Below are 65811 nucleotides of genomic sequence, written 5' to 3' on the forward strand. Positions count from 1 at the left end.
GTAGGGAAGGGGTTTCAGTGTGTGGGGAAGGGTTTCAGTGTGTGGGGAAGAGGTTTCAGTGTGTGGGGAAGGGGTTTCAGTGTGTGGGGAAGGGGTTTCAGTGTGTAGGGAAGTGTTTCCGTGTGTGGGGAAGGGTTACAGTGTCTGGGGACGGGGTTTCAGTGAGTGGGTGTGGGGTTTCAGTGTGTGGGGAAGTGTTACAGTGAGTGCGGAAGGGGTTTCAGTGTGTGGGGAATGGTTTCATTGTGTGGGGAAGGTGTTTCAGTGTGTGCGGAAGAGGTTTCAGTGTTTGGGGAAGGTGTTGCAGTGTATGGGGAAGGTGTTTCCGTGTGTGGGGAAGGGGTTTCAGTGTGTGGGGAAGTTGTTTCAGTGTGTGGGGAAGGGTTTCAGTGTGTGGGGAAGGTTTATCAGTGTGTGGGGAAGGCTTTTCTGTGTTTGGGGATGTGTTTCTGTGTGTGGGAAGGGTTTTCAGTGTGTGGGGAAGGGGTTTCAGTGTGTGGGGAAGGGTTTCACTGTGTGCGGAAGGAGTTTCAGTGTGTGGGGAAGGGGTTTCAGTGTGTGGGGAAGGAGTTTCAGTGTGTGGGGAAGGTGTTTCAGTGTGTGCGGAAGGGGTTTCAGTGTGTGTGGAAGGTTTTTCAGTGTGTGGGGAAAGGGTTTCAGTGTGTGGGAATGGTGTTTCACTGTTTGCGGAAGGGGTTTCAGTCTGTGGGGAAGGTGTTTCAGTGTGTGGGGAACGGGTTTCAGTGTGTGGGGAACGGGTTTCAGTGTGTGGGGATGATTTTCAGTGTGTGGGGAAGGGGTTTCAGTGTGTGGGGATGGGTTTCAGAGTGTGGGGATGGGTTAGAAAGTGTGCAGAAGGGGTTTCAGTGTGAGGGGAAGTTGTTTCAGTGTTTGGGGATGTGTTTCAGTGTGTGGGGAAGGGGTTTCAGTGTGTGGAGAAGGGGTTTCAGTGTGTGGGTGAAGGGTTTCAGTGAGTGGGGATGGGTTTCAGTGTGTGCAGAAGGGGTTTCAGTGTGTGGGGAAGGTGTTTCAGTATGTGGGGAAGGGGTTTCAGTGTGTGGGGAAGGGGTTTCATTGTGTGGGAAGGTGTTTCAGTGTGTAGGGAAGGGGTTTCAGTGTGTGGGGAAGGTGTTTCTGTGTGTGGGGATGAGTTTCAATGTGTGGGGATGTGTTTCATTTTGTGGGGAAAGGTTTCAGTGTGTGGGGAAGTTGGTTCAGTGTGTGGGGATGGTTTTCAGTGTGTGGGGATGGGTTTCAGTGTGTGGGGCTGGGTTTCAGTGTGTGCGGAAGGGGTTTTAGTGTGTGGGGAAGGTGTTTCAGTGTGTGGGGATGTGTTTCAGTGTGTGTGGAAGTGGTTTCAGTGTGTCGGGAAGGGGTTTCAGTGTGTGGGGATGGGTTTCAGTGCGTGGGTATGGGTTACAATGTATGCGGAATGGGTTTCAGTGTGAGGGGAAGGTGTTTCAGTGTTTGGGGATGTGTTTCAGTGTGTGGGGAAGGGGTTTCAGTGTGTGGAGAAGGGGTTTCAGTGTGTGGGTGAAGGGTTTCAGTGAGTGGGGATGGGTTTCAGTGTGTGCAGAAGGGGTTTCAGTGTGTGGGGAAGGTGTTTCAGTATGTGGGGAAGGGGTTTCAGTGTGTGGGGAAGGGGTTTCATTGTGTGGGAAGGTGTTTCAGTGTGTAGGGAAGGGGTTTCAGTGTGTGGGGAAGGTGTTTCTGTGTGTGGGGATGAGTTTCAATGTGTGGGGATGTGTTTCATTTTGTGGGGAAAGGTTTCAGTGTGTGGGGAAGTTGGTTCAGTGTGTGGGGATGGTTTTCAGTGTGTGGGGATGGGTTTCAGTGTGTGGGGCTGGGTTTCAGTGTGTGCGGAAGGGGTTTTAGTGTGTGGGGAAGGTGTTTCAGTGTGTGGGGATGTGTTTCAGTGTGTGTGGAAGTGGTTTCAGTGTGTCGGGAAGGGGTTTCAGTGTGTGGGGATGGGTTTCAGTGCGTGGGTATGGGTTACAATGTATGCGGAATGGGTTTCAGTGTGTGGGGAAGGTATTTTAGTGTCTGGGGATGTGTTTCAGTGTTTGGGTAAGGGGTTTCAGTGTGTGGGGAAGGGGTTTCAGTGTGAGGGTGTGGGGTTTCAGTGTGTGGGGATGGGTTTCAGTGTGTGCGGAAGGGGTTTCAGTGTGTGGGGAAGGGTTTCAGTGTGTGTGGAAGGGGTTTCAGTGTGTGGGGAAGGAGATTCAGTGCGTGTGGAAGGGGTTTCAGTGTGTGGGGAAGGTTTTTCAGCATGTGCGGAAGGGGTTTCAGTATGTGGGGAAGCGGTTTCAGTGTGTGGGGAAGGGTTTCAGTGTGTGGGGAAGGGTTTCAGTGTGTGGGGAAGGGGTTTCAGTATGTGGTGAAGGGTTCAGTGTGTGGGGAAGGGGTTTCAGGGTGTGGGGAAGGGGTTTCAGTGTGTCGGGAAGGGGTTTCAATTTGTGGGGAAATGTTTCAGTGTGCGGGGAAGGGTTACAGTGTGTGGGGACGGTGTTTCAGTGAGTGGGGAATGGGTTTCAGTGTGTTGGGAAGGTTTTCAGTGTGTGCGGAAGGGGTTTCACTGTGTGGGGAAGGGTTTCAGTGTGTGGGGATGGTGTTTCAGTGTATGCAGAAGATGTTTCAGAGTGTGGGGAAGGTGTTTCAGTGTATGGGGAAGGTGTTTCAGTGTGTGGGGAAGGGGTTTCAGTGTGTGGAGAACGTGTTTCAGTGTATGGGGAAGGTGTTTCAGTGTGTGGGGAAGGGTTTCAGTGTGTGGGGAAGGGGTTTCAGTATGTGGTGAAGGGTTCAGTGTGTGGGGAAGGGGTTTCAGGGTGTGGGGAAGGGATTTCAGTGTGTAGGGAGGGGTTTCAGTGTGTGGTGAAGGTGTTTCTGTGTGTGGGGATGAGTTTCAATGTGTGGGGATGTGTTTCATTTTGTGGGGAAAGATTTCAGTGTGTGGGTACGGTGTTTCAGTGAGTGGGGAATGGGTTTCAGTGTGTGGGGAAGGGTTTCATTGCGTGCGGAAGGGGTTTCAGTGTGTGGGGAAGGTGTTTCAGTGTATGGGGAAGGTGTTTCAGTGTGTGAGGAAGGGGTTTCAGTCTGTGGAGAACGTGTTTCAGTGTGTGGGGAACAGTTTCAATTTGTGGGGAAGGGGTATCAGAGTGTGTGGAAGGTGTTTCAGTGTCTGATGAAGGTATTTCAGTGTGTGGGGAAGTGACTTCAGTGTGTGGGGAAGGTCTTTCATTGTGTGCGGGAGGTGCTTCAGTGTGTGGGGAAGGGGTTTCAGTGTGTGGGGAAGGTGTATTAGTGTGTAGGGAAGGGGTTTCAGTGTGTGGGGAAGGTGTTTCTGTGTGTGGGGATGAGTTTCAATGTGTGGGGATGTGTTTCATTTTGTGGGGAATGGTTTCAGTGTGTGGGGAAGTTGGTTCAGTGTGTGGGGATGCGTTTCAGTGTGTGGGGATGGGTTTCAGTGTGTGGGGCTGGGTTTCAGTGTGTGCGGAAGGGGTTTTAGTGTGTGGGCAAGGTGTTTCAGTGTGTGGGGATGTGTTTCAGTGTGTGTGGAAGTGGTTTCAGAGTGTCGGAAAGGGGTTTCAGTGTGGGGGGATGGGTTTCAGTGCGTGGGTATGGGTTACAATGTGTGCGGAATGGGTTTCAGTGTGTGGGGAAGGTATTTCAGTGTGTGGGGATGTGTTTCAGTGTTTGGGTAAGGGGTTTCAGTGTGTGGGGAAGGGGTTTCAGTGTGAGGGTGTGGGGTTTCAGTGTGTGGGGATGGGTTTCAGTGTGTGCGGAAGGTGATTCAGTGTGAGGGGAAGGGTTTCAGTGTGTGTGGAAGGGGTTTCAGTGTGTGGGGAAGGAGTTTCAGTGTGTAAGGAAGGGTTTTCAGTGTGTGGGGAAGGTGTTTCAGCATGTGCGGAAGGGGTTTCAGGATGTGCGGAAGCGGTTTCAGTGTGTGGGGAAGATTTTCAGTCTGTGGGGAAGGGTTTCAGTGTGTGGGGAAGGTGTTTCAGTTTGTGGGGAAGGGGTTTCAGTATGTGGTGAAGGGCTTCAGTGTGTGGGGAAGGGGTTTCAGTGTGTGGGGAAGGGGTTTCAGTGTGTAGGGAAGTGGTTTCAGTGTGTGGGGAAGTGTTTCAGTGTGTGGGAAAGGGTTACAGATTGTGGGGACGGTGTTTCAGTGAGAGGGGAATGGGTTTCAGTGTGTGGGGAAGGGTTTCAGTGTGTGCGGAAGGGGTTTCACTGTGTGGGGAAGGGTTTCAGTGTGTGGGGATGGTGTTTCAGTGTGTGCGGAAGGTGTTTCAGTGTGTGGGGAAGGTGTTTCAGTGTATGGGGAAGGTGTTTCAGTGTGTGGGGAAAGGGTTTCAGTGTGTGGAGAACGTGTTTCAGTGTGTGGGGAACGGTTTCAGTGTGTGGGGAAGGGGTATCAGTGTGTGAGGAAGGTGTTTCAGTGTCTGATGAAGGTATGTCAGTGTGTGGGGAAGGGGTTTCAGTGTGTGCGGGAGGTGTTTCAGTGTGTGGGGAAGGGGTTTCAGTGTGTGGGGAAGATGTTTCAGTGTGTGGGGAAGGTGTTTCAGTGTGTGGGGATGGGTTTCAGTGTGTGGGGATGGATTTCAGTGTGTGGGGATGGGTGTCAGTGTGTGCGGAAGGGGTATCAGTATGTGGGGAAGGTGTTTCTGTGTGTGGGGTGGTGTTTCAGTGTGTGGGGAAGGGGGTTCAGTGTGTGGGGAAGGGCTTTCAGTGAGTGTGGATGGGTTTCAGTGTGTGGGGATGGACTTCAATGTGTGCGGAATGGGTTTCAGTGTATGAGGAAGGTGTTTCAGTGTCTGATGAAGGTATTTCATTGTGTGGGGAAGTGGTTTCAGTGTGTGGGGAAGATGTTTCAGTGTGTGGGGATGGGTTTCAGTGTGTGGGGATGGATTTCAGTGTGTGGGGATGGGTGTCAGTGTGTGCGGAAGGGGTATCAGTATGTGGGGAAGGTGTTTCCGAGTGTGGGGTGGTGTTTCAGTGTGTGGGGAAGTGGGTTCAGTGTGTGGGGAAGGGGTTTCAGTGTGTGGGGATGTGTTTCAGTGTGTGGGGATGGAATTCAATGTGTGCGGAAGGGGTTTCAGTGTGTGGGCAAGGTGTTTCAGTGTGTGGGGAAGAGTTTCAGTGTGTGAGGAAGGTGTTTAAGTGTGTGGGGAAGGTGTTTCAGTGTGTGGGGAAGGGGTTTCAGAGTTTGGGTAATTGTTTCAGTGTGTGGGGAAGGGGTTTCAGTGAGTGGGGAAGGTGTTTCAGAGTGTGGGAAGGGTTTTGAGTGCGTGGGGAAGGGGTTTCAGTGTGTGGGGAAGGGGTTTCAGTGCGTGGTGAAGGTGTTACAGTGTGTGCGGAAGGGTTTTCAGTGTGTGGGGAAGGGGTTTCAGTGTGTGGGGAAGATGTTTCAGTGTGTGGGGAAGGGGTTTGTGTGTTTGGGGAAGGGTTTCACTGCGTGCAGAATGGGTTTCAGTGTGTGGTGAAGGTGTTTCAGTGAGTGGGGAAGGGGTTTCAAGGTGTGGGGATTTGTTTCAGTGTGTGCGGAAGGGCTTTCAGTGTGTGGGGATGAGTTTCAGTGTGTGGGGAACGTGTTTCTGTGTGTGGGGCAGGGCTTCAGTGTGTGCGGAAGGGGTTTCAGTGTGTGGGGAAGGTGTTTTGGTATGTGCGGAAGGGGTTTCAGTGTGTGGGGAAGGAGTTTCAGTGTGTGTGGAAGGGTTTTCAGTCAGTACAGAAGGCGTTTCAGCGTGTGGGGAAAGGGTTTCTTTGTGTGGGGAAGGGGTTTCAGTGTGTGGGAAAGGTGTTTCAGTGTGTGGGCAATGTGTTTCAGTGTGTGGTGAATGGGCATCAGTGTTTGGGGAACGGTTTCAGTGTGTGGGGAAGGGGTTACAGTGTGTGGGAAAGGTGTTTCAGTGTGTGAGGACGTGTTACATCGTGTGGGGAAGGGGTTTCAGTGTGTGGGGAAGGTGTTTCAGTGTGTGAGGAAGGTGTTTCAGTGTGTGGGGAAGGGTTTTCTGTATATGGAAACAGTGTTTAAGTGTGTGGGGAAGTGTTTCAGTGTGTGGGGAAGGTGTTTCAGTGTGTGGGGAAGGGTTGCAGTGTGTGGGGAAGGTGTTTCAGTGTTTGCGGAAGGGGTTTCAGTGTGTGGGGAAGGTGTTTCGGTGTGTGGGGAAGGTGTTTCAGTGAAAGGGGAAGGGGTTTCAGTGTGTGGGGAAGGTGTTTCAGTTTGCGGGGAAGGTGTTTCAGTGTGTGGGAAGGGGGTTCAGTGTGTGGGGAAGGCTTTCAGTGAGTGGGGATGGGTTTCAGTGTTTGGGGAAGGTGTTTCCGTGTGTGGGGAAGGGGTTTCAGTGAGTGGGGAAGGGTTTCCCTGTGTGCGGAAGGGGTTTCAGTGTGTGGGGAAGGTGTTTCCGTGTGTGTGGAAGGGGTTTCTGTGTGTGGGGAAGGTCTTTCAGTGTGTGCGGAAGGGGTTTCAGTGCATGCGGAAAGGGTTTCAGTTTGTCGGGAAGTGGATTCAGTGTGTGGGGAAGGTGTTTCATTGTGTGGGGTAGTTGTTTCATTGTGCGCGGAAGGGTATTCACTGTGAGGGGAAGGGGTTTCAGTGTGTGGGGAGGGGGTTTCAGTGTGTGGGGAACGGTTTAACTGTGTATGGAAGGGGTTTCAGTGTGTGCGGAAGGGGTTTCAGTGTGTGGGGAAGGTGTTTCAGTGTGTGTGGAAGGTGTTTCAGTCTGTGGGGAAGGGGTTTCAGTTTGAGCGGAAGGTGTTTCAGTGTATGGGGAAGGGGTTTCAATGTGTTGGGAAGGTGTTTCATTGTGTGCGGAAGGTGTTTCAGTGTGTGGGGCAGGGGATTCTGTGTGTGGGGAATGTGGTTCATTGTGTGGGGAAGGTGTTTCAGTGTATGGGGAAGGTGTTTCAGTGTGTGGGGAAGGAGTTTCAGTGTGTGGGGAACTTGTTACTGTGTGTGGGGAACGGTTTCAGTGTGTGGGGATGGGGTATCAGTGTGTGAGGAAGGTGTTTCAGTGTCTGGAGTAGGTATTTCAGTGTGTGGGGAAGGGATTTCAGTGTGTGGGGAAGGTGTTTCAATGTGTGAGGGAGGTGTTTCAGTGTGTGGGGAAAGGGTTTCAGTGTGTGGGGAAGGCGTTTCAGTGTGTGGGGATGGGTTTCAGTGTGTGGGGATGGGTTTCAGTGTGTTGGGATGGGTGTCAGTGTGTGCGGAAGGGGTATCAGTATGTGGGGAATGTGTTTCTGTCTGTGGGGTGGTGTTTCAGTGTGTGGGGAAGGGGGTTCAGTGTGTGGGGAAGGGGTTTCAGTGTGTGGGGATGGGTTTCAGTGTGTGGGGATGGACTTCTGTGTGTGAAAAGGTGTTTCAGTGAGTGGGCAAGGTGTTTCAGTGTGTGGGGAACGTTTTCAGTGTGTGGGGAAGGTGTTTAAGTGTGTGGGGAAGGTGTTTCAGTGTGTGGGGAAGGGGTTTCAGAGTTTGGGTAATTGTTTCAGTGTGTGGGGAAGGTGTTTCAGAGTATGGCGAAGGGTTTCAGTGTGTTGGGAAGTGTTTTGAGTGTGTGGGGAAGGGGTTTCAGTGTGTGGGGAATGGTTTTCAGTGTGTGGGGACGGGGTTTCAGTGTGTGGGGAAGGGGTTTCAGTGTGTGGGGAACTGTTACAGTGTGTGCGGAAGTGGTTTCAGTGTGTGGGGATGTGTTTCAGTATGTGGGGAAGGGTTTGACTGAGTGCGGAAGGGTTTCAGTGTTTGGGGAAGTGGTTTCAATGTGTGGGGAAGGTGTTTCAGTGTGTGGAGATGTTTTTCAGTGTGGGGGAAGGCGTTTCAGTGTGTGGGGATGTGTTTCAGTGTGTGGGGAAGGGGTTTCAGTGTGTGGGGAAGGTGTTTCAGTGTGTGGGGAAGGGGTTTCAGTGTGTGGGGAATGTGTTTCACTGTGTGTGGAAGGGGTTTCAGTGCGTGGGGAAGGGGTTTTAGTGTGTGGGGAAGGTGTTTCAGTGTGTGGGGAAGGAGTTTCAGTGTGTGGGGAAGGGGTTTCAGTTTGAGCGTAAGGTGTTTCAGTTTGTGGGGAAGGGGTTTCAATGTGTTGGGAAGGTGTTTCATTGTGTGCGGAAGGTGTTTCAGTGTGTGGGGCAGGGCATTCTGTGTGTGGGGAAGGTGTTTCATTGTGTGGGGAAGGTGTTTCAGTGAATGGGGAAGGTGTTTCAGTGTGTAGGGAACGGTTTCAGTGTGTGGGGAAGGGGTATCCGTGTGTGAGGAAGGTGTTTCAGTGTCTGGAGAAGGTATTTCAGTGTGTGGGGAAGGGATTTCAGTGAGTGGGGATGGTGTTTCAGTGTGTGTGGGAGTTGTTTCAGTGTGTGGGGAAAGGGTTTCAGTGTGTGGGGAAGGTGTTTCAGTGTGTGGGGATGGGTTTCAGTGTGTGGGGATGGGTTTCAGTGTGTGGGGATTGGTGTCAGTGTGTGCGGAAGGGGTATCAGTATGTGGGGAATGTGTTTCTGTGTGTGGGGTGGTGTTTCAGTGTGTGCGGAAGGGGGTTCAGTGTGTGGGGAAGGGGATTCAGTGTGTGGGGATGGGTTTCAGTGTGTGGGGATGGACTTCTGTGTGTGCGGAAGGTGTTTCAGTGTGTGGCAAGGTGTTTCAGTGTGTGGGGAAGGTGTTTCAGTGTGTGGGGAAGGGGTTTCAGAGTTTGGGCAATTGTTTCAGTGTGTGGGGAAGGTGTTTGAGTGTGTGTGGGAGCTGTTTCAGTGTGTGGGGAAAGGGTTTCAGTTTGTGGGGAAGGTGTTTCAGTGTGTGGGGATGGGTTTCAGTGTGTGGGGATGGGTTTCAGTGTGTGGGGATTGGTGTCAGTGTGTGCGGAAGGGGTATCAGTATGTGGGGAATTTGTTTCTGTGTGTGGGGTGGTGTTTCAGTGTGTGCGGAAGGGGGTTCAGGGTGTGCAGAAGCGGTTTCAGTGTGTGGGCAAGGGGTTTCAGTGTGTGGGGAAGGTGTTTCAGTGTGTGGGGAAGGGGTTTCAGAGTTTGGGCAATTGTTTCAGTGTGTGGGGAATGTGTTTAAGTGTGTGGGGAAGGTGTTTCAGTGTGTGGGGAACAGTTTCAGTTTGTGGGGAAGGGGTATCAGAGTGTGTGGAAGGTGTTTCAGTGTCTGATGAAGGTATTTCAGTGTGTGGGGAAGTGACTTCAGTGTGTGGGGAAGGTGTTTCAATGTGTGCGGGAGGTGCTTCAGTGTGTGGGGAAGGGTTTTCAGTGTGTGGGGAAGGTGTTTCATTTTGTAGGGAAGGGGTTTCAGTCTGTGGGGAAGGTGTTTCTGTGTGTGGGGATGAGTTTTAATGTGTGGGGATGTGTTTCATTTTGTGGGGAATGGTTTCAGTGTGTGGGGAAGTTGGTTCAGTGTGTGGGGATGCGTTTCAGTGTGTGGGGATGGGTTTCAGTGTGTGGGGCTGGGTTTCAGTGTGTGCGGAAGGGGTTTTAGTGTGTGGGCAAGGTGTTTCAGTGTGTGGGGATGTGTTTCAGTGTGTGTGGAAGTGGTTTCAGTGTGTCGGGAAGGGGTTTCAGTGTGTGGGGATGGGTTTCAGTGCGTGGGTATGGGTTACAATGTGTGCGGAATGGGTTTCAGTGTGTGGGGAAGGTATTTCAGTGTGTGGGGATGTGTTTCAGTGTTTGGGTAAGGGGTTTCAGTGTGTGGGGAAGGGGTTTCAGTGTGAGGGTGTGGGGTTTCAGTGTGTGGGGATGGGTTTCAGTGTGTGCGGAAGGTGTTTCAGTGTGAGGGGAAGGGTTTCAGTGTGTGTGGAAGAGGTTTCAGTGTGTGGGGAAGGAGTTTCAGTGTGTGAGGAAGGGGTTTCAGTGTGTGGGGAAGGTGTTTCAGCATGTGCGGAAGGGGTTTCAGGATGTGCGGAAGCGGTTTCAGTGTGTGGGGAAGATTTTCATTGTGTGGGGAAGGGTTTCAGAGTGTGGGGAAGGTGTTTCAGTTTGTGGGGAAGGGGTTTCAGTATGTGGTGAAGGGCTTCACTGTGTGGGGAAGGGGTTTCAGTGTGTGGGGAAGGGGTTTCAGTGTGTAGGGAATGGGTTTCAGTGTGTGGGGAAGGGTTTCAGCGTGTGCGGAAGGGGTTTCACTGTGTGGGGAAGGGTTTCAGTGTGTGGGGATGGTGTTTCAGTGTGTGCTGAAGGTGTTTCAGTGTGTGGGGAAGGTGTTTCAGTGTATGGGGAAGGTGTTTCAGTGTGTGGGGAAAGGGTTTCAGTGTGTGGAGAACGTGTTTCAGTGTGTGGGGAACGGTTTCAGTTTGTGGTGAAGGGGTATCAGTGTGTGAGGAAGGTGTTTCAGTGTCTGATGAAGGTATTTCAGTGTGTGGGGAAGGGGTTTCAGTGTGTGGGGAAGGTGTTTCAGTGTGTGCGGGAGGTGTTTCAGTGTGTGGGGAAGGGGTTTCAGTGTGTGGGGAAGATGTTTCAGTGTGTGGGGAAGGTGTTTCAGTGTGTGGGGATGGGTTTCAGTGTGTGGGGATGGATTTCAGTGTGTGGGGATGGGTGTCAGTGTGTGCGGAAGTGGTATCAGTATGTGGGGAAGGTGTTTCTGTGTGTGGGGTGGTGTTTCAGTGTGTGGGGAAGGGGGTTCAGTGTGTGGGGAAGGGGATTCATTGAGTGTGGATGGGTTTCAGTGTGTGGGGATGGACTTCAATGTGTGCGGAAGTGGTTTCAGTGTGTGGGCAAGGTGTTTCAGTGTGTGGGGAAGGGGTATCAGTGTGTGAGGAAGGTGTTTCAGTGTCTGATGAAGGTATTTCAGTGTGTGGGGAAGGGGTTTCAGTGTGTGGGGAAGATGTTTCAGTGTGTGGGGAAGGTGTTTCAGTGTGTGGGGATGGGTTTCAGTGTGTGGGGATGGATTTCAGTGTGTGGGGATGGGTGTCAGTGTGTGCGGAAGGGGTATCAGTATGTGGGGAAGGTGTTTCCGAGTGTGGGGTGGTGTTTCAGTGTGTAGGGAAGGGGGCTCAGTGTGTGGGGAAGGGGTTTCAGTGTGTGGGGATGGGTTTCAGTGTGTGGGGATGGACTTCAATGTGTGCGGAAGGGGTTTCAGTGTGTGGGCAAGGTGTGTCAGTGTGTGGGGAAGGTGTTTCAGTGTGTGCGGAAGGGCTTTCAGTGTGTGGGGATGAGTTTCAGTGTGTGGGGAACGTGTTTCTGTGTGTGGGGCAGGGCTTCAGTGTGTGCGGAAGGGGTTTCAGTGTGTGGGGAAGGTGTTTCGGTATGTGCGGAAGGGGTTTCAGTGTTGTGGGGAAGGGGTTTCAGTGTGTGGGGAAGGAGTTTCAGTGTGTGTGGAAGGGGTTTCAGTCAGTGCAGAAGGCGTTTCAGCGTGTGGGGAAAGGGTTTCTTTGTGTGGGGAAGGGGTTTCAGTGTGTGGGGAATGTGCTTCAGTGAGTTTGGAAGGTTTTCAGTGTGTGGGCAATGTGTTTCAGTGTGTGGTGAATGGGCATCAGTGTTTGGGGAACGGTTTCAGTGTGTGGGGAAGGGGTTACAGTGTGTGGGAAAGGTGTTTCAGTGTGTGAGGACGTGTTGCATTGAGTGGGGAAGGGGTTTCAGTGTGTGGGGACGGTGTTTAAGTGTGTGGGGAAGTGTTTCAGTGTGTGGGAAAGGTGTTTCAGTGTGTGGGGAAGGGTTGCAGTGTGTGGGGAAGGTGTTTCAGTGTTTGCGGAAGGGGTTTCAGTGTTTGGGGAAGGTGTTTCGGTGTGTGGGGAAGGTGTTTCAGTGAAAGGGGAAGGGGTTTCAGTGTGTGCAGAAGGTGTTTCAGTTTGCGGGGAAGGTGTTTCAGTGTGTGGGAAGGGGTTTCAGTGTGTGGGGAAGGCTTTCAGTGAGTGGGGATGGGTTTCAGTGTTTGGGGAAGGTGTTTCCGTGTGTGGGGAAGGGGTTTCAGTGAGTGGGGAAGGGTTTCCCTGTGTGCGGAAGGGGTTTCAGTGTGTGGGGAAGGTGTTTCCGTGTGTGTGGAAGGGGTTTCTGTGTGTGGGGAAGGTCTTTCAGTGTGTGCGGAAGGGGTTTCAGTGCATGCGGAAAGGGTTTCAGTTTGTCGGGAAGTGGATTCAGTGTGTGGGGAAGGTGTTTCATTGTGTGGGGTAGTTGTTTCATTGTGCGCGGAAGGGTATTCACTGTGAGGGGAAGGGGTTTCAGTGTGTGGGGAGGGGGTTTCAGTGTGTGGGGAACGGTTTAACTGTGTATGGAAGGGGTTTCAGTGTGTGCGGAAGGGGTTTCAGTGTGTGGGGAAGGTGTTTCAGTGTGTGTGGAAGGTGTTTCAGTGTGTGGGGAAGGGGTTTCAGTTTGAGCGGAAGGTGTTTCAGTGTATGGGGAAGGGGTTTCAATGTGTTGGGAAGGTGTTTCATTGTGTGCGGAAGGTGTTTCAGTGTGTGGGGCAGGGGATTCTGTGTGTGGGGAATGTGGTTCATTGTGTGGGGAAGGTGTTTCAGTGTATGGGGAAGGTGTTTCAGTGTGTGGGGAAGGGGTTTCAGTGTGTGGGGAACGTGTTACTGTGTGTGGGGAACGGTTTCAGTGTGTGGGGATGGGGTATCAGTGTGTGAGGAAGGTGTTTCAGTGTCTGGAGTAGGTATTTCAGTGTGTGGGGAAGGGATTTCAGTGTGTGGGGAAGGTGTTTCAATGTGTGAGGGAGGTGTTTCAGTGTGTGGGGAAAGGGTTTCAGTGTGTGGGGAAGGCGTTTCAGTGTGTGGGGATGGGTTTCAGTGTGTGGGGATGGGTTTCAGTGTGTGGGGATGGACTTCAATGTGTGCGGAAGGGGTTTCAGTGTGTGGGCAAGGTGTTTCAGTGTGTGGGGAAGGTGTTTCAGTGTGTGCGGAAGGGCTTTCAGTGTGTGGGGATGAGTTTCAGTGTGTGGGGAACGTGTTTCTGTGTGTGGGGCAGGGCTTCAGTGTGTGCGGAAGGGGTTTCAGTGTGTGGGGAAGGTGTTTCGGTATGTGCGGAAGGGGTTTCAGTGTTGTGGGGAAGGGGTTTCAGTGTGTGGGGAAGGAGTTTCAGTGTGTGTGGAAGGGGTTTCAGTCAGTGCAGAAGGCGTTTCAGCGTGTGGGGAAAGGGTTTTAATGTGTGGGGAAGGGGTTTCAGTGTGTGGGGAATGTGCTTCAGTGAGTTTGGAAGGTTTTCAGTGTGTGGGCAATGTGTTTCAGTGTGTGGTGAATGGGCATCAGTGTTTGGGGAACGGTTTCAGTGTGTGGGGAAGGGGTTACAGTGTGTGGGAAAGGTGTTTCAGTGTGTGAGGACGTGTTGCATTGAGTGGGGAAGGGGTTTCAGTGTGTGGGGACGGTGTTTAAGTGTGTGGGGAAGTGTTTCAGTGTGTGGGGAAGGTGTTTCAGTGTGTGGGGAAGGGTTGCAGTGTGTGGGGAAGGTGTTTCAGTGTTTGCGGAAGGGGTTTCAGTGTTTGGGGAAGGTGTTTCGGTGTGTGGGGAAGGTGTTTCAGTGAAAGGGGAAGGGGTTTCAGTGTGTGCAGAAGGTGTTTCAGTTTGCGGGGAAGGTGTTTCAGTGTGTGGGAAGGGGTTTCAGTGTGTGGGGAAGGCTTTCAGTGAGTGGGGATGGGTTTCAGTGTTTGGGGAAGGTATTTCCGTGTGTGGGGAAGGGGTTTCAGTGAGTGGGGAAGGGTTTCCCTGTGTGCGGAAGGGGTTTCAGTGTGTGGGGAAGGTGTTTCCGTGTGTGTGGAAGGGGTTTCTGTGTGTGGGGAAGGTCTTTCAGTGTGTGCGGAAGGGGTTTCAGTGCATGCGGAAAGGGTTTCAGTTTGTCGGGAAGTGGATTCAGTGTGTGGGGAAGGTGTTTCATTGTGTGGGGTAGTTGTTTCATTGTGCGCGGAAGGGTATTCACTGTGAGGGGAAGGGGTTTCAGTGTGTGGGGAGGGGGTTTCAGTGTGTGGGGAACGGTTTAACTGTGTATGGAAGGGGTTTCAGTGTGTGCGGAAGGGGTTTCAGTGTGTGGGGAAGGTGTTTCAGTGTGTGTGGAAGGTGTTTCAGTGTGTGGGGAAGGGGTTTCAGTTTGAGCGGAAGGTGTTTCAGTGTATGGGGAAGGGGTTTCAATGTGTTGGGAAGGTGTTTCATTGTGTGCAGAAGGTGTTTCAGTGTGTGGGGCAGGGGATTCTGTGTGTGGGGAATGTGGTTCATTGTGTGGGGAAGGTGTTTCAGTGTATGGGGAAGGTGTTTCAGTGTGTGGGGAAGGGGTTTCAGTGTGTGGGGAACGTGTTACTGTGTGTGGGGAACGGTTTCAGTGTGTGGGGATGGGGTATCAGTGTGTGAGGAAGGTGTTTCAGTGTCTGGAGTAGGTATTTCAGTGTGTGGGGAAGGGATTTCAGTGTGTGGGGAAGGTGTTTCAATGTGTGAGGGAGGTGTTTCAGTGTGTGGGGAAAGGGTTTCAGTGTGTGGGGAAGGCGTTTCAGTGTGTGGGGATGGGTTTCAGTGTGTGGGGATGGGTTTCAGTGTGTTGGGATGGGTGTCAGTGTGTGCGGAAGGGGTATCAGTATGTGGGGAATGTGTTTCTGTCTGTGGGGTGGTGTTTCAGTGTGTGGGGAAGGGGGTACAGTGTGTGGGGAAGGGGTTTCAGTGTGTGGGGATGGGTTTCAGTGTGTGGGGATGGACTTCTGTGTGTGAAAAGGTGTTTCAGTGAGTGGGCAAGGTGTTTCAGTGTGTGGGGAACGTTTTCAGTGTGTGGGGAAGGTGTTTAAGTGTGTGGGGAAGGTGTTTCAGTGTGTGGGGAAGGGGTTTCAGAGTTTGGGTAATTGTTTCAGTGTGTGGGGAAGGGGTTTCAGTGAGTGGGGAAGGTGTTTCAGAGTATGGCGAAGGGTTTCAGTGTGTGGGGAAGTGTTTTGAGTGTGTGGGGAAGGGGTTTCAGTGCGTGGGGAATGGTTTTCAGTGTGTGGGGACGGGGTTTCAGTGTGTGGGGAAGGGGTTTCAGTGTGTGGGGAACTTTTACAGTGTGTGCGGAAGTGGTTTCAGTGTGTGGGGATGTGTTTCAGTATGTGGGGAAGGGTTTGACTGAGTGCGGAAGGGTTTCAGTGTTTGGGGAAGTGGTTTCAATGTGTGGGGAAGGTGTTTCAATGTGTGGAGATGTTTTTCAGTGTGGGGGAAGGCGTTTCAGTGTGTGGGGATGTGTTTCAGTGTGTGGGGAAGGGGTTCCAGTGTGTGGGGAAGGTGTTTCAGTGTGTGGGGAAGGGGTTTCAGTGTGTGGGGAATGTGTTTCACTGTGTGTGGAAGGGGTTTCAGTGCGTGGGGAAGGGGTTTTAGTGTGTGGGGAAGGTGTTTCAGTGTGTGGGGAAGGAGTTTCAGTGTGTGGGGAAGGGGTTTCAGTTTGAGCGTAAGGTGTTTCAGTTTGTGGGGAAGGGGTTTCAATGTGTTGGGAAGGTGTTTCATTGTGTGCGGAAGGTGTTTCAGTGTGCGGGGCAGGGCATTCTGTGTGTGGGGAAGGTGTTTCATTGTGTGGGGAAGGTGTTTCAGTGTGTAGGGAAGGGGTTTCAGTGTGTGGGGAACGTGTTTCAGTGTGTGGGGAACGGTTTCAGTGTGTGGGGAAGGGGTATCCGTGTGTGAGGAAGGTGTTTCAGTGTCTGGAGAAGGTATTTCAGTGTGTGGGGAAGGGATTTCAGTGAGTGGGGAAGGTGTTTCAGTGTGTGTGGGAGTTGTTTCAGTGTGTGGGGAAAGGGTTTCAGTGTGTGGGGAAGGTGTTTCAGTGTGTGGGGATGGGTTTCAGTGTGTGGGGATGGGTTTCAGTGTGTGGGGATTGGTGTCAGTGTGTGCGGAAGGGGTATCAGTATGTGGGGAATGTGTTTCTGTGTGTGGGGTGGTGTTTCAGTGTGTGCGGAAGGGGGTTCAGTGTGTGGGGAAGGGGATTCAGTGTGTGGGGATGGGTTTCAGTGTGTGGGGATGGACTTCTCTGTGTGCGGAAGGTGTTTCAGTGTGTGGGCAAGGTGTTTCAGTGTGTGGGGAAGGTGTTTCAGTGTGTGGGGAAGGGGTTTCAGAGTTTGGGCAATTGTTTCAGTGTGTGGGGAAGGTGTTTAAGTGTGTGGGGAAGGTGTTTCAGTGTGTGGGGAACAGTTTCAGTTCGTGGGGAAGGGGTATCAGTGTGTGTGGAAGGTGTTTCAGTGTCTGATGAAGGTATTTCAGTGTGTGGGGAAGTGACTTCAGTGTGTGGGGAAGGTGTTTCAATGTGTGCGGGAGGTGCTTCAGTGTGTGGGGAAGGGGTTTCAGTGTGTGGGGAAGGTGTTTCTGTGTGTAGGGATGAGTTTTAATGTGTGGGGATGTGTTTCATTTTGTGGGGAATGGTTTCAGTGTGTGGGGAAGTTGGTTCAGTGTGTGGGGATGCGTTTCAGTGTGTGGGGATGGGTTTCAGTGTGTGGGGCTGGGTTTCAGTGTGTGCGGAAGGGGTTTTAGTGTGTGGGCAAGGTGTTTCAGTGTGTGGGGATGGGTTTCAGTGCGTGGGTATTGGTTACAATGTGTGCGGAATGGGTTTCAGTGTGTGGGGAAGGTATTTCAGTGTGTGGGGATGTGTTTCAGTGTTTGGGTAAGGGGTTTCAGTGTGTGGGGAAGGGGTTTCAGTGTGAGGGTGTGGGGTTTCAGTGTGTGGGGATGGGTTTCAGTGTGTGCGGAAGGTGTTTCAGTGTGAGGGGAAGGGTTTCAGTGTGTGTGGAAGGGGTTTCAGTGTGTGGGGAAGGAGTTTCAGTGTGTGAGGAAGGGGTTTCAGTGTGTGGGGAAGGTGTTTCAGCATGTGCGGAAGGGGTTTCAGGATGTGCGGAAGCGGTTTCAGTGTGTGGGGAAGATTTTCAGTGTGTGGGGAAGGGTTTCAGTGTGTGGGGAAGGTGTTTCAGTTTGTGGGGAAGGGGTTTCAGTATGTGGTGAAGGGCTTCAGTGTGTGGGGAAGGGGTTTCAGTGTGTGGGGAAGGGGTTTCAGTGTGTAGGGAAGTGGTTTCAGTGTGTGGGGAAGTGTTTCAGTGTGTGGGGAAGGGTTACAGTGTGTGGGGACGGTGTTTCAGTGAGAGGGGAATGGGTTTCAGTGTGTGGGGAAGGGTTTCAGTGTGTGTGGAAGGGGTTTCACTGTGTGGGGAAGGGTTTCAGTGTGTGGGGATGGTGTTTCAGTGTGTGCAGAAGGTGTTTCAGTGTGTGGGGAAGGTGTTTCAGTGTATGGGGAAGGTGTTTCAGTGTGTGGGGAAAGGGTTTCAGTGTGTGGAGAACGTGTTTCAGTGTGTGGGGAACGGTTTCAGTGTGTGGGGAAGGGGTATCAGTGTGTTAGGAAGGTGTTTCAGTGTCTGATGAAGGTATTTCAGTGTGTGGGGAAGGGGTTTCAGTGTGTGGGGAAGGTGTTTCAGTGTGTGCGGGAGGTGTTTCAGTGTGTGGGGAAGGGGTTTCAGTGTGTGGGGAAGATGTTTCAGTGTGTGGGGAAGGTGTTTCAGTGTGTGGGGATGGGTTTCAGTGTGTGGGGATGGATTTCAGTGTGTGGGGATGGGTGTCAGTGTGTGCGGAAGTGGTATCAGTATGTGGGGAAGGTGTTTCTGTGTGTGGGGTGGTGTTTCAGTGTGTGGGGAAGGGGGTTCAGTGTGTGGGGAATGGGATTCAGTGAGTGTGGATGGGTTTCAGTGTGTGGGGATGGACTTCAATGTGTGCGGAAGTGGTTTCAGTGTGTGGGCAAGGTGTTTCAGTGTGTGGGGAAGGGGTATCAGTGTGTGAGGAAGGTGTTTCAGTGTCTGATGAAGGTATTTCAGTGTGTGGGGAAGGGGTTTCAGTGTGTGGGGAAGATGTTTCAGTGTGTGGGGAAGGTGTTTCAGTGTGTGGGGTTGGGTTTCAGTGTGTGGGGATGGATTTCAGTGTGTGGGGATGGGTGTCAGTGTGTGCGGAAGGGGTATCAGTATGTGGGGAAGGTGTTTCCGAGTGTGGGGTGGTGTTTCAGTGTGTGGGGAAGGGGGTTCAGTGTGTGGGGAAGGGGTTTCAGTGTGTGGGGATGGGTTTCAGTGTGTGGGGATGGACTTCAATGTGTGCGGAAGGGGTTTCAGTGTGTGGGGAAGGGGTTTCAGTGTGTAGGGAAGTGGTTTCAGTGTGTGGGGAAGTGTTTCAGTGTGTGGGGAAGGGTTACAGTGTGTGGGGACGGTGTTTCAGTGAGAGGGGAATGGGTTTCAGTGTGTGGGGAAGGGTTTCAGTGTGTGCGGAAGGGGTTTCACTGTGTGGGGAAGGGTTTCAGTGTGTGGGGATGGTGTTTCAGTGTGTGCAGAAGGTGTTTCAGTGTGTGGGGAAGTGGTTTCAGTGTATGGGGAAGGTGTTTCAGTGTGTGGGGAAAGGGTTTCAGTGTGTGGAGAACGTGTTTCAGTGTGTGGGGAACGGTTTCAGTGTGTGGGGAAGGGGTATCAGTGTGTGAGGAAGGTGTTTCAGTGTCTGATGAAGGTATTTCAGTGTGTGGGGAAGGGGTTTCAGTGTGTGGGGATGGTGTTTCAGTGTGTGCGGGAGGTGTTTCAGTGTGTGGGGAAGGGGTTTCAGTGTGTGGGGAAGATGTTTCTGTGTGTGGGGAAGGTGTTTCAGTGTGTGGGGATGGGTTTCAGTGTGTGGGGATGGATTTCAGTGTGTGGGGATGGGTGTCAGTGTGTGCGGAAGTGGTATCAGTATGTGGGGAAGGTGTTTCTGTGTGTGGGGTGGTGTTTCAGTGTGTGGGGAAGGGGGTTCAGTGTGTGGGGAATGGGATTCAGTGAGTGTGGATGGGTTTCAGTGTGTGGGGATGGACTTCAATGTGTGCGGAAGTGGTTTCAGTGTGTGGGCAAGGTGTTTCAGTGTGTGGGGAAGGGGTATCAGTGTGTGAGGAAGGTGTTTCAGTGTCTGATGAAGGTATTTCAGTGTGTGGGGAAGGGGTTTCAGTGTGTGGGGAAGATGTTTCAGTGTGTGGGGAAGGTGTTTCAGTGTGTGGGGTTGGGTTTCAGTGTGTGGGGATGGATTTCAGCGTGTGGGGATGGGTGTCAGTGTGTGCGGAAGGGGTATCAGTATGTGGGGAAGGTGTTTCCGAGTGTGGGGTGGTGTTTCAGTGTGTGGGGAAGGGGGTTCAGTGTGTGGGGAAGGGGTTTCAGTGTGTGGGGATGGGTTTCAGTGTGTGGGGATGGACTTCAATGTGTGCGGAAGGGGTTTCAGTGTGTGGGGAAGGTGTTTCAGTGTGTGGGGAAGGTGTTTCAGTGTGTGGGAAAGGTGTTTCAGTGTGTGGGGAAGGGGTTTCAGAGTGTGGGTAATTGTTTCAGTCTGTGGGGAAGGGGTTTCAGTGAGTGGGGAAGGTGTTTCAGAGTGTGGGGAAGGGTTTCAGTGTGTGTGGAAGGGTTTTGAGTGCGTGGGGAAGGGGTTTCAGTGTGTGGGGAAGGGGTTTCAGTGCGTGGTGAAGGTGTTACAGTGTGTGCGGAAGGGTTTTCAGTGTGTGGGGAAGGGGTTTCAGTATGTGGGGTTGTGCTTCAGTGTGTGGGGAAGGGGTTTGAGTGTTTGGGGAAGGGTTTCACTGCATGCAGAATGGGTTTCAGTGTGTGGTGAAGGAGTTTCAGTGTGTGGGGAAGGTGTTTCAGTGTGTGGGGAAGGGGTTTCAGTTTGTGTGGAAGGGTTTTGAGTGCGTGGGGGAGGGGTTTCAGTGTGTGGGGAAGGGGTTTCAGTGCGTGGTGAAGGTGTTACAGTGTGTGCGGAAGGGTTTTCAGTGTGTGGGGAAGGGGTTTCAGTATGTGGGGATGTGCTTCAGTGTGTGGGGAAGGGGTTTGAGTGTTTGGGGAAGGGTTTCACTGCGTGCAGAATGGGTTTCAGTGTGTGGTGAAGGAGTTTCAGTGTGTGGGGAAGGTGTTTCAGTGTGTGGGGAAGGGGTTTCAGTGTGTGGGGATTTGTTTCAGTGTGTGCGGAAGGGCTTTCAGTGTGTGGGGATGAGTTTCAGTGTGTGGGGAACGTGTTTCTGTGTGTGGAGCAGGGCTTCAGTGTGTGCGGAAAGGGTTTCAGTGTGTGGGGAAGGTGTTTCAGTATGTGCGGAAGGGGTTTCAGTGTTGTGGGGAAGGGGTTTCAGTGTGTGGGGAAGGAGTTTCAGTGTGTGTGGAAGGGGTTTCAGTCAGTGCAGAAGGCGTTTCAGCGTGTGGGGAAGGGGTTTCTTTGTGTGGGGAAGGGGTTTCAGTGTGTGGGGAATGTGCTTCAGTGAGTTTGGAAGGTTTTCAGTGTGTGGGCAATGTGTTTCAGTATGTGGTGAATGGGCATCAGTGTTTGGGGAACGGTTTCAGTGTGTGGGGAAGGGGTTTCAGTGTGTGGGAAGGGTGTTTCAGTGTGTGAGGACGTGTTGCATTGTGTGGGGAAGGGGTTTCAGTGTGTGGGGAAGGTGTTTCAGTGTGTGAGGAAGGTGTTTCAGTGTGTGGGGAAGGGTTTTCAGTGTGTGGGGACGGTGTTTAAGTGTGTGGGGAAGTGTTTCAGTGTGTGGGGAAGGTGTTTCAGTGTGTGGGGAAGGGTTGCAGTGTGTGTGGAAGGGGTTTCAGTGTGTGGGGAAGGAGTTTCAGTGTGTGAGGAAGGGTTTTCAGTGTGTGGGGAAGGTGTTTCAGCATGTGCGGAAGGGGTTTCAGGATGTGCGGAAGCGGTTTCAGTGTGTGGAGAAGATTTTCAGTGTGTGGGGAAGGTGTTTCAGTGTGTGGGGAAGGGGTTTCAGAGTTTGGGCAATTGTTTCAGTGTGTGGGGAAGGTGTTTAAGTGTGTGGGGAAGGTGTTTCAGTGTGTGGGGAGGGAGTTTCAGTGCGTGAGGAAGGGTTTTCAGTGTGTGGGGAAGGTGTTTCAGCATGTGCGGAAGGGGTTTCAGGATGTGCGGAAGCGGTTTCAGTGTGTGGGCAAGGTGTTTCAGTGTGTGGGGAAGGTGTTTCAGTGTGTGAGGAAGGGGTTTCAGTGTTTGGGCAATTGTTTCAGTGTGTGGGGAAGGTGTTTAAGTGTGTGGGGAAGGTGTTTCAGTGTGTGGGGAACAGTTTCGGTTTGTGGGGAAGGGGTATCAGAGTGTGTGGAAGGTGTTTCAGTGTCTGATGAAGGTATTTCAGTGTGTGGGGAAGTGACTTCAGTTTGTGGGGAAGGTGTTTCAATGTGTGCGGGAGGTGCTTCAGTGTGTGGGGAAGGGGTTTCAGTGTGTGGGGAAGGTGTTTCAGTGTGTAGGGAAGGGGTTTCAGTGTGTGGGGAAGGTGTTTCTGTGTGTGGGGATGAGTTTTAATGTGTGGGGATGTGTTTCATTTTGTGGGGAATGGTTTCAGTGTGTGGGGAAGTTGGTTCAGTGTGTGGGGATGCGTTTCAGTGTGTGGGGATGGGTTTCAGTGTGTGGGGCTGGGTTTCAGTGTGTGCGGAAGGGTTTTTAGTGTGTGGGCAAGGTGTTTCAGTGTGTGGGGATGTGTTTCAGTGTGTGTGGAAGTGGTTTCAGTGTGTCGGGAAGGGGTTTCAGTGTGTGGGGATGGGTTTCAGTGCGTGGGTATGGGTTACAATGTGTGCGGAATGGGTTTCAGTGTGTGGGGAAGGTATTTCAGTGTGTGGGGATGTGTTTCAGTGTTTGGGTAAGGGGTTTCAGTGTGTGGGGAAGGGGTTTCAGTGTGAGGGTGTGGGGTTTCAGTGTGTGGGGATGGGTTTCAGTGTGTGGGGCAGGGCATTCTGTGTGTGGGGAAGGTGTTTCATTGTGTGGGGAAGGTGTTTCAGTGTATGGGGAAGGTGTTTCAGTGTGTAGGGAAGGGGTTTCAGTGTGTGGGGAACGTGTTTCAGTGTGTGGGGAACGGTTTCAGTGTGTGGGGAAGGGGTATCCGTGTGTGAGGAAGGTGTTTCAGTGTCTGGAGAAGGTATTTCAGTGTGTGGGGAAGGGATTTCAGTGAGTGGGGAAGGTGTTTCAGTGTGTGTGGGAGTTGTTTCAGTGTGTGGGGAAAGGGTTTCAGTTTGTGGGGAAGGTGTTTCAGTGTGTGGGGATGGGTTTCAGTGTGTGGGGATGGGTTTCAGTGTGTGGGGATTGGTGTCAGTGTGTGCGGAAGGGGTATCAGTATGTGGGGAATGTGTTTCTGTGTGTGGGGTGGTGTTTCAGTGTGTGCGGAAGGGGGTTCAGTGTGTGGGGAAGGGGATTCAGTGTGTGGGGATGGGTTTCAGTGTGTGGGGATGGACTTCTGTGTGTGCGGAAGGTGTTTCAGTGTGTGGGCAAGGTGTTTCAGTGTGTGGGGAAGGTGTTTCAGTGTGTGGGGAAGGGGCTTCAGAGTTTGGGCAATTGTTTCAGTGTGTGGGGAAGGTGTTTAAGTGTGTGGGGAAGGTGTTTCAGTGTGTGGGGAACAGTTTCAGTTTGTGGGGAAGGGGTATCAGTGTGTGTGGAAGGTGTTTCAGTGTCTGATGAAGGTATTTCAGTGTGTGGGGAAGTGACTTCAGTGTGTGGGGAAGGTGTTTCAATGTGTGCGGGAGGTGCTTCAGTGTGTGGGGAAGGGGTTTCAGTGTGTGGGGAAGGTGTTTCTGTGTGTAGGGATGAGTTTTAATGTGTGGGGATGTGTTTCATTTTGTGGGGAATGGTTTCAGTGTGTGGGGAAGTTGGTTCAGTGTGTGGGGATGCGTTTCAGTGTGTGGGGATGGGTTTCAGTGTGTGGGGCTGGGTTTCAGTGTGTGCGGAGGGGGTTTTAGTGTGTGGGCAAGGTGTTTCAGTGTGTGGGGATGTGTTTCAGTGTGTGTGGAAGTGGTTTCAGTGTGTCGGGAAGGGGTTTCTGTGTGTGGGGATGGGTTTCAGTGCGTGGGTATGGGTTACAATGTGTGCGGAATGGGTTTCAGTGTGTGGGGAAGTTATTTCAGTGTGTGGGGATGTGTTTCAGTGTTTGGGTAAGGGGTTTCAGTGTGTGGGGAAGGGGTTTCAGTGTGAGGGTGTGGGGTTTCAGTGTGTGGGGATGGGTTTCAGTGTGTGCGGAAGGTGTTTCAGTGTGAGGGGAAGGGTTTCAGTGTGTGTGGAAGGGGTTTCAGTGTGTGGGGAAGGAGTTTCAGTGTGTGAGGAAGGGGTTTCAGTGTGTGGGGAAGGTGTTTCAGCATGTGCGGAAGGGGTTTCAGGATGTGCGGAAGCGGTTTCAGTGTGTGGGGAAGATTTTCAGTGTGTGGGGAAGGGTTTCAGTGTGTGGGGAAGGTGTTTCAGTTTGTGGGGAAGGGGTTTCAGTATGTAGTGAAGGGCTTCAGTGTGTGGGGAAGGGGTTTCAGTGTGTGGGGAAGGGGTTTCAGTGTGTAGGGAAGTGGTTTCAGTGTGTGGGGAAGTGTTTCAGTGTGTGGGGAAGGGTTACAGTGTGTGGGGACGGTGTTTCAGTGAGAGGGGAATGGGTTTCAGTGTGTGGGGAAGGGTTTCAGTGTGTGCGGAAGGGGTTTCACTGTGTGGGGAAGGGTTTCAGTGTGTGGGGATGGTGTTTCAGTGTGTGCAGAAGGTGTTTCAGTGTGTGGGGAAGGTGTTTCAGTGTATGGGGAAGGTGTTTCAGTGAGTGGGGAAAGGGTTTCAGTGTGTGGAGAACGTGTTTCAGTGTGTGGGGAACGGTTTCAGTGTGTGGGGAAGGGGTATCAGTGTGTGAGGAAGGTGTTTCAGTGTCTGATGAAGGTATTTCAGTGTGTGGGGAAGGGGTTTCAGTGTGTGGGGAAGGTGTTTCAGTGTGTGCGGGAGGTGTTTCAGTGTGTGGGGAAGAGGTTTCAGTGTGTGGGGAAGATGTTTCAGTGTGTGGGGAAGGTGTTTCAGTGTGTGGGGATGGGTTTCAGTGTGTGGGGATGGATTTCAGTGTGTGGGGATGGGTGTCAGTGTGTGCGGAAGTGGTATCAGTATGTGGGGAAGGTGTTTCTGTGTGTGGGGTGGTGTTTCAGTGTGTGGGGAAGGGGGTTCAGTGTGTGGGGAATGGGATTCAGTGAGTGTGGATGGGTTTCAGTGTGTGGGGATGGACTTCAATGTGTGCGGAAGTGGTTTCAGTGTGTGGGCAAGGTGTTTCAGTGTGTGGGGAAGGGGTATCAGTGTGTGAGGAAGGTGTTTCAGTGTCTGATGAAGGTATTTCAGTGTGTGGGGAAGGGGTTTCAGTGTGTGGGGAAGATGTTTCAGTGTGTGGGGAAGGTGTTTCAGTGTGTGGGGTTGGGTTTCAGTGTGTGGGGATGGATTTCAGTGTGTGGGGATGGGTGTCAGTGTGTGCGGAAGGGGTATCAGTATGTGGGGAAGGTGTTTCCGAGTGTGGGGTGGTGTTTCAGTGTGTGGGGAAGGGGGTTCAGTGTGTGGGGAAGGGGTTTCAGTGTGTGGGGATGGGTTTCAGTGTGTGGGGATGGACTTCAATGTGTGCGGAAGGAGTTTCAGTGTGTGGGGAAGGGGTTTCAGTGTGTAGGGAAGTGGTTTCAGTGTGTGGGGAAGTGTTTCAGTGTGTGGGGAAGGGTTACAGTGTGTGGGGACGGTGTTTCAGTGAGAGGGGAATGGGTTTCAGTGTGTGGGGAAGGGTTTCAGTGTGTGCGGAAGGGGTTTCACTGTGTGGGGAAGGGTTTCAGTGTGTGGGGATGGTGTTTCAGTGTGTGCAGAAGGTGTTTCAGTGTGTGGGGAAGGTGTTTCAGTGTATGGGGAAGGTGTTTCAGTGTGTGGGGAAAGGGTTTCAGTGTGTGGAGAACGTGTTTCAGTGTGTGGGGAACGGTTTCAGTGTGTGGGGAAGGGGTATCAGTGTGTGAGGAAGGTGTTTCAGTGTCTGATGAAGGTATTTCAGTGTGTGGGGAAGGGGTTTCAGTGTGTGGGGAAGGTGTTTCAGTGTGTGCGGGAGGTGTTTCAGTGTGTGGGGAAGGGGTTTCAGTGTGTGGGGAAGATGTTTCAGTGTGTGGGGAAGGTGTTTCAGTGTGTGGGGATGGGTTTCAGTGTGTGGGGATGGATTTCAGTGTGTGGGGATGGGTGTCAGTGTGTGCGGAAGTGGTATCAGTATGTGGGGAAGGTGTTTCTGTGTGTGGGCTGGTGTTTCAGTGTGTGGGGAAGGGGGTTCAGTGTGTGGGGAATGGGATTCAGTGAGTGTGGATGGGTTTCAGTGTGTGGGGATGGACTTCAATGTGTGCGGAAGTGGTTTCAGTGTGTGGGCAAGGTGTTTCAGTGTGTGGGGAAGGGGTATCAGTGTGTGAGGAAGGTGTTTCAGTGTCTGATGAAGGTATTTCAGTGTGTGGGGAAGGGGTTTCAGTGTGTGGGGAAGATGTTTCAGTGTGTGGGGAAGGTGTTTCAGTGTGTGGGGTTGGGTTTCAGTGTGTGGGGATGGATTTCAGTGTGTGGGGATGGGTGTCAGTGTGTGCGGAAGGGGTATCAGTATGTGGGGAAGGTGTTTCCGAGTGTGGGGTGGTGTTTCAGTGTGTGGGGAAGGGGGTTCAGTGTGTGGGGAAGGGGTTTCAGTGTGTGGGGATGGGTTTCAGTGTGTGGGGATGGACTTCAATGTGTGCGGAAGGTGTTTCAGTGTGTGGGGAAGGTGTTTCAGTGTGTGGGGAAGGTGTTTCAGTGTGTGGGGAAGGTGTTTCAGTGTGTGGGGAAGGGGTTTCAGAGTGTGGGTAATTGTTTCAGTCTGTGGGGAAGGGGTTTCAGTGAGTGGGGAAGGTGTTTCAGAGTGTGGGGAAGGGTTTCAGTGTGTGTGGAAGGGTTTTGAGTGCGTGGGGAAGGGGTTTCAGTGTGTGGGGAAGGGGTTTCAGTGCGTGGTGAAGGTGTTACAGTGTGTGCGGAAGGGTTTTCAGTGTGTGGGGAAGGGGTTTCAGTATGTGGGGATGTGCTTCAGTGTGTGGGGAAGGGGTTTGAGTGTTTGGGGAAGGGTTTCACTGCGTGCAGAATGTGTTTCAGTGTGTGGTGAAGGAGTTTCAGTGTGTGGGGAAGGTGTTTCAGTGTGTGGGGAAGGGGTTTCAGTTTGTGTGGAAGGGTTTTGAGTGCGTGGGGGAGGGGTTTCAGTGTGTGGGGAAGGGGTTTCAGTGCGTGGTGAAGGTGTTACAGTGTGTGCGGAAGGGTTTTCAGTGTGTGGGGAAGGGGTTTCAGTATGTGGGGATGTGCTTCAGTGTGTGGGGAAGGGGTTTGAGTGTTTGGGGAAGGGTTTCACTGCGTGCAGAATGGGTTTCAGTGTGTGGTGAAGGAGTTTCAGTGTGTGGGGAAGGTGTTTCAGTGTGTGGGGAAGGGGTTTCAGTGTGTGGGGATTTGTTTCAGTGTGTGCGGAAGGGCTTTCAGTGTGTGGGGATGAGTTTCAGTGTGTGGGGAACGTGTTTCTGTGTGTGGGGCAGGGCTTCAGTGTGTGCGGAAGGGGTTTCAGTGTGTGGGGAAGGTGTTTCGGTATGTGCGGAAGGGGTTTCAGTGTTGTGGGGAAGGGGTTTCAGTGTGTGGGGAAGGAGTTTCAGTGTGTGTGGAAGGGGTTTCAGTCAGTGCAGAAGGCGTTTCAGCGTGTGGGGAAGGGGTTTCTTTGTGTGGGGAAGGGGTTTCAGTGTGTGGGGAATGTGCTTCAGTGAGTTTGGAAGGTTTTCAGTGTGTGGGCAATGTGTTTCAGTATGTGGTGAATGGGCATCAGTGTTTGGGGAACGGTTTCAGTGTGTGGGGAAGGGGTTTCAGTGTGTGGGAAGGGTGTTTCAGTGTGTGAGGACGTGTTGCATTGTGTGGGGAAGGGGTTTCAGTGTGTGGGGAAGGTGTTTCAGTGTGTGAGGAAGGTGTTTCAGTGTGTGGGGAAGGGTTTTCAGTGTGTGGGGACGGTGTTTAAGTGTGTGGGGAAGTGTTTCAGTGTGTGGGGAAGGTGTTTCAGTGTGTGGGGAAGGGTTGCAGTGTGTGTGGAAGGGGTTTCAGTATGTGGGGAAGGAGTTTCAGTGTGTGAGGAAGGGTTTTCAGTGTGTGGGGAAGGTGTTTCAGCATGTGCGGAAGGGGTTTCAGGATGTGCGGAAGCGGTTTCAGTGTGTGGGGAAGATTTTCAGTGTGTGGGGAAGGTGTTTCAGTGTGTGGGGAAGGGGTTTCAGAGTTTGGGCAATTGTTTCAGTGTGTGGGGAAGGTGTTTAAGTGTGTGGGGAAGGTGTTTCAGTGTGTGGGGAGGGAGTTTCAGTGCGTGAGGAAGGGTTTTCAGTGTGTGGGGAAGGTGTTTCAGCATGTGCGGAAGGGGTTTCAGGATGTGCGGAAGCGGTTTCAGTGTGTGGGCAAGGTGTTTCAGTGTGTGGGGAAGGTGTTTCAGTGTGTGAGGAAGGGGTTTCAGTGTTTGGGCAATTGTTTCAGTGTGTGGGGAAGGTGTTTAAGTGTGTGGGGAAGGTGTTTCAGTGTGTGGGGAACAGTTTCGGTTTGTGGGGAAGGGGTATCAGAGTGTGTGGAAGGTGTTTCAGTGTCTGATGAAGGTATTTCAGTGTGTGGGGAAGTGACTTCAGTTTGTGGGGAAGGTGTTTCAATGTGTGCGGGAGGTGCTTCAGTGTGTGGGGAAGGGGTTTCAGTGTGTGGGGAAGGTGTTTCAGTGTGTAGGGAAGGGGTTTCAGTGTGTGGGGAAGGTGTTTCTGTGTGTGGGGATGAGTTTTAATGTGTGGGGATGTGTTTCATTTTGTGGGGAATGGTTTCAGTGTGTGGGGAAGTTGGTTCAGTGTGTGGGGATGCGTTTCAGTGTGTGGGGATGGGTTTCAGTGTGTGGGGCTGGGTTTCAGTGTGTGCAGAAGGGGTTTTAGTGTGTGGGCAAGGTGTTTCAGTGTGTGGGGATGTGTTTCAGTGTGTGTGGAAGTGGTTTCAGTGTGTCGGGAAGGGGTTTCAGTGTGTGGGGATGGGTTTCAGTGCGTGGGTATGGGTTACAATGTGTGCGGAATGGGTTTCAGTGTGTGGGGAAGGTATTTCAGTGTGTGGGGATGTGTTTCAGTGTTTGGGTAAGGGGTTTCAGTGTGTGTGGAAGGGGTTTCAGTGTGAGGGTGTGGGGTTTCAGTGTGTGGGGATGGGTTTCAGTGTGTGCGGAAGGTGTTTCAGTGTGAGGGGAAGGGTTTCAGTGTGTGTGGAAGGGGTTTCAGTGTGTGGGGAAGGAGTTTCAGTGTGTGAGGAAGGGGTTTCAGTGTGTGGGGAAGGTGTTTCAGCATGTGCGGAAGGGGTTTCAGGATGTGCGGAAGCGGTTTCAGTGTGTGGGGAAGATTTTCAGTGTGTGGGGAAGGGATTCAGTGTGTGGGGAAGGTGTTTCAGTTTGTGGGGAAGGGGTTTCAGTATGTGGTGAAGGGCTTCAGTGAGTGGGGAAGGGGTTTCAGTGTGTGGGGAAGGGGTTTCAGTGTGTAGGGAAGTGGTTTCAGTGTGTGGGGAAGTGTTTCAAAGTGTGGGGAAGGGTTACAGTGTGTGGGGACGGTGTTTCAGTGAGAGGGGAATGGGTTTCAGTGTGTGGGGAAGGGTTTCAGTGTGTGCGGAAGGGGTTTCACTGTGTGGGGAAGGGTTTCAGTGTGTGGGGATGGTGTTTCAGTGTGTGCGGAAGGTGTTTCAGTGTGTGGGGAAGGTGTTTCAGTGTATGGGGAAGGTGTTTCAGTGTGTGGGGAAAGGGTTTCAGTGTGTGGAGAACGTGTTTCAGGGTGTGGGGAACGGTTTCAGTGTGTGGTGAAGGGGTATCAGTGTGTGAGGAAGGTGTTTCAGTGTCTGATGAAGGTATTTCAGTGTGTGGGGAAGATTTTCAGTGTGTGGGGAAGGTGTTTCAGTGTGTGGGGAAGGGTTTTCAGAGTTTGGGCAATTGTTTCAGTGTGTGGGGAAGGTGTTTAAGTGTGTGGGGAAGGTGTTTCAGTGTGTGGGGAAGGAGTTTCAGTGTGTGAGGAAGGGTTTTCAGTGTGTGGGGAAGGTGTTTCAGCATGTGCGGAAGGGGTTTCAGGATGTGCGGAAGCGGTTTCAGTGTGTGGGCAAGGTGTTTCAGTGTGTGGGGAAGGTGTTTCAGTGTGTGGGGAAGGGGTTTCAGAGTTTGGGCAATTGTTTCAGTGTGTGGGGAAGGTGTTTAAGTGTGTGGGGAAGGTGTTTCAGTGTGTGGGGAACAGTTTCGGTTTGTGGGGAAGGGGTATCAGAGTGTGTGGAAGGTGTTTCAGTGTCTGATGAAGGTATTTCAGTGTGTGGGGAAGTGACTTCAGTGTGTGGGGAAGGTGTTTTAATGTGTGCGGGAGGTGCTTCAGTGTGTGGGGAAGGGGTTTCAGTGTGTGGGGAAGGTGTTTCAGTGTGTAGGGAAAGGGTTTCAGTGTGTGGGGAAGGTGTTTCTGTGTGTGGGGATGAGTTTTAATGTGTGGGGATGTGTTTCATTTTGTGGGGAATGGTTTCAGTGTGTGGTGAAGTTGGTTCAGTGTGTGGGGATGCGTTTCAGTGTGTGGGGATGGGTTTCAGTGTGTGGGGCTGGGTTTCAGTGTGTGCGGAAGGGGTTTTAGTGTGTGGGCAAGGTGCTTCAGTGTGTGGGGATGTGTTTCAGTGTGTGTGGAAGTGGTTTCAGTGTGTCGGGAAGGGGTTTCAGTGTGTGGGGATGGGTTTCAGTGCGTGGGTATGGGTTACAATGTGTGCGGAATGGGTTTCAGTGTGTGGGGAAGGTATTTCAGTGTGTGGGGATGTGTTTCAGTGTTTGGGTAAGGGGTTTCAGTGTGTGGGGATGGGTTTCAGTGTGAGGGTGTGGGGTTTCAGTGTGTGGGGATGGGTTTCAGTGTGTGCGGAAGGTGTTTCAGTGTGAGGGGAAGGGTTTCAGTGTGTGTGGAAGGGGTTTCAGTGTGTGGGGAAGGAGTTTCAGTGTGTGAGGAAGGGGTTTCAGTGTGTGGGGAAGGTGTTTCAGCATGTGCGGAAGGGGTTTCAGGATGTGCGGAAGCGGTTTCAGTGTGTGGGGAAGATTTTCAGTGTGTGGGGAAGGGTTTCAGTGTGTGGGGAAGGTGTTTCAGTTTGTGGGGAAGGGGTTTCAGTATGTGGTGAAGGGCTTCAGTGTGTGGGGAAGGGGTTTCAGTGTGTGGGGAAGGGGTTTCAGTGTGGAGGGAAGTGGTTTCAGTGTGTGCGGAAGTGTTTCAGTGTGTGGGGAAGGGTTACAGTGTGTGGGGACGGTGTTTCAGTGAGAGGGGAATGGGTTTCAGTGTGTGCGGAAGGGGTTTCACTGTGTGGGGAAGGGTTTCAGTGTGTGGGGATGGTGTTTCAGTGTGTGCGGAAGGTGTTTCAGTGTGTGGGGAAGGTGTTTCAGTGTATGGGGAAGGTGTTTCAGTGTGTGGGGAAAGGGTTTCAGTGTGTGGAGAACGTGTTTCAGTGTGTGGGGAACGGTTTCAGTGTGTGGTGAAGGGGTATCAGTGTGTGAGGAAGGTGTTTCAGTGTCTGATGAAGGTATTTCAGTGTGTGGGGAAGGGGTTTCAGTGTGTGGGGAAGGTGTTTCAGTGTGTGCGGGAGGTGTTTCAGTGTGTGGGGAAGGGGTTTCAGTGTGTGGCGAAGATGTTTCTGTGTGTGGGGAAGGTGTTTCAGTGTGTGGGGATGGGTTTCAGTGTGTGGGGATGGATTTCAGTGTGTGGGGATGGGTGTCAGTGTGTGCGGAAGTGGTATCAGTATGTGGGGAAGGTGTTTCTGTGTGTGGGGTGGTGTTTCAGTGTGTGGGGAAGGGGGTTCAGTGTGTGGGGAAGGGGATTCAGTGAGTGTGGATGGGTTTCAGTGTGTGGGGATGGACTTCAATGTGTGCGGAAGTGGTTTCAGTGTGTGGGCAAGGTGTTTCAGTGTGTGGGGAAGGGGTATCAGTGTGTGAGGAAGGTGTTTCAGTGTCTGATGAAGGTATTTCAGTGTGTGGGGAAGGGGTTTCAGTGTGTGGGGAAGATGTTTCAGTGTGTGGGGAAGGTGTTTCAGTGTGTGGGGATGGGTTTCAGTGTGTGGGGATGGATTTCAGTGTGTGCGGATGGGTGTCAGTGTGTGCGGAAGGGGTATCAGTATGTGGGGAATGTGTTTCCGAGTGTGGGGTGGTGTGTCAGTGTGTGGGGAAGGGGGTTCAGTGTGAGGGGAAGGTGTTTCAGTGTGTGGGGATGGGTTTCAGTGTGTGGGGATGGACTTCAATGTGTGCGGAAGGGGTTTCAGTGTGTGGGCAAGGTGTTTCAGTGTGTGGGGAAGGTGTTTCAGTGTGTGGGGAAGGTGTTTCAGTGTGTGGGGAAGGGGTTTCAGAGTGTGGGTAATTGTTTCAGTCTGTGGGGAAGGGGTTTCAGTGAGTGGGGAAGGTGTTTCAGAGTGTGGGGAAGGGTTTCAGTGTGTGTGGAAGGGTTTTGAGTGCGTGGGGAAGGGGTTTCAGTGTGTGGGGAAGGGGTTTCAGTGCGTGGTGAAGGTGTTACAGTGTGTGCGGAAGGGTTTTCAGTTTGTGTGGAAGGGTTTTGAGTGCGTGGGGAAGGGGTTTCAGTGTGTGGGGAAGGGGTTTCAGTGCGTGGTGAAAGTGTTACAGTGTGTGCGGAAGGGTTTTCAGAGTGTGGGGAAGGGGTTTCAGTGTGTGGGGAAGGTGTTTCAGTGTGTGGGGAAGGGGTTTCAGTTTGTGTGGAAGGGTATTGAGTGCGTGGGGAAGGGGTTTCAGTGTGTGGGGAAGGGGTTTCAGTGCGTGGTGAAGGTGTTACAGTGTGTGCGGAAGGGTTTTCAGAGTGTGGGGAAGGGGTTTCAGTGTGTGGGGAAGGTGTTTCAGTGTGTGGGGAAGGGGTTTCAGTTTGTGTGGAAGGGTTTTGAGTGCGTGGGGAAGGGGTTTCAGTGTGTGGGGAAGGGGTTTCAGTGCGTGGTGAAGGTGTTACAGTGTGTGCGGAAGGGTTTTCAGAGTGTGGGGAAGGGGTTTCAGTATGTGGGGATGTGCTTCAGTGTGTGGGGAAGTGGTTTGAGTGTTTGGGGAAGGGTTTCACTGCGTGCAGAATGGGTTTCAGTGTGTGGTGAAGGAGTTTCAGTGTGTGGGGAAGGTGTTTCAGTGTGTGGGGAAGGGGTTTCAGTGTGTGGGAATTTGTTTCAGTGTGTGTGGAAGGGCTTTCAGTGTGTGGGGATGAGTTTCAGTGTGTGGGGAACGTGTTTCTGTGTGTGGGGCAGGGCTTCAGTGTGTGCGGAAGGGGTTTCAGTGTGTGGGGAAGGTGTTTCGGTATGTGCGGAAGGGGTTTCAGTGTTGTGGGGAAGGGGTTTCAGTGTGTGGGGAAGGAGTTTCAGTGTGTGTGGAAGGGGTTTCAGTCAGTGCAGAAGGCGTTTCAGCGTGTGGGGAAGGGGTTTCTTTGTGTGGGGAAGGGGTTTCAGTGTGTGGGGAATGTGCTTCAGTGAGTTTGGAAGGTTTTCAGTGTGTGGGCAATGTGTTTCAGTGTGTGGTGAATGGGCATCAGTGTTTGGGGAACGGTTTCAGTGTGTGGGGAAGGGGTTTCAGTGTGTGGGAAGGGTGTTTCAGTGTGTGAGGACGTGTTGCATTGTGTGGGGAAGGTGTTTCAGTGTGTGAGGAAGGTGTTTCAGTGTGTGGGGAAGGGTTTTCAGTGTGTGGGGACGGTGTTTAAGTGTGTGGGGAAGTGTTTCAGTGTGTGGGGAAGGTGTTTCAGTGTGTGGGGAAGGGTTGCAGTGTGTGTGGAAGGGGTTTCAGTGTGTGGGGAAGGAGTTTCAGTGTGTGAGGAAGGGTTTTCAGTGTGTGGGGAAGGTGTTTCAGCATGTGCGGAAGGGGTTTCATGATGTGCGGAAGCGGTTTCAATGTGTGGGGAAGATTTTCAGTTTGTGGGGAAGGGTTTCAGTGTGTGGGGAAGGTGTTTCAGTTTGTGGGGAAGGGGTTTCAGTATGTGGTGAAGGGCTTCAGTGTGTGGGGAAGGGGTTTCAGTGTGTGGGGAAGGGGTTTCAGTGTGTAGGGAAGTGGTTTCAGTGTGTGGGGAAGTGTTTCAGTGTGTGGGAAAGGGTTACAGATTGTGGGGACGGTGTTTCAGTGAGAGGGGAATGGGTTTCAGTGTGTGGGGAAGTGTTTCAGTGTGTGCGGAACGGGTTTCACTGTGTGGGGAAGGGTTTCAGTGTGTGGGGATGGTGTTTCAGTGTGTGCGGAAGGTGTTTCAGTGTGTGGGGAAGGTGTTTCAGTGTATGGGGAAGGTGTTTCAGTGTGTGGGGAAAGGGTTTCAGTGTGTGGAGAACGTGTTTCAGTGTGTGGGGAACGGTTTCAGTGTGTGGGGAAGGGTTATCAGTGTGTGAGGAAGGTGTTTCAGTGTCTGATGAAGGTATGTCAGTGTGTGGGGAAGGGGTTTCAGTGTGTCGGGAAGGTGTTTCAGTGTGTGCGGGAGGTGTTTCAGTGTGTGGGGAAGGGGTTTCAGTGTGTGGGGAAGATGTTTCAGTGTGTGGGGAAGGTGTTTCAGTGTGTGGGGATGGGTTTCAGTGTGTGGGGATGGATTTCAGTGTGTGGGGATGGGTGTCAGTGTGTGCGGAAGGGGTATCAGTATGTGCGGAAGGTGTTTCTTTGTGTGGGGTGGTGTTTCAGTGTGTGGGGAAGGGGGTTCTGTGTGTGGGGAAGGGGTTTCAGTGAGTGTGGATGGGTTTCAGTGTGTGGGGATGGACTTCAATGTGTGCGGAAGGGGTTTCGTTGTGTGGGCAAGGTGTTTCAGTGTGTGGGGAAGGTGTTTCAGTGTGTGGGGAAGGGGTTTCAGAGTTTGGGCAATTGTTTCAGTGTGTGGGGAAGGTGTTTAAGTGTGTGGGGAAGGTGTTTCAGTGTGTGGGGAACAGTTTCAGTTTGTGGGGAAGGGGTATCAGAGTGTGTGGAAGGTGTTTCAGTGTCTGATGAAGGTATTTCAGTGTGTGGGGAAGTGACTTCAGTGTGTGGGGAAGGTGTTTCAATGTGTGCGGGAGGTGCTTCAGTGTGTGGGGAAGGGGTTTCAGTGTGTGGGGAAGCTGTTTCAGTGTGTAGGGAAGGGGTTTCAGTGTGTGGGGAAGGTGTTTCTGTGTGTGGGGATGAGTTTTAATGTGTGGGGATGTGTTTCATTTTGTGGGGAATGGTTTCAGTGTGTGGGGAAGTTGGTTCAGTGTGTGGGGATGCGTTTCAGTGTGTGGGGATGGGTTTCAGTGTGTGGGGCTGGGTTTCAGTGTGTGCGGAAGGGGTTTTAGTGTGTGGGCAAGGTGTTTCAGTGTGTGGGGATGTGTTTCAGTGTGTGTGGAAGTGGTTTCTGTGTGTCGGGAAGGGGTTTCAGTGTGTGGGGATGGGTTTCAGTGCGTGGGTATGGGTTACAATGTGTGCGGAATGGGTTTCAGTGTGTGGGGAAGGTATTTCAGTGTGTGGGGATGTGTTTCAGTGTTTGGGTAAGGGGTTTCAGTGTGTGGGGAAGGGGTTTCAGTGTGAGGGTGTGGGGTTTCAGTGTGTGGGGATGGGTTTCAGTGTGTGCGGAAGGTGTTTCAGTGTGAGGGGAAGGGTTTCAGTGTGTGTGGAAGGGGTTTCAGTGTGTGGGGAAGGAGTTTCAGTGTGTGAGGAAGGGGTTTCAGTGTGTGGGGAAGGTGTTTCAGCATGTGCGGAAGGGGTTTCAGGATGTGCGGAAGCGGTTTCAGTGTGTGGGGAAGATTTTCAGTGTGTGGGGAAGGGTTTCAGTGTGTGGGGAAGGTGTTTCAGTTTGTGGGGAAGGGGTTTCAGTATGTGGTGAAGGGCTTCAGTGTGTGGGGAAGGGGTTTCAGTGTGTGGGGAAGGGGTTTCAGTGTGTAGGGAAGTGGTTTCAGTGTGTGGGGAAGTGTTTCAGTGTGTGGGGAAGGGTTACAGTGTGTGGGGACGGTGTTTCAGTGAGAGGGGAATGGGTTTCAGTGTGTGGGGAAGGGTTTCAGTGTGTGCGGAAGGGGTTTCACTGTGTGGGGAAGGGTTTCAGTGTGTGGGGATGGTGTTTCAGTGTGTGCGGAAGGTGTTTCAGTGTGTGGGGAAGGTGTTTCAGTGTATGGGGAAGGTGTTTCAGTGTGTGGGGAAAGGGTTTCAGTGTGTGGAGAACGTGTTTCAGTGTGTGGGGAACGGTTTCAGTGTGTGGGGAAGGGGTATCAGTGTGTGAGGAAGGTGTTTCAGTTTCTGATGAAGGTATTTCAGTGTGTGGGGAAGGGGTTTCAGTGTGTGGGGAAGGTGTTTCAGTGTGTGCGGGAGGTGTTTCAGTGTGTGGGGAAGGGGTTTCAGTGTGTGGGGAAGATGTTTCAGTGTGTGGGGAAGGTGTTTCAGTGTGTGGGGATGGGTTTCAGTGTGTGGGGATGGATTTCAGTGTGTGGGGATGGGTGTCAGTGTGAGCGGAAGTGGTATCAGTATGTGGGGAAGGTGTTTCTGTGTATGGGGTGGTGTTTCAGTGTGTGGGGAAGGGGGTTCAGTGTGTGGGGAAGGGGATTCAGTGTGTGGGGAAGGTGTTTCAGTGTGTGCGGAATGGGTTTCAGTGTGTGGGGAAGGTATTTCAGTGTGTGGGGATGTGTTTCAGTGTTTGGGTAAGGGGTTTCAGTGTGTGGGGATGGGTTTCAGTGTGAGGGTGTGGGGTTTCAGTGTGTGGGGATGGGTTTCAGTGTGTGCGGAAGGTGTTTCAGTGTGAGGGGAAGGGTTTCAGTGTGTGTGGAAGGGGTTTCAGTGTGTGGGGAAGGAGTTTCAGTGTGTGAGGAAGGGGTTTCAGTGTGTGGGGAAGGTGTTTCAGCATGTGCGGAAGGGGTTTCAGGATGTGCGGAAGCGGTTTCAGTGTGTGGGGATGATTTTCAGTGTGTGGGGAAGGGTTTCAGTGTGTGGGGAAGGTGTTTCAGTTTGTGGGGAAGGGGTTTCAGTATGTGGTGAAGGGCTTCAGTGTGTGGGGAAGGGGTTTCAGTGTGTGGGGAAGGGGTTTCAGTGTGTAGGGAAGTGGTTTCAGTGTGTGCGGAAGTGTTTCAGTGTGTGGGGAAGGGTTACAGTGTGTGGGGACGGTGTTTCAGTGAGAGGGGAATGGGTTTCAGTGTGTGCGGAAGGGGTTTCACTGTGTGGGGAAGGGTTTCAGTGTGTGGGGATGGTGTTTCAGTGTGTGCGGAAGGTGTTTCAGTGTGTGGGGAAGGTGTTTCAGTGTATGGGGAAGGTGTTTCAGTGTGTGGGGAAAGGGTTTCAGTGTGTGGAGAACGTGTTTCAGTGTGTGGGGAACGGTTTCAGTGTGTGGTGAAGGGGTATCAGTGTGTGAGGAAGGTGTTTCAGTGTCTGATGAAGGTATTTCACTGTGTGGGGAAGGGGTTTCAGTGTGTGGGGAAGGTGTTTCAGTGTGTGCGGGAGGTGTTTCAGTGTGTGGGGAAGGGGTTTCAGTGTGTGGCGAAGATGTTTCAGTGTGTGGGGAAGGTGTTTCAGTGTGTGGGGATGGGTTTCAGTGTGTGGGGATGGATTTCAGTGTGTGGGGATGGGTGTCAGTGTGTGCGGAAGTGGTATCAGTATGTGGGGAAGGTGTTTCTGTGTGTGGAGTGGTGTTTCAGTGTGTGGGGAAGGGGGTTCAGTGTGTGGGGAAGGGGATTCAGTGAGTGTGGATGGGTTTCAGTGTGTGGGGATGGACTTCAATGTGTGCGGAAGTGGTTTCAGTGTGTGGGCAAGGTGTTTCAGTGTGTGGGGAAGGGGTATCAGTGTGTGAGGAAGGTGTTTCAGTGTCTGATGAAGGTATTTCAGTGTGTGGGGAAGGGGTTTCAGTGTGTGGGGAAGATGTTTCAGTGTGTGGGGAAGGTGTTTCAGTGTGTGGGGATCGGTTTCAGTGTGTGGGGATGGATTTCAGTGTGTGGGGATGGGTGTCAGTGTGTGCGGAAGGGGTATCAGTATGTGGGGAATGTGTTTCCGAGTGTGGGGTGGTGTGTCAGTGTGTGGGGAAGGGGGTTCAGTGTGAGGGGAAGGTGTTTCAGTGTGTGGGGATGGGTTTCAGTGTGTGGGGATGGACTTCAATGTGTGCGGAAGGGGTTTCAGTGTGTGGGCAAGGTGTTTCAGTGTGTGGGGAAGGTGTTTCAGTGTGTGGGGAAGGTGTTTCAGTGTGTGGGGAAGGGGTTTCAGAGTGTGGGTAATTGTTTCAGTCTGTGGGGAAGGGGTTTCAGTGAGTGGGGAAGGTGTTTCAGAGTGTGGGGAAGGGTTTCAGTGTGTGTGGAAGGGTTTTGAGTGCGTGGGGAAGGGGTTTCAGTGTGTGGGGAAGGGGTTTCAGGGCGTGGTGAAGGTGTTACAGTGTGTGCGGAAGGGTTTTCAGTTTGTGTGGAAGGGTTTTGAGTGCGTGGGGAAGGGGTTTCAGTGTGTGGGGAAGGGGTTTCAGTGCGTGGTGAAAGTGTTACAGTGTGTGCGGAAGGGTTTTCAGAGTGTGGGGAAGGGGTTTCAGTGTGTGGGGAAGGTGTTTCAGTGTGTGGGGAAGGGGTTTCAGTTTGTGTGGAAGGGTTTTGAGTGCGTGGGGAAGGGGTTTCAGTGTGTGGGGAAGGGGTTTCAGTGCGTGGTGAAGGTGTTACAGTGTGTGCGGAAGGGTTTTCAGAGTGTGGGGAAGGGGTTTCAGTATGTGGGGATGTGCTTCAGTGTGTGGGGAAGTGGTTTGAGTGTTTGGGGAAGGGTTTCACTGCGTGCAGAATGGGTTTCAGTGTGTGGTGAAGGAGTTTCAGTGTGTGGGGAAGGTGTTTCAGTGTGTGGGGAAGGGGTTTCAGTGTGTGGGAATTTGTTTCAGTGTGTGCGGAAGGGCTTTCAGTGTGTGGGGAAGGGGTTTCAGTGTGTGGGGAAGGTGTTTCAGTGTGTGCGGGAGGTGTTTCAGTGTGTGGGGAAGGGGTTTCAGTGTGTGGCGAAGATGTTTCTGTGTGTGGGGAAGGTGTTTCAGTGTGTGGGGATGGGTTTCAGTGTGTGGGGATGGATTTCAGTGTGTGGGGATGGGTGTCAGTGTGTGCGGAAGTGGTATCAGTATGTGGGGAAGGTGTTTCTGTGTGTGGAGTGGTGTTTCAGTGTGTGGGGAAGGGGGTTCAGTGTGTGGGGAAGGGGATTCAGTGAGTGTGGATGGGTTTCAGTGTGTGGGGATGGACTTCAATGTGTGCGGAAGTGGTTTCAGTGTGTGGGCAAGGTGTTTCAGTGTGTGGGGAAGGGGTATCAGTGTGTGAGGAAGGTGTTTCAGTGTCTGATGAAGGTATTTCAGTGTGTGGGGAAGGGGTTTCAGTGTGTGGGGAAGATGTTTCAGTGTGTGGGGAAGGTGTTTCAGTGTGTGGGGATCGGTTTCAGTGTGTGGGGATGGATTTCAGTGTGTGGGGATGGGTGTCAGTGTGTGCGGAAGGGGTATCAGTATGTGGGGAATGTGTTTCCGAGTGTGGGGTGGTGTGTCAGTGTGTGGGGAAGGGGGTTCAGTGTGAGGGGAAGGTGTTTCAGTGTGTGGGGATGGGTTTCAGTGTGTGGGGATGGACTTCAATGTGTGCGGAAGGGGTTTCAGTGTGTGGGCAAGGTGTTTCAGTGTGTGGGGAAGGTGTTTCAGTGTGTGGGGAAGGTGTTTCAGTGTGTGGGGAAGGGGTTTCAGAGTGTGGGTAATTGTTTCAGTCTGTGGGGAAGGGGTTTCAGTGAGTGGGGAAGGTGTTTCAGAGTGTGGGGAAGGGTTTCAGTGTGTGTGGAAGGGTTTTGAGTGCGTGGGGAAGGGGTTTCAGTGTGTGGGGAAGGGGTTTCAGGGCGTGGTGAAGGTGTTACAGTGTGTGCGGAAGGGTTTTCAGTTTGTGTGGAAGGGTTTTGAGTGCGTGGGGAAGGGGTTTCAGTGTGTGGGGAAGGGGTTTCAGTGCGTGGTGAAAGTGTTACAGTGTGTGCGGAAGGGTTTTCAGAGTGTGGGGAAGGGGTTTCAGTGTGTGGGGAAGGTGTTTCAGTGTGTGGGGAAGGGGTTTCAGTTTGTGTGGAAGGGTTTTGAGTGCGTGGGGAAGGGGTTTCAGTGTGTGGGGAAGGTGTTTCAGTGCGTGGTGAAGGTGTTACAGTGTGTGCGGAAGGGTTTTCAGAGTGTGGGGAAGGGGTTTCAGTATGTGGGGATGTGCTTCAGTGTGTGGGGAAGTGGTTTGAGTGTTTGGGGAAGGGTTTCACTGCGTGCAGAATGGGTTTCAGTGTGTGGTGAAGGAGTTTCAGTGTGTGGGGAAGGTGTTTCAGTGTGTGGGGAAGGGGTTTCAGTGTGTGGGAATTTGTTTCAGTGTGTGCGGAAGGGCTTTCAGTGTGTGGGGATGAGTTTCAGTGTGTGGGGAACGTGTTTCTGTGTGTGGGGCAGGGCTTCAGTGTGTGCGGAAGGGGTTTCAGTGTGTGGGGAAGGTGTTTCGGTATGTGCGGAAGGGGTTTCAGTGTTGTGGGGAAGGGGTTTCAGTGTGTGGGGAAGGAGTTTCAGTGTGTGTGGAAGGGGTTTCAGTCAGTGCAGAAGGCGTTTCAGCGTGTGGGGAAGGGGTTTCTTTGTGTGGGGAAGGGGTTTCAGTGTGTGGGGAATGTGCTTCAGTGAGTTTGGAAGGTTTTCAGTGTGTGGGCAATGTGTTTCAGTGTGTGGTGAATGGGCATCAGTGTTTGGGGAACGGTTTCAGTGTGTGGGGAAGGGGTTTCAGTGTGTGGGAAGGGTGTTTCAGTGTGTGAGGACGTGTTGCATTGTGTGGGGAAGGGGTTTCAGTGTGTGGGGAAGGTGTTTCAGTGTGTGAGGAAGGTGTTTCAGTGTGTGGGGAAGGGTTTTCAGTGTGTGGGGACGGTGTTTAAGTGTGTGGGGAAGTGTTTCAGTGTGTGGGGAAGGTGTTTCAGTGTGTGGGGAAGGGTTGCAGTGTGTGTGGAAGGGGTTTCAGTGTGTGGGGAAGGAGTTTCAGTGTGTGAGGAAGGGTTTTCAGTGTGTGGGGAAGGTTTTTCAGCATGTGCGGAAGGGGTTTCATGATGTGCGGAAGCGGTTTCAGTGTGTGGGGAAGATTTTCAGTGTGTGGGGAAGGGTTTCAGTGTGTGGGGAAGGTGTTTCAGTTTGTGGGGAAGGGGTTTCAGTATGTGGTGAAGGGCTTCAGTGTGTGGGGAAGGGGTTTCAGTGTGTGGGGAAGGGGTTTCAGTGTGTAGGGAAGTGGTTTCAGTGTGTGGGGAAGTGTTTCAGTGTGTGGGAAAGGGTTACAGATTGTGGGGACGGTGTTTCAGTGAGAGGGGAATGGGTTTCAGTGTGTGGGGAAGTGTTTCAGTGTGTGCGGAACGGGTTTCACTGTGTGGGGAAGGGTTTCAGTGTGTGGGGATGGTATTTCAGTGTGTGCGGAAGGTGTTTCAGTGTGTGGGGAAGGTGTTTCAGTGTATGGGGAAGGTGTTTCAGTGTGTGGGGAAAGGGTTTCAGTGTGTGGAGAACGTGTTTCAGTGTGTGGGGAACGGTTTCAGTGTGTGGGGAAGGGTTATCAGTGTGTGAGGAAGGTGTTTCAGTGTCTGATGAAGGTATGTCAGTGTGTGGGGAAGGGGTTTCAGTGTGTCGGGAAGGTGTTTCAGTGTGTGCGGGAGGTGTTTCAGTGTGTGGGGAAGGGGTTTCAGTGTGTGGGGAAGATGTTTCAGTGTGTGGGGAAGGTGTTTCAGTGTGTGGGGATGGGTTTCAGTGTGTGGGGATGGATTTCAGTATGTGGGGATGGGTGTCAGTGTGTGCGGAAGGGGTATCAGTATGTGCGGAAGGTGTTTCTTTGTGTGGGGTGGTGTTTCAGTGTGTGGGGAAGGGGGTTCTGTGTGTGGGGAAGGGGTTTCAGTGAGTGTGGATGGGTTTCAGTGTGTGGGGATGGACTTCAATGTGTGCGGAAGGGGTTTCGTTGTGTGGGCAAGGTGTTTCAGTGTGTGGGGAAGGTGTTTCAGTGTGTGGGGAAGGGGTTTCAGAGTTTGGGCAATTGTTTCAGTGTGTGGGGAAGGTGTTTAAGTGTGTGGGGAAGGTGTTTCGGTGTGTGGGGAACAGTTTCAGTTTGTGGGGAAGGGGTATCAGAGTGTGTGGAAGGTGTTTCAGTGTCTGATGAAGGTATTTCAGTGTGTGGGGAAGTGACTTCAGTGTGTGGGGAAGGTGTTTCAATGTGTGCGGGAGGTGCTTCAGTGTGTGGGGAAGGGGTTTCAGTGTGTGGGGAAGGTGTTTCAGTGTGTAGGGAAGGGGTTTCAGTGTGTGGGGAAGGTGTTTCTGTGTGTGGGGATGAGTTTTAATGTGTGGGGATGTGTTTCATTTTGTGGGGAATGGTTTCAGTGTGTGGGGAAGTTGGTTCAGTGTGTGGGGATGCGTTTCAGTGTGTGGGGATGGGTTTCAGTGTGTGGGGCTGGGTTTCAGTGTGTGCGGACGGGGTTTTAGTGTGTGGGCAAGGTGTTTCAGTGTGTGGGGATGTGTTTCAGTGTGTGTGGAAGTGGTTTCTGTGTGTCGGGAAGGGGTTTCAGTGTGTGGGGATGGGTTTCAGTGCGTGGGTATGGGTTACAATGTGTGCGGAATGGGTTTCAGTGTGTGGGGAAGGTATTTCAGTGTGTGGGGATGTGTTTCAGTGTTTGGGTAAGGGGTTTCAGTGTGTGGGGAAGGGGTTTCAGTGTGAGGGTGTGGGGTTTCAGTGTGTGGGGATGGGTTTCAGTGTGTGCGGAAGGTGTTTCAGTGTGAGGGGAAGGGTTTCAGTGTGTGTGGAAGGGGTTTCAGTGTGTGGGGAAGGAGTTTCAGTGTGTGAGGAAGGGGTTTCAGTGTGTGGGGAAGGTGTTTCAGCATGTGCGGAAGGGGTTTCAGGATGTGCGGAAGCGGTTTCAGTGTGTGGGGAAGATTTTCAGTGTGTGGGGAAGGGTTTCAGTGTGTGGGGAAGGTGTTTCAGTTTGTGGGGAAGGGGTTTCAGTATGTGGTGAAGGGCTTCAGTGTGTGGGGAAGGGGTTTCAGTGTGTGGGGAAGGGGTTTCAGTGTGTAGGGAAGTGGTTTCAGTGTGTGGGGAAGTGTTTCAGTGTGTGGGAAAGGGTTACAGTGTGTGGGGACGGTGTTTCAGTGAGAGGGGAATGGGTTTCAGTGTGTGGGGAAGGGTTTCAGTGTGTGCGGAAGGGGTTTCACTGTGTGGGGAAGGGTTTCAGTGTGTGGGGATGGTGTTTCAGTGTGTGCGGAAGGTGTTTCAGTGTGTGGGGAAGGTGTTTCAGTGTATGGGGAAGGTGTTTCAGTGTGTGGGGAAAGGGTTTCAGTGTGTGGAGAACGTGTTTCAGTGTGTGGGGAACGGTTTCAGTGTGTGGGGAAGGGGTATCAGTGTGTGAGGAAGGTGTTTCAGTTTCTGATGAAGGTATTTCAGTGTGTGGGGAAGGGGTTTCAGTGTGTGGGGAAGGTGTTGTAGTGTGTGCGGGAGGTGTTTCAGTGTGTGGGGAAGGGGTTTCAGTGTGTGGGGAAGATGTTTCAGTGTGTGGGGAAGGTGTTTCAGTGTGTGGGGATGGGTTTCAGTGTGTGGGGATGGATTTCAGTGTGTGGGGATGGGTGTCAGTGTGTGCGGAAGTGGTATCAGTATGTGGGGAAGGTGTTTCTGTGTATGGGGTGGTGTTTCAGTGTGTGGGGAAGGGGGTTCAGTGTGTGGGGAAGGGGATTCAGTGAGTGTGGATGGGTTTCAGTGTGTGGGGATGGACTTCAATGTGCGCGGAAGTGGTTTCAGTGTGTGGGCAAGGTGTTTCAGTGTGTGGGGAAGGGGTATCAGTGTGTGGGGAAGGTGTTTCAGTGTGTGGGGAAGGGGTTTCAGAGTGTGGGTAATTGTTTCAGTCTGTGGGGAAGGGGTTTCAGTGAGTGGGGAAGGTGTTTCAGAGTGTGGGGAAGGGTTTCAGTGTGTGTGGAAGGGTTTTGTGTGCGTGGGGAAGGGGTTTCAGTGTGTGGGGAAGGGGTTTCAGTGCGTGGTGAAGGTGTTACAGTGTGTGCGGAAGGGTTTTCAGTGTGTGGGGAAGGGGTTTCAGTATGTGGGGACGTGCTTCAGTGTGTGGGGAAGGGGTTTGAGTGTTTGGGGAAGGGTTTCACTGCGTGCAGAATGGGTTTCAGTGTGTGGTGAAGGAGTTTCAGTGTGTGGGGAAGGTGTTTCAGTGTGTGGGGAAGGGGTTTCAGTTTGTGTGGAAGGGTTTTGAGTGCGTGGGGAAGGGGTTTCAGTGTGTGGGGAAGGGGTTTCAGTGCGTGGTGAAGGTGTTACAGTGTGTGCGGAAGGGTTTTCAGTGTGTGGGGAAGGGGTTTCAGTATGTGGGGATGTGCTTCAGTGTGTGGGGAAGGGGTTTGAGTGTTTGGGGAAGGGTTTCTCTGCGTGCAGAATGGGTTTCAGTGTGTGGTGAAGGAGTTTCAGTGTGTGGGGAAGGTGTTTCAGTGTGTGGGGAAGGGGTTTCAGTGTGTGGGGATTTGTTTCAGTGTGTGCGGAAGGGCTTTCAGTGTGTGGGGATGAGTTTCAGTGTGTGGGGAACGTGTTTCTGTGTGTGGGGCAGGGCTTCAGTGTGTGCGGAAGGGGTTTCAGTGTGTGGGGAAGGTGTTTCAGTATGTGCGGAAGGGGTTTCAGTGTTGTGGGGAAGGGGTTTCAGTGTGTGGGGAAGGAGTTTCAGTGTGTGTGGAAGGGGTTTCAGTCAGTGCAGAATGCGTTTCAGCGTGTGGGGAAGGGGTTTCTTTGTGTGGGGAAGGGGTTTCAGTGTGTGGGGAATGTGCTTCAGTGAGTTTGGAAGGTTTTCAGTGTGTGGGCAATGTGTTTCAGTGTGTGGTGAATGGGCATCAGTGTTTGGGAAACGGTTTCAGTGTGTGGGGAAGGGGTTTCAGTGTGTGGGGACGGTGTTTAAGTGTGTGGGGAAGTGTTTCAGTGTGTGGGGAAGGAGTTTCAGTGTGTGAGGAAGGGTTTTCAGTGTGTGGGGAAGGTTTTTCAGCATGTGAGGATGGGGTTTCAGGATGTGCGGAAGCGGTTTCAGTGTGTGGGGAAGATTTTCAGTGTGTGGGGAAGGTGTTTCAGTGTGTGGGGAAGGGGTTTCAGAGATTGGGCAATTGTTTCAGTGTGTGGGGAAGGTGTTTAAGTGTGTGGGGAAGGTGTTTCAGTGTGCGGGGAAGGAGTTTCAGTGTGTGAGGAAGGGTTTTCAGTGTGTGGGGAAGGTGTTTCAGCATGTGCGGAAGGGGTTTCAGGATGTGCGGAAGCGTTTTCAGTGTGTGGGCAAAGTGTTTCAGTGTGTGGGGAAGGTGTTTCAGTGTGTGGGGAAGTGGTTTCAGAGTTTGGGCAATTGTTTCAGTGTGTGGGGAAGGTGTTTAAGTGTGTGGGGAAGGTGTTTCAGTGTGTGGGGAACAGTTTCGGTTGTGGGGAAGGGGTATCAGAGTGTGTGGAAGGTGTTTCAGTGTCTGATGAAGGTATTTCAGTGTGTGGGGAAGTGACTTCAGTGTGTGGGGAAGGTGTTTCAATGTGTGCGGGAGGTGCTTCAGTGTGTGGGGAAGGGGTTTCAGTGTGTGGGGAAGGTGTTTCAGTGTGTAGGGAAGGGGTTTCAGTGTGTGGGGAAGGTGTTTCTGTGTGTGGGGATGAGTTTTAATGTGTGGGGATGTGTTTCATTTTGTGGGGAATGGTTTCAGTGTGTGGTGAAGTTGGTTCAGTGTGTGGGGATGCGTTTCAGTGTGTGGGGATGGGTTTCAGTGTGTGGGGCTGGTTTTCAGTGTGTGCGGAAGGGGTTTTAGTGTGTGGGCAAGGTGTTTCAGTGTGTGGGGATGTGTTTCAGTGTGTGTGGAAGTGGTTTCAGTGTGTCGGGAAGGGGTTTCAGTGTGTGGGGATGGGTTTCAGTGCGTGGGTATGGGTTACAATGTGTGCGGAATGGGTTTCAGTGTGTGGGGAAGGTATTTCAGTGTGTGGGGATGTGTTTCAGTGTTTGGGTAAGGGGTTTCAGTGTGTGGGGAAGGGGTTTCAGTGTGAGGGTGTGGGGTTTCAGTGTGTGGGGATGGGTTTCAGTGTGTGCGGAAGGTGTTTCAGTGTGAGGGGAAGGGTTTCAGTGTGTGTGGAAGGGGTTTCAGTGTGTGGGGAAGGAGTTTCAGTGTGTGAGGAAGGGGTTTCAGTGTGTGGGGAAGGTGTTTCAGCATGTGCGGAAGGGGTTTCAGGATGTGCGGAAGCGGTTTCAGTGTGTGGGGAAGATTTTCAGTGTGTGGGGAAGGGTTTCAGTGTGTGGGGAAGGTGTTTCAGTTTGTGGGGAAGGGGTTTCAGTATGTGGTGAAGGGCTTCAGTGTGTGGGGAAGGGGTTTCAGTGTGTGGGGAAGGGGTTTCAGTGTGTAGGGAAGTGGTTTCAGTGTGTGGGGAAGTGTTTCAGTGTGTGGGGAAGGGTTACAGTGTGTGGGGACGGTGTTTCAGTGAGAGGGGAATGGGTTTCAGTGTGTGGGGAAGGGTTTCAGTGTCTGCGGAAGGGGTTTCACTGTGTGGGGAAGGGTTTCAGTGTGTGGGGATGGTGTTTCAGTGTGTGCGGAAGGTGTTTCAGTGTGTGGGGAAGGTGTTTCAGTGTATGGGGAAGGTGTTTCAGTGTGTGGGGAAAGGGTTTCAGTGTGTGAAGAACGTGTTTCAGTGTGTGGGGAACGGTTTCAGTGTGTGGTGAAGGGGTATCAGTGTGTGAGGAAGGTGTTTCAGTGTCTGATGAAGGTATTTCAGTGTGTGGGGAAGGGGTTTCAGTGTGTGCGGGAGGTGTTTCAGTGTGTGGGGAAGGGGTTTCAGTGTGTGGGGAAGATGTTTCAGTGTGTGGGGAAGGTGTTTCAGTGTGTGGGGATGGGTTTCAGTGTGTGGGGATGGATTTCAGTGTGTGGGGATGGGTGTCAGTGTGTGCGGAAGTGGTATCAGTATGTGGGGAAGGTGTTTCTGTGTGTGGAGTGGTGTTTCAGTGTGTGGGGAAGGGGGTTCAGTGTGTGGGGAAGGGGATTCAGTGAGTGTGGATGGGTTTCAGTGTGTGGGGATGGACTTCAATGTGTGCGGAAGTGGTTTCAGTGTGTGGGCAAGGTGTTTCAGTGTGTGGGGAAGGGGTATCAGTGTGTGAGGAAGGTGTTTCAGTGTCTGATGAAGGTATTTCAGTGTGTGGGGAAGGGGTTTCAGTGTGTGGGGAAGATGTTTCAGCGTGTGGGGAAGGTGTTTCAGTGTGTGGGGATGGGTTTCAGTGTGTGGGGATGGATTTCAGTGTGTGGGGATGGGTGTCAGTGTGTGCGGAAGGGGTATCAGTATGTGGGGAAGGTGTTTCCGAGTGTGGGGTGGTGTGTCAGTGTGTGGGGAAGGGGGTTCAGTGTGTGGGGAAGGTGTTTCAGTGTGTGGGGATGGGTTTCAGTGTGTGGGGATGGACTTCAATGTGTGCGGAAGGGGTTTCAGTGTGTGGGCAAGGTGTTTCAGTGTGTGGGGAAGGTCTTTCAGTGTGTGGGGAAGGTGTTTCAGTGTGTGGGGAAGGGGTTTCAGAGTGTGGGTAATTGTTTCAGTCTGTGGGGAAGGGGTTTCAGTGAGTGGGGAAGGTGTTTCAGACTGTGGGGAAGGGTTTCAGTGTGTGTGGAAGGGTTTTGAGTGCGTGGGGAAGGGGTTTCAGTGTGTGGGGAAGGGGTTTCAGTGCGTGGTGAAGGTGTTACAGTGTGTGCGGAAGGGTTTTCAGTGTGTGGGGAAGGGGTTTCAGTATGTGGGGATGTGCTTCAGTGTGTGGGGAAGGGGTTTGAGTGTTTGGGGAAGGGTTTCACTGCGTGCAGAATGGGTTTCAGTGTGTGGTGAAGGAGTTTCAGTGTGTGGGGAAGGTGTTTCAGTGTGTGGGGAAGGGGTTTCAGTTTGTGTGGAAGGGTTTTGAGTGCGTGGGGAAGGGGTTTCAGTGTGTGGGGAAGGGGTTTCAGTGCGTGGTGAAGGTGTTACAGTGTGTGCGGAAGGGTTTTCAGTGTGTGGGGAAGGGGTTTCAGTATGTGGGGATGTGCTTCAGTGTGTGGGGAAGGGGTTTGAGTGTTTGGGGAAGGGTTTCACTGCGTGCAGAATGGGTTTCAGTGTTTGGTGAAGGAGTTTCAGTGTGTGGGGAAGGTGTTTCAGTGTGTGGGGAAGGGGTTTCAGTGTTTGGGGATTTGTTTCAGTGTGTGCGGAAGGGCTTTCAGTGTGTGGGGATGAGTTTCAGTGTGTGGGGAACGTGTTTCTGTGTGTGGGGCAGGGCTTCAGTGTGTGCGGAAGGGGTTTCAGTGTGTGGGGAAGGTGTTTCGGTATGTGCGGAAGGGGTTTCAGTGTTGTGGGGAAGGGGTTTCAGTGTGTGGGGAAGGAGTTTCAGTGTGTGTGGAAGGGGTTTCAGTCAGTGCAGAAGGCGTTACAGCGTGTGGGGAAGGGGTTTCTTTGTGTGGGGAAGGGGTTTCAGTGTGTGGGGAATGTGCTTCTGTGAGTTTGGAATGTTTTCAGTGTGTGGGCAATGTGTTTCAGTGTGTGGTGAATGGGCATCAGTGTTTGGGGAACGGTTTCAGTGTGTGGGGAAGGGGTTTCAGTGTGTGGGAAGGGTGTTTCAGTGTGTGAGGACGTGTTGCATTGTGTGGGGAAGGGGTTTCAGTGTGTGGGGAAGGTGTTTCAGTGTGTGAGGAAGGTGTTTCAGTGTGTGGGGAAGGGTTTTCAGTGTGTGGGGACGGTGTTTAAGTGTGTGGGGAAGTGTTTCAGTGTGTGGGGAAGGTGTTTCAGTGTGTGGGGAAGGGTTGCAGTGTGTGTGGAAGGGGTTTCAGTGTGTGGGGAAGGAGTTTCAGTGTGTGAGGAAGGGTTTTCAGTGCGTGGGGAAGGTGTTTCAGCATGTGCGGAAGGGGTTTCATGATGTGCGGAAGCGGTTTCAGTGTGTGGGGAAGATTTTCAGTGTGTGGGGAAGGGTTTCAGTGTGTGGGGAAGGTGTTTCAGTTTGTGGGGAAGGGGTTTCAGTATGTGGTGAAGGGCTTCAGTGTGTGGGGAAGGGGTTTCAGAGTGTGGGGAAGGGGTTTCAGTGTGTAGGGAAGTGGTTTCAGTGTGTGGGGAAGTGTTTCAGTGTGTGGGAAAGGGTTACAGATTGTGGGGACGGTGTTTCAGTGAGAGGGGAATGGGTTTCAGTGTGTGGGGAAGGGTTTCAGTGTGTGCGGAAGGGGTTTCACTGTGTGGGGAAGGGTTTCAGTGTGTGGGGATGGTGTTTCAGTGTGTGCGGAAGGTGTTTCAGTGTGTGGGGAAGGTGTTTCAGTGTATGGGGAAGGTGTTTCAGTGTGTGGGGAAAGGGTTTCAGTGTGTGGAGAACGTGTTTCAGTGTGTGGGGAACGGTTTCAGTGTGTGGGGAAGGGTTATCAGTGTGTGAGGAAGGTGTTTCAGTGTGTGATGAAGGTATGTCAGTGTGTGGGGAAGGGGTTTCAGTGTGTGGGGAAGGTGTTTCAGTGTGTGCGGGAGGTGTTTCAGTGTGTGGGGAAGGGGTTTCAGTGTGTGGGGAAGATGTTTCAGTGTGTGGGGAAGGTGTTTCAGTGTGTGGGGATGGGTTTCAGTGTGTGGGGATGGATTTCAGTGTGTGGGGATGGGTGTCAGTGTGTGCGGAAGGGGTATCAGTATGTGCGGAAGGTGTTTCTTTGTGTGGGGTGGTGTTTCAGTGTGTGGGGAAGGGGGTTCTGTGTGTGGGGAAGGGGTTTCAGTGAGTGTGGATGGGTTTCAGTGTGTGGGGATGGACTTCAATGTGTGCGGAAGGGGTTTCAGTGTGTGGGCAAGGTGTTTCAGTGTGTGGGGAAGGGGTATCAGTGTGTGAGGAAGGTGTTTCAGTGTCTGATGAAGGTATTTCATTGTGTGGGGAAGGGGTTTCAGTGTGTGGGGAAGATGTTTCAGTGTGTGGGGAAGGTGTTTCAGTGTGTGGGTATGGGTTTCAGTGTGTGGGGATGGATTTCAGTGTGTGGGGATGGGTGTCAGTGTGTGCGGAAGGGGTATCAGTATGTGGGGAAGGTGTTTCCGAGTGTGGGGTGGTGTTTCAGTGTGTGGGGAATGGGGTTCAGTGTGTGGGGAAGGGGTTTCAGTGTGTGGGGATGTGTTTCAGTGTGTGGGGATGGACTTCAATGTGTGCGGAAGGGGTTTCAGTGTGTGGGCAAGGTGTTTCAGTGTGTGGGGAAGAGTTTCAGTGTGTGAGGAAGGTGTTTAAGTGTGTGGGGAAGGTGTTTCAGTGTGTGGGGAAGGGGTTTCAGAGTTTGGGTAATTGTTTCAGTGTGTGGGGAAGGGGTTTCAGTGAGTGGGGAAGGTGTTTCAGAGTGTGGGGAAGGGTTTCAGTGTGTGTGGAAGGGTTTTGAGTGCGTGGGGAAGGGGTTTCAGTGTGTGCGGAAGGGGTTTCAGTGCGTGGTGAAGTGTTACAGTGTGTGCGGAAGGGTTTTCAGTGTGTGGGGAAGGGGTTTCAGTATGTGGGGATGTGCTTCAGTGTGTGGGGAAGGGGTTTGAGTGTTTGGGGAAGGGTTTCACTGCGTGCAGAATGGGTTTCAGTGTGTGGTGAAGGTGTTTCAGTGAGTGGGGAAGGGGTTTCAGTGTGTGGGGATTTGTTTCAGTGTGTGCGGAAGGGCTTTCAGTGTGTGGGGATGAGTTTCAGTGTGTGGGGAACGTGTTTCTGTGTGTGGGGCAGGGCTTCAGTGTGTGCGGAAGGGGTTTCAGTGTGTGGGGAAGGTGTTTCGGTATGTGCGGAAGGGGTTTCAGTGTTGTGGGGAAGGGGTTTCAGTGTGTGGGGAAGGAGTTTCAGTGTGTGTGGAAGGGGTTTCAGTCAGTGCAGAAGGCGTTTCAGCGTGTGGGGAAGGGGTTTCTTTGTGTGGGGAAGGGGTTTCAGTGTGTGGGGAATGTGCTTCAGTGAGTTTGGAAGGTTTTCAGTGTGTGGGCAATGTGTTTCAGTGTGTGGTGAATGGGCATCAGTGTTTGGGGAACGGTTTCAGTGTGTGGGGAAGGGGTTACAGTGTGTGGGAAAGGTGTTTCAGTGTGTGAGGACGTGTTGCATTGTGTGGGGAAGGGGTTTCAGTGTGTGGGGAAGGTGTTTCAGTGTGTGAGGAAGGTGTTTCAGTGTGTGGGGAAGGGATTTCAGTGTGTGGGGACGGTGTTTAAGTGTGTGGGGAAGTGTTTCAGTGTGTGGGGAAGGTGTTTCAGTGTGTGGGGAAGGGTTGCAGTGTGTGGGGAAGGTGTTTCAGTGTTTGCGGAAGGGGTTTCAGTGTGTGGGGAAGGTGTTTCGGTGTGTGGGGAAGGTGTTTCAGTGAAAGGGGAAGGGGTTTCAGTGTGTGTGGAAGGTGTTTCAGTTTGCGGGGAAGGTGTTTCTGTGTGTGGGAAGGGGTTTCAGTGTGTGGGGAAGGCTTTCAGTGACTGGGGATGGGTTTCAGTGTTTGGGGAAGGTGTTTCCGTGTGTGGGGAAGGGGTTTCAGTGAGTGGGGAAGGGTTTCCCTGTGTGCGGAAGGGGTTTCAGTGTGTGGGGAAGGTGTTTCCGTGTGTGTGGAAGGGGTTTCTGTGTGTGGGCAAGGTCTTTCAGTGTGTGCGGAAGGGGTTTCACTGCATGCGGAAAGGGTTTCAGTTTGTCGGGAAGTGGATTCAGTGTGTGGGGAAGGTGTTTCATTGTGTGGTGTAGTTGTTTCATTGTGCGCGGAAGGGTATTCACTGTGAGGGGAAGGGGTTTCAGTGTGTGGGGAGGGGGTTTCAGTGTGTGGGGAACATTTTAACTGTGTATGGAAGGGGTTTCAGTGTGTGCGGAAGGGGTTTCAGTGTGTGGGGAAGGTTTTTCAGTTTAAGCGGAAGGTGTTTCAGTGTATGGGGAAGGGGTTTCAATGTGTTGGGAAGGTGTTTCATTGTGTGTGGAAGGTGTTTCAGTGTGTGGGGCAGGGGATTCTGTGTGTGGGGAATGTGGTTCATTGTGTGGGGAAGGTGTTTCAGTGTTTGGGGAAGGTGTTTCAGTGTGTGGGGAAGGGGTTTCAGTGTGTGGGGAACGTGTTACTGTGTGTGGGGAACGGTTTCAGTGTGTGGGGATGGGGTATCAGTGTGTGAGGAAGGTGTTTCAGTGTCTGGAGAAGGTATTTCAGTGTGTGGGGAAGGGATTTCAGTGTGTGGGGAAGGTGTTTCAATGGGTGAGGAAGGTGTTTCAGTGTGTGGGGAAAGGGTTTCAGTGTGTGGGGAAGGCGTTTCAGTGTGTGGGAATGGGTTTCAGTGTGTGGGGATGGGTTTCAGTGTGTTAGGATGGGTGTCAGTGTGTGCGGAAGGGGTATCAGTATGTGGGGATGGACTTCTGTGTGTGAAAAGGTGTTTCAGTGAGTGGGCAAGGTGTTTCAGTGTGTGGGGAACGTTTTCAGTGTGTGGGGAAGGTGTTTAAGTGTGTGGGGAAGGTGTTTCAGTGTGTGGGGAAGGGGTTTCAGTGTGTGGGGAAGGGGTTTCAGTGTGTGGGGATGGGTTTCAGTGTGTGGGGATGGACTTCTGTGTGTGAAAAGGTGTTTCAGTGAGTGGGCAAGGTGTTTCAGTGTGTGGGGAACGTTTTCAGTGTGTGGGGAAGGTGCTTAAGTGTGTGGGGAAGGTGTTTCACTGTGTGGGGAAGGGGTTTCAGAGTTTGGGTAACTGTTTCAGTGTGTGGGGAAGGGGTTTCAGTGAGTGGGGAAGGTGTTTCAGAGTATGGCGACCGGGTTCAGTGTGTGGGGAAGTGTTTTGAGTGTGTGGGGAAGGGGTTTCAGTGTGTGGGGAATGGTTTTCAGTGTGTGGGGACGGGGTTTCAGTGTGTGTGGAAGGGGTTTCAGTGTGTGGGGAACTGTTACAGTGTGTGGGGACGGGGTTTCAGTGTGTGTGGAAGTGGTTTCAGTGTGTGGGGATGTGTTTCAGTATGTGGGGAAGGGTTTGACTGAGTGCGGAAGGGTTTCAGTGTTTGGGGAAGTGGATTCAGTGTGTGGGGAAGGAGTTTCAGTGTGTGAGGAAGGGGTTTCAGTGTGTGGGGAAGGTGTTTCAGCATGTGCGGAAGGGGTTTCAGGATGTGCGGAAGCGGTTTCAGTGTGTGGGGAAGATTTTCAGTGTGTGGGGATGGGTTTCAGTGTGTGGGGAAGGTGTTTCAGTTTGTGGGGAAGGGGTTTCAGTATGTGGTGAAGGGCTTCAGTGTGTGGGGAAGGGGTTTCAGTGTGTGGGGAAGGGGTTTCAGTGTGTAGGGAAGTGGTTTCAGTGTGTGGGGAAGTGTTTCAGTGTGTGGGGAAGGGTTAAAGTGTGTGGGGACGGTGTTTCAGTGAGAGGGGAATGGGTTTCAGTGTGTGGGGAAGGGTTTCAGTGTGTGCGGAAGGGGTTTCACTGTGTGGGGAAGTGTTTCAGTGTGTGGGGATGGGGTATCAGTGTGTGAGGAAGGTGTTTCAGTATCTGGAGAAGGTATTTCAGTGTGTGGGGAAGGGATTTCAGTGTGTGGGGAAGGTGTTTCAATGTGTGAGGAAGGTGTTTCAGTGTGTGGGGAAAGGGTTTCAGTGTGTGGGGAAGGCGTTTCAGTGTGTGGGGATGGGTTTCAGTGTGTTGGGATGGGTGTCAGTGTGTGCGGAAGGGGTATCAGTATGTGGGGATGGACTTCTGTGTGTGAAAAGGTGTTTCAGTGAGTGGGCAAGGTGTTTCAGTGTGTGGGGAACGTTTTCAGTGTGTGGGGAAGGTGTTTAAGTGTGTGGGGAAGGTGTTTCAGTGTGTGTGGAAGGGGTTTCAGTGTGTGGGGAAGTGGTTTCAGTGTGTGGGGATGGGTTTCAGTGTGTGGGGATGGACTTCTGTGTGTGAAAAGGTGTTTCAGTGAGTGGGCAAGGTGTTTCAGTGTGTGGGGAACGTTTTCAGTGTGTGGGGAAGGTGTTTAAGTGTGTGGGGAAGGTGTTTCAGTGTGTGGGGAAGGGGTTTCAGAGTTTGGGTAATTGTTTCAGTGTGTGGGGAAGGGGTTTCAGTGAGTGGGGAAGGTGTTTCAGAGTATGGCGAAGGGTTTCAGTGTGTGGGGAAGTGTTTTGAGTGTGTGGCGACGTGGTTTCAGTGTGTGGGGAAGGGGTTTCAGTGTGTGGGGAACTGTTACAGTGTGTGCGGAAGTGGTTTCAGTGTGTGGGGATGTGTTTCAGTATGTGGGGAAGGGTTTGACTGAGTGCGGAAGGGTTTCAGTGTTTGGGGAAGTGGTTTCAGTGTGTGGGGAAGTTGTTTCAGTGTGTGGAGATGTATTTCAGTGTGTGGGAAAGGCGTTTCAGTGTGTGGGGATGTGTTTCAGTGTGTGGGGAAGGGGTTTCAGTGTGTGGGGAAGGTGTTTCATTGTGTGGGGAAGGGGTTTCAGTGTGTGGGGAATGTGTTTCACTGTGTGTGGAAGGGGTTTCAGTGCGTGGGGAAGGGGTTTTAGTGTGTGGGGAAGGTGTTTCAGTGTGTGGGGAAGGAGTTTCAGTGTGTGGGGAAGGGGTTTCAGTTTGAGCGTAAGGTGTTTCAGTTTGTGGGGAAGGGGTTTCAATGTGTTGGGAAGGTGTTTCATTGTGTGCGGAAGGTGTTTCAGTGTGTGGGGCAGGGCATTCTGTGTGTGGGGAAGGTGTTTCATTGTGTGGGAAAGGTGTTTCAGTGTATGGGGAAGGTGTTTCAGTGTGTAGGGAAGGGGTTTCAGTGTGTGGGGAGCGTGTTTCAGTGTGTGGGGAACGGTTTCAGTGTGTGGGGAAGGGGTATCCGTGTGTGAGGAAGGTGTTTCAGTGTCTGGAGAAGGTATTTCAGTGTGTGGGGAAGGGATTTCAGTGAGTGGGGAAGGTGTTTCAGTGTGTGTGGGAGGTGTTTCAGTGTGTGGGGAAAGGGTTTCAGTGTGTGGGGAAGGTGTTTCCGTGTGTGGGGATGGGTTTCAGTGTGTGGGGATGGGTTTCAGTGTGTGGGGATTGGTGTCAGTGTGTGCGGAAGGGGTATCAGTATGTGGGGAATGTGTTTCTGTGTGTGGGGTGGTGTTTCAGTGTGTGGGGAAGGGGGTTCAGTGTGTGGGGAAGGCGATTCAGTGTGTGGGGATGGGTTTCAGTGTGTGGGGATGGACTTCTGTGTGTGCGGAAGGTGTTTCAGTGTGTGGGCAAGGTGTTTCAGTGTGTGGGGAAGGGGTTTCAGAGTTTGGGCAATTGTTTCAGTGTGTGGGGAAGGTGTTTAAGTGTGTGGGGAATGTGTTTCAGTGTGTGGGGAACAGTTTCAGTTTGTGGGGAAGGGGTATCAGAGTGTGTGGAAGGTGTTTCAGTGTCTGATGAAGGTATTTCAGTGTGTGGGGAAGTGACTTCAGTGTGTGGGGAAGGTGTTTCAATGTGTGCGGGAGGTGCTTCAGTGTGTGGGGAAGGGGTTTCAGTGTGTGGGGAAGGTGTTTCAGTGTGTAGGGAAGGGGTTTCAGTGTGTGGGGAAGGTGTTTCTGTGTGTGGGGATGAGTTTTAATGTGTGGGGATGTGTTTCATTTTGTGGGGAATGGTTTCAGTGTGTGGGGAAGTTGGTTCAGTGTGTGGGGATGCGTTTCAGTGTGTGGGGATGGGTTTCAGTGTGTGGGGCTGGGTTTCAGTGTGTGCGGAAGGGGTTTTAGTGTGTGGGCAAGGTGTTTCAGTGTGTGGGGATGTGTTTCAGTGTGTGGGTATGGGTTACAATGTGTGCGGAATGGGTTTCAGTGTGTGGGGAAGGTATTTCAGTGTGTGGGGATGTGTTTCAGTGTTTGGGTAAGGGGTTTCAGTGTGCGGGGAAGGGGTTTCAGTGTGAGGGTGTGGGGTTTCAGTGTGTGGGGATGGGTTTCAGTGTGTGCGGAAGGTGTTTCAGTGTGAGTGGAAGGGTTTCAGTGTGTGTGGAAGGGGTTTCAGTGTGTGGGGAAGGAGTTTCAGTGTGTGAGGAAGGGGTTTCAGTGTGTGGGGAAGGTGTTTCAGCATGTGCGGAAGGGGTTTCAGGATGTGCGGAAGCGGTTTCAGTGTGTGGGGAAGATTTTCAGTGTGTGGGGAAGGGTTTCAGTGTGTGGGGAAGGTGTTTCAGTTTGTGGGGAAGGGGTTTCAGTATGTGGTGAAGGGCTTCAGTGTGTGGGGAAGGGGTTTCAGTGTGTGGGGAAGGGGTTTCAGTGTGTAGGGAAGTGGTTTCAGTGTGTGAGGAAGTGTTTCAGTGTGTGGGGAAGGGTTAAAGTGTGTGGGGACGGTGTTTCAGTGAGAGGGGAATGGGTTTCAGTGTGTGGGGAAGGGTTTCAGTGTGTGCGGAAGGGGTTTCACTGTGTGGGGAAGTGTTTCAGTGTGTGGGGATGGTGTTTCAGTGTGTGCGGAAGGTGTTTCAGTGTGTGGGGAAGGTGTTTCAGTGTATGGGGAAGGTGTTTCAGTGTGTGGGGAAAGGGTTTCAGTGTGTGGAGAACGTGTTTAAGTGTGTGGGGAACGGTTTCAGTGTGTGGGGAAGGGGTATCAGTGTGTGAGGAAGGTGTTTCAGTGTCTGATGAAGGTATTTCAGTGTGTGATGAAGGGGTTTCAGTGTGTGGGGAAGGTGTTTCAGTGTGTGCGGGAGGTGTTTCAGTGTGTGGGGAAGGGGTTTCAGTGTGTGGGGAAGATGTTTCAGTGTGTGGGGAAGGTGTTTCAGTGTGTGGGGATGGGTTTCAGTGTGTGGGGATGGATTTCAGTGTGTGGGGATGGGTGTCAGTGTGTGCGGAAGTGGTATCAGTATGTGGGGAAGGTGTTTCTGTGTGTGGGGTGGTGTTTCAGTGTGAGGGGAACGGGGTTCAGTGTGTGGGGAAGGGGATTCAGTGAGTGTGGATGGGTTTCAGTGTGTGGGGATGGACTTCAATGTGTGCGGAAGTGGTTTCAGTGTGTGGGCAAGGTGTTTCAGTGTGTGGGGAAGGGGTATCAGTGTGTGAGGAAGGTGTTTCAGTGTCTGATGAAGGTATTTCAGTGTGTGGGGAAGGGGTTTCAGTGTGTGGGGAAGATGTTTCAGTGTGTGGGGAAGGTGTTTCAGTGTGTGGGGATGGGTTTCAGTGTGTGGGGATGGATTTCAGTGTGTGGGGATGGGTGTCAGTGTGTGCGGAAGGGGTATCAGTATGTGGGGAAGGTGTTTCCGAGTGTGGGGTGGTGTTTCAGAGTGTGGGGAAGGGGGTTCAGTGTGTGGGGAAGGGGTTTCAGTGTGTGGGGATGGGTTTCAGTGTGTGGGGATGGACTTCAATGTGTGCGGAAGGGGTTTCAGTGTGTGGGCAAGGTGTTTCAGTGTGTGGGGAAGAGTTTCAGTGTGTGAGGAAGGTGTTTAAGTGTGTGGGGAAGGTGTTTCAGTGTGTGGGGAAGGGGTTTCAGAGTGTGGGTAATTGTTTCAGTCTGTGGGGAAGGGGTTTCAGTGAGTGGGGAAGGTGTTTCAGAGTGTGGGGAATGGTTTCAGTGTGTGTGGAAGGGTTTTGAGTGCGTGGGGAAGGGGTTTCAGTGTGTGGGGAAGGGGTTTCAGTGCGTGGTGAAGGTGTTACAGTGTGTGCGGAAGGGTTTTCAGTGTGTGGGGAAGGGGTTTCAGTATGTGGGGATGTGCTTCAGTGTGTGGGGAAGGGGTTTGAGTGTTTGGGGAAGGGTTTCACTGCGTGCAGAATGGGTTTCAGTGTGTGGTGAAGGAGTTTCAGTGTGTGGGGAAGGTGTTTCAGTGTGTGGGGAAGGGGTTTCAGTGTGTGGGGATTTGTTTCAGTGTGTGCGGAAGGGCTTTCAGTGTGTGGGGATGAGTTTCAGTGTGTGGGGAACGTGTTTCTGTGTGTGGGGCAGGGCTTCAGTGTGTGCGGAAGGGGTTTCAGTGTGTGGGGAAGGTGTTTCGGTATGTGCGGAAGGGGTTTCAGTGTTGTGGGGAAGGGGTTTCAGTGTGTGGGGAAGGAGTTTCAGTGTGTGTGGAAGGGGTTTCAGTCAGTGCAGAAGGCGTTTCAGCGTGTGGGGAAGGGGTTTCTTTGTGTGGGGAAGGGGTTTCAGTGTGTGGGGAATGTGCTTCAGTGAGTTTGGAAGGTTTTCAGTGTGTGGGCAATGTGTTTCAGTGTGTGGTGAATGGGCATCAGTGTTTGGGAAACGGTTTCAGTGTGTGGGGAAGGGGTTTCAGTGTGTGGGAAAGGTGTTTCAGTGTGTGAGGACGTGTTGCATTGTGTGGGGAAGGGGTTTCAGTGTGTGGGGAAGGTGTTTCAGTGTGTGAGGAAGGTGTTTCAGTGTGTGGGGAAGGGTTTTCAGTGTGTGGGGACGGTGTTTAAGTGTGTGGGGAAGTGTTTCAGTGTGTGGGGAAGGTGTTTCAGTGTTTGCGGAAGGGGTTTCAGTGTGTGGGGAAGGTGTTTTGGTGTGTGGGGAAGGTGTTTCAGTGAAAGGGGAAGGGGTTTCAGTGTGTGGGGAAGGTGTTTCAGTTTGCGGGGAAGGTGTTTCAGTGTGTGGGAAGGGGTTTCAGTGTGTGGGGAAGGCTTTCAGTGAGTGGGGATGGGTTTCAGTGTTTGGGGAAGGTGTTTCCGTGTGTGGGGAAGGGGTTTCAGTGAGTGGGGAAGGGTTTCCCTGTGTACGGAAGGGGTTTCAGTGTGTGGGGAAGGTGTTTCAGCGTGTGTGGAAGGGGTTTCTGTGTGTGGGGAAGGTCTTTCAGTGTGTGCGGAAGGGGTTTCAGTGCATGCGGAAGGGGTTTCAGTTTGTGGGGAAGTGGATTCAGTGTGTGGGGAAGGTGTTTCATTGTGTGGGGTAGTTGTTTCATTGTGCGCGGAAGGGTATTCACTGTGAGGGGAAGGGGTTTCAGTGTGTGGGGAGGGGGTTTCAGTGTGTGGGGAACGGTTTAACTGTGTATGGAAGGGGTTTCAGTGTGTGCGGAAGGGGTTTCAGTGTGTGGGGAAGGTGTTTCAGTGTGTGTGGAAGGTGTTTCAGTGTGTGGGGAAGGGGTTTCAGTTTGAGCGGAAGATGTTTCAGTGTGTGGGGATGGGGTTTCAATGTGTTGGGAAGGTGTTTCATTGTGTGCGGAAGGTGTTTCAGTGTGTGGGGCAGGGGATTCTGTGTGTGGGGAATGTGGTTCATTGTGTGGGGAAGGTGTTTCAGTGTATGGGGAAGGTGTTTCAATGTGTGGGGAAGGGGTTTCAGTGTGTGGGGAACGTGTTTCTGTGTGTGGGGAACGGTTTCAGTGTGTGGGGAAGGGGTATCAGTGTGTGAGGAAGGTGTTTCAGTGTCTGGAGAAGGTATTTCAGTGTGTGGGGAAGGGATTTCAGTGTGTGGGGAAGGTGTTTCAATGTGTGAGGGAGGTGTTTCAGTGTGTGGGGAAAGGGTTTCAGTGTGTGGGGAAGGCGCTTCAGTGTGTGGGGATGGGTTTCAGTGTGTGGGGATGGGTTTCAGTGTGTTGGGATGGGTGTCAGTGTGTGCGGAAGGGGTATCAGTATGTGGGGAATGTGTTTCTGTCTGTGGGGTGGTGTTTCAGTTTGTGGGGAAGGGGGTTCAGTGTGTGGGGTAGGGGTTTCAGTGTGTGGGGATGGGTTTCAGTGTGTGGGGATGGACTTCTGTGTGTGAAAAGGTGTTTCAGTGAGTGGGCAATGTGTTTCAGTGTGTGGGGAACGGTTTCAGTGTGTGGGGAAGGTGTTTAAGTGTGTGGGGAAGGTGTTTCAGTGTGTGGGGAAGGGGTTTCAGAGTTTGGGTAATTGTTTCAGTGTGTGGGGAAGGGGTTTCAGTGAGTGGGGAAGGTGTTTCAGAGTATGGGGAAGGGTTTCAGTGTGTGGGGACTGGGTTTGAGTGTGTGGGGAAGGGTTTTCAGTGTGTGGGGAACTGTTACAGTGTGTGCGGAAGTGGTTTCAGTGTGTGGGGATGTGTTTCAGTATGTGGGGAAGGGTTTGACTGAGTGCGGAAGGGTTTCAGTGTTTGGGGAAGTGGTTTCAGTGTGTGGGGAAGGTGTTTCAGTGTGTGGAGATGTTTTTCAGTGTGTGGGGAAGGCGTTTCAGTGTGTGGGGATGTGTTTCAGTGTGTGGGGAAGGGGTTTCAGTGTGTGGGGAAGGTGTTTCAGTGTGTGGGGAAGGGGTTTCAGTGTGTGGGGAAGAGTTTCACTGTGTGTGGAAGGGGATTCAGTGTGTGGGGAAGGGGTTTTAGTGTGTGGGGAAGGTGTTTCAGTGTGTGGGGAAGGAGTTTCAGTGTGTGGGGAAGGGGTTTCAGTTTGAGCGTAAGGTGTTTCAGTTTGTGGGGAAGGGGTTTCAATGTGTTGGGAAGGTGTTTCATTGTGTGCGGAAGGTGTTTCAGTGTGTGGGGCAGGGCATTCTGTGTGTGGGGAAGGTGTTTCATTGTGTGGGGAAGGTGTTTCAGTGTATGGGGAAGGTGTTTCAGTGTGTAGGGAAGGGGTTTCAGTGTGTGGGGAACGTGTTTCAGTGTGTGGGGAACGGTTTCAGTGTGTGGGGAAGGGGTATCCGTGTGTGAGGAAGGTGTTTCAGTGTCTGGAGAAGGTATTTCAGTGTGTGGGGAAGGAATTTCAGTGAGTGGGGAAGGTGTTTCAGTGTGTGTGGGAGGTATTTCAGTGTGTGGGGAAAGGGTTTCAGTGTGTGGGGAAAGTGTTTCAGTGTGTGGGGATGGGTTTCAGTGTGTGGGGATGGGTTTCAGTGTGTGGGGATTGGTGTCAGTGTGTGCGGAAGGGGTATCAGTATGTGGGGAATGTGTTTCTGTGTGTGGGGTGGTGTTTCAGTGTGTGGGGAAGGGGGTTCAGTGTGTGGGGAAGGGGATTCAGTGTGTGGGGATGGGTTTCAGTGTGTGGGGATGGGCTTCTGTGTGTGCGGAAGGTGTTTCAGTGTGTGGGCAAGGTGTTTCAGTGTGTGGGGAAGGTGTTTCAGTGTGTGGGGAAGGGGTTTCAGAGTTTGGGCAAATGTTTCAGTGTGTGGGGAAGGTGTTTAAGTGTGTGGGGAAGGTGTTTCAGTGTGTGGGGAAGGGGTTTCAGAGTTTGGGCAATTGTTTCAGTGTGTGGGGAAGGGGTTTCAGTGAGTGGGGAAGGTGTTTCAGAGTGTGGGGAAGGGCTTCAGTGTGTGGGGAAGGGTTTTGAGTGTGTGGGGAAGGGGTTTCAGTTTGTGGGGAAGGGGTTTCAGTGTGTGGGGATGTGTTTCTGTGTGGGAAGAAGGGGTTTCAGTGTGTGGGGAAGGGTTTCACTGTGTGCGGAAGTGGTTTCAGTTTGTGGGGAAGGTGTTTCAGTGTGTGCGGAAGGGGTTTCAATGTGTGGGGAAGTGGTTTCAGTGTGTGGGGAAGTTGTTTCAGTGTGTGCGGAGGAGGTTTCAGTGCATGCGATAAGGGTTTCAGTGTGTGGGGAAGGGGTTTCAGTGTGTGGGGAAGGTGTTACAGTGTGTGCGGAAGGGTTTTCAGTGTGTGGGGAAGGGGTTTCAGTGTGTGGGGATGTGCTTCAGTGTGTGGGGAAGGGGTTTGAGTGTGTGGGGAAGGGTTTCACTGTGTGCAGAAGGGGTATCAGTGTGTGGGGAAGGGGTTTCAGTGTGTGGGGAAGGTGTTTCAGTGTGTGCGGAAGGGGTTTTAGTGTGTGGGGAAGGTGTTTCAGTTTGTGCGGAAGGGGTTTCAGTGTTGTGGGGAAGGTGTTTCAGTGTGTGGGGAAGGTGTTTCAGTGTGTGGGGAAGGGGTTTCAGTGTGTGGGGATTTGTTTCAGTGTGTGCGGAATGGCTTTCAGTGTGTGGGGATGTGTTTCAGTGTGTGAGGAAGGTGTTTCTGTGTGTGGGGCAGGGTTTCAGTGTGTGCGGAAGGGGTTTCAGTGTGTGGGGAAGGTGTTTCAGTTTGTGCGGAAGGGGTTTCAGTGTTGTGGGGAAGGTGTTTCAGAGTGTGGTGAAGGTGTTTCAGTGTGTGCGGAAGGGGTTTCAGTCAGTGCGGAATGCGTTTCAGTGTGTGGGGAAGGGGTTTCTTTGTGTGGGGAAGGGGTTTCAGTGTGCGGGGAATGTGTTTCAGTGTGTTTGGAAGGTTTTCAGTGTGTGGGCAATGTGTTTCAGTGTGTGGTGAATGGGTATCAATGTTTGGGGAACGGTTTCAGTGTGTGGGGAAGATGTTTCAGTGTGTGGAGAAGGTGTTTCAGTGTGTGAGGACGTGTTGCATTGTGTGGCGAAGGGGTTTCAGTGTGTGGGGAAGGTGTTTCAGTGTGTGAGGAAGCTGTTTCTGTGTGTGGGGAAGGGTTTTCAGTGTGTGGGGAAGGTGTTCAGTTTGTGGGGAAGTGTTTCAGTGTGTGCGAAGGTGTTTCAGAGTGTGGGGAAGGGTTGCAGTGTGTGGGGAAGTTGTTTCAGTGTGTGCAGAAGGGGTTTCAGTGTGTGGGGAAGGTGTTTCGGTGTGTGGGGAAGGTGTTTCAGTGTGTGGGGAAGGGGTTTCAGTGTGTGGGGAAGGGGTTTCAGTGTGCGGGGTAGGAGTTTCACTGTGTGGGAAGGGGTTTCAGTGTGTGGGGATGGACTTCTGTGTGTGCAGAAGGTGCTTCAGTGTGTGGGCAACGTGTTACAGTGTGTGGGGAAGGGTTTCAGTGTGTGGGGAAGGTGTTTAAGTGTGTGGGGAATGTGTTTCAGTGTGTGGGGACGGGGTTTCAGAGTTTGGGTAATTATTTCAGTGTGTGGGGAAGGGGTTTCTGTGAGTGGGGAAGGTGTTTCAGTGTGTGTGGAAGGGGTTTCAGTGAGTGGGGAAGATGTTTCAGAGTATGGGGAAGGGTTTCAGTGTGTGGGGAAGGGATTTCTGTGTGTGGGGAAGGTGTTTCAATGAGTGAGGGAGGTGTTTCAGTGTGTGGGGAAAGGGTTTCAGTGTGTGGGGAAGGCGTTTCAGTCTGTGGGGATGGGTTTCAGTGTGTGGGGATGGGTTTCAGTGTGTTGGGATGGGTGTCAGTGTGTGCGGAAGGGGTATCAGTATGTGGGGAATGAGTTTCTGTCTGTGGGGTGGTGTTTCAGTGTGTGGGGAAGGGGGTTCAGTGTGTGGGGAAGGGGTTTCAGTGTGTGGGGATGGGTTTGAGTGTGTGGGGATGGACTTCTGTGTGTGAAAAGGTGTTTCAGTGAGTGGGCAAGGTGTTTCAGTGTGTGGGGAACGGTTTCAGTGTGTGGGGAAGGTGTTTAAGTGTGTGGGGAAGGTGTTTCAGTGTGTGGGGAAGGGGTTTCAGAGTTTGGGTAATTGTTTCAGTGTGTGGGGATGGGGTTTCAGTGAGTGGGGAAGGTGTTTCAGAGTATGGGGAAGGGTTCCAGTGTGTGGGGAAGTGTTTTGAGTATGTGGGGAAGGGGTTTCAGTGTGTGGGGAATGGTTTTCAGTGTGTGGGGACGGGGTTTCAGTGTGTGGGGAAGGGGTTTCAGTGTGTGGGGAACTGTTACAGTGTGTGCGGAAGTGGTTTCAGTGTGTGGGGATGTGTTTCAGTATGTGGGGAAGGGTTTGACTGAGTGCGGAATGGGTATCAGTGTTTGGGGAAGTGGTTTCAGTGTGCGGGGAAGGTGTTTCAGTGTGTGGGGATGTTTTTCAGTGTGTGAGGAAGGCGTTTCAGTGTGTGGGGATGTGTTTCAGTGTGTGGGGAAGGGGTTTCAGTGTGTGCTGAAGGTGTTTCAGTGTGTGGGGAAGGGGTTTCAGTGTGTGGGGAAGAGTTTCACTGTGTGTGGAAGGGGTTTCAGTGTGTGGGGAAGGGGTTTTAGTGTGTGGGGAAGGTGTTTCAGTGTGTGGGGAAGGAGTTTCAGTGTGTGGGGAAGGGGTTTCAGTTTGAGCGTAAGGTGTTTCAGTTTGTGGGGAAGGGGTTTCAATGTGTTGGGAAGGTGTTTCATTGTGTGCAGAAGGTGTTTCAGTGTGTGGGGCAGGGCATTCTGTGTGTGGGGAAGGTCTTTCATTGTGTGGGGAAGGTGTTTCAGTGTATGGGGAAGGTGTTTCAGTGTGTAGGGAAGGGGTTTCAGTGTGTGGGGAACGTGTTTCAGTGTGTGGGGAACGGTTTCAGTGTGTGGGGAAGGGGTATCCGTGTGTGAGGAAGGTGTTTCAGTGTCTGGAGAAGGTATTTCAGTGTGTGGGGAATGGGTTTCAGTGTGTGGGGAAGGTGTTTCAGTGTGTGGGGATGGGTTTCAGTGTGTGGGGATGGGTTTCAGTGTGTGGGGATTGGTGTCAGTATGTGCGGATGGGGTATCAGTATGTGGGGAATGTGTTTCTGTGTGTGGGGTGGTGTTCAGTGTGTGGGGAAGGGGGTTCAGTGTGTGGGGAAGGGGATTCAGTGTGTGGGGATGGGTTTCTGTGTGTGGGGATGGACTTCTGTGTGTGCGGAAGGTGTTTCAGTGTGTGGGCAAGGTGTTTCAGTGTGTGGGGAAGGTGTTTCAGTGTGTGGGGAAGGGGTTTCAGAGTTTGGGCAATTGTTTCAGTGTGTGGGGAAGGTGTTTAAGTGTGCGAGGAAGGTGTTTAAGTGTGTGGGGAAGGGGTTTCAGAGTTTGGGCAATTGTTTCAGTGTGTGGGGAAGGGGTTTCAGTCTGTGGGGATGGGTTTCAGTGTGTGGGGATGGGTTTCAGTGTGTGGGGAAGGGTTTTGAGTGTGTGGGGAAGGGGTTTCAGTTTGTGGGGAAGGGGTTTCAGTGTGTGGGGATGTGTTTCTGTGTGGGAGGAAGGGGTTTCAGTGTGTGGGGAAGGGTTTCACAGTGTGCGGAATTGGTTTCAGTTTGTGTGGAAGGTGTTTCAGTGTGTGTGGAAGGGGTTTCAGTGTGTGGGGAAGGGGTTTCAGTGTGTGGGGAAGTTGTTTCAGTGTGTGCGGAAGAGGTTTCAGTGCATGCGATAAGGGTTTCAGTGTGTGGGGAAGGGGTTTCAGTGTGTGGGGAAGGTGTTACAGTGTGTGCGGAAGGGTTTTCAGTGTGTGGGGAAGGGGTTTCAGTGTATGGGGATGTGCTTCAGTGTGTGGGGAAGGGGTTTGAGTGTGTGGGGAAGGGTTTCACTGTGTGCAGAAGGGGTATCAGTGTGTGGGGAAGGGGATTCAGTGTGTGGGGAAGGTGTTTCAATGTGTGGGGAAGGGGTTTCAGTGTGTGGGGATTTGTTTCAGTGTGTGCGGAATGGCTTTCAGTGTGTGCGGATGTGTTTCAGTGTGTGGGGAAGGTGTTTCTGTGTGTGGGGCAGGGTTTCAGTGTGTGCGGAAGGGGTTTCAGTGTGTGTGGAGGGTGTTTCAGTTTGTGCGGAAGGGGTTTCAGTGTTGTGGGGAAGGTGTTTCAGAGTGTGGGGAAGGTGTTTCAGTGTGTGGGGAAGGGGTTTCAGTGTGTGGGGATTTGTTTCAGTGTGTGCGGAATGGCTTTCAGTGTGTGGGGATGTGTTTCAGTGTGTGGGGAAGGTGTTTCTGTGTGTGGGGCAGGGTTTCAGTGTGTGCGGAAGGGGTTTCAGTGTGTGGGGAAGGTGTTTCAGTTTGTGCGGAAGGGGTTTCAGTGTTGTGGGGAAGGTGTTTCAGAGTGTGGTGAAGGTGTTTCAGTGTGTGTGGAAGGGGTTTCAGTCAGTGCGGAAGGCGTTTCAGTGTGTGGGGAAGGGGTTTCTTTGTGTGGGGAAGGGGTTTCAGTGTGTGAGGAAGCTGTTTCTGTGTGTGGGGAAGGGTTTTCAGTGTGTGGGGAAGGTGTTCAGTTTGTGGGGAAGTGTTTCAGTGTGTGCGAAGGTGTTTCAGAGTGTGGGGAAGGGTTGCAGTGTGTGGGGAAGTTGTTTCAGTGTGTGCAGAAGGGGTTTCAGTGTGTGGGGAAGGTGTTTCGGTGTGTGGGGAAGGTGTTTCAGTGTGTGGGGAAGGGGTTTCAGTGTGTGGGGAAGGGGTTTCAGTGTGTGGGGATGGACTTCTGTGTGTGCGGAAGGTGCTTCAGTGTGTGGGCAACGTGTCACAGTGTGTGGGGAAGGGTTTCAGTGTGTGGGGAAGGTGTTTAAGTGTGTGGGGAAGGTGTTTCAGTGTGTGGGGAAGGGTTTTCAGAGTTTGGGTAATTGTTTCAGTGTGTGGGGAAGGGGTTTCAGTGAGTGGGTAAGGTGTTTCAGCGTGTGTGGAAGGGGTTTCAGTGAGTGGGGAAGGTGTTTCAGAGTATGGGGAAGGGTTTCAGTGTGTGGGGAAGGGTTTTGAGTGTGTGGGGAAGGGGTTTCAGTGTGTGGGGATGTGTTTCAGTGTGTGAGGAAGGGGTTTCAGTGTGTGGGGAAGGGTTTCACTATGTGCGGAAGTGGTTTCAGTGTGTGGGGAAGGTGTTTCAGTGTGTGAGGAAGCTGTTTCTGTGTGTGGGGAAGTGTTTTCAGTGTGTGGGGAAGGTGTTTCAGTTTGTGGGGAAGTGTTTCAGTGTGTGCGAAGGTGTTTCAGTGTGTGCGGAAGGGTTGCAGTGTGTGGGGAAGTTGTTTCAGTGTGTGCGGAAGGGGTTTCAGTGTGTGTTGGAAGGTGTTTCGGTGTGTGGGGAAGGTGTTTCAGTGTGTGGGGAAGGGATTTCAGTGTGTGGGGAAGGTGTTTCAGTGTGCGGGGAAGGAGTTTCAGTGTGTGGGAAGGGGTTTCAGTGTGTGGGGATGGACTTCTGTGTGTGCGGAAGGTGTTTCAGTGTGTGGGCAACGTGTTTCAGTGTGTGGGGAAGGGGTTCAGTGCGTGGGGGAGGTGTTTAAATGTGTGGGGAAGGTGTTTCAGTGTGTGGGGAAGGGGTTTCAGAGATTGGGTAATTGATTCAGTGTGTGGGGAAGGGGTTTCAGTGAGTGGGGAAGGTGTTTCAATGTGTGGGGAAGGGGTTTCAGTGAGTGGGAAAGGTGTTTCAGAGTATGGGGAAGGGTTTCAGTGTGTGGGGAAGGGTTTTGAGTGTGTGGGGAAGGGGTTTCAGTGTGTGGGGATGTGTTTCAGTGTGTCAGGAAGGGGTTTCAGTGTGTGTGGAAGGGTTTCACTGTGTGCGGAAATGGTTTCAGTGTGTGGGCAAGGGGTTTCAGTGTGCGGGGAAGGTGTTTCAGTGTGCGGGGAAGGAGTTTCAGTGTGTGGGAAGGGCTTTCAGTGTGTGGGGATGGACGTCTGTGTGTGCGGAAGGTGTTTCAGTGTGTGGGCAACGTGTTTCAGTGTGTGGGGAAGGGTTTCAGTGTGTGGGGAAGTTGTTTAAGTGTGTGGGGATGGTGTTTCTGTGTGTGGGGAAGGGGTTTCAGAGTTTGGGTAATTGTTTCAGTGTGTGGGGAAGGGGTTTCAGTGAGTGGGGAAGGTGTTTCAGTGTGTGGGGAAGGGGTTTCAGTGAGTGGGGAAGGTGTTTCAGAGTATGGGGAAGGGTTTCAGTGTGTGGGGAAGGGTTTTGAGTGTGTGAGGAAGGGGTTTCAGTGTGTGGGGATGTGTTTCAGTGTGTGAGGAAGGGGTTTCAGTGTGTGGGGAAGGGTTTCACTGTGTGCGGAAGT

This window comes from Heterodontus francisci, chromosome 18, assembly GCF_036365525.1.
Source record: "Heterodontus francisci isolate sHetFra1 chromosome 18, sHetFra1.hap1, whole genome shotgun sequence".
In the NCBI taxonomy this organism is placed as follows: Eukaryota; Metazoa; Chordata; class Chondrichthyes; order Heterodontiformes; family Heterodontidae; genus Heterodontus; species Heterodontus francisci.